Source organism: Photinus pyralis, unplaced genomic scaffold (assembly GCF_008802855.1).
Source record: "Photinus pyralis isolate 1611_PpyrPB1 unplaced genomic scaffold, Ppyr1.3 Ppyr1.4_unclustered_Scaffold2906, whole genome shotgun sequence".
NCBI lineage: Eukaryota > Metazoa > Arthropoda > Insecta > Coleoptera > Lampyridae > Photinus > Photinus pyralis.
Window position 1 is genome coordinate 1 of NW_022171288.1, and position 70,754 is coordinate 70,754.

The 70,754-nt window shown below is 35.2% G+C and overlaps 10 protein-coding genes across 13 annotated transcripts; 7 read left to right on the forward strand and 3 right to left on the reverse strand.

Annotated features, from left to right (window-relative positions):
* Positions 1-1,224: 1,224 nt before the first annotated feature.
* Positions 1,225-8,965, reverse strand: LOC116181927. Its single transcript, XM_031502381.1, has 2 exons — positions 8,559-8,965; positions 1,225-2,170 (listed from the first exon to the last, which is right to left on the reverse strand). The coding sequence occupies exons 1-2, from the start codon at positions 8,689-8,691 to the stop codon at positions 1,362-1,364; spliced, it is 942 nt and encodes a 313-aa protein (XP_031358241.1). The 5' UTR covers positions 8,692-8,965; the 3' UTR covers positions 1,225-1,361.
* LOC116181926 lies at positions 2,791-7,565 on the reverse strand. Of its 2 annotated transcripts, XM_031502378.1 has the most exons (8): positions 7,231-7,565; positions 4,336-4,571; positions 4,064-4,282; positions 3,957-4,016; positions 3,765-3,875; positions 3,494-3,705; positions 3,074-3,236; positions 2,791-3,020 (listed from the first exon to the last, which is right to left on the reverse strand). In XM_031502378.1, exons 2-8 carry the CDS (start codon positions 4,559-4,561, stop codon positions 2,911-2,913), a joined length of 1,101 nt encoding a protein of 366 aa, XP_031358238.1. In that variant the 5' UTR covers positions 4,562-4,571; positions 7,231-7,565; the 3' UTR covers positions 2,791-2,910. The 2 variants fall into 2 exon arrangements, with proteins under 2 accessions (XP_031358238.1, XP_031358239.1); XM_031502379.1 differs by lacking the exon at positions 7,231-7,565 and having other exon boundaries at positions 4,336-4,586.
* A 1,214-nt stretch (positions 8,966-10,179) lies between the features above and the next one.
* On the forward strand, positions 10,180-13,417 carry LOC116181929. Its single transcript, XM_031502383.1, has 5 exons — positions 10,180-10,281; positions 10,817-11,079; positions 12,288-12,961; positions 13,071-13,230; positions 13,294-13,417. The coding sequence occupies exons 2-5, from the start codon at positions 10,911-10,913 to the stop codon at positions 13,407-13,409; spliced, it is 1,119 nt and encodes a 372-aa protein (XP_031358243.1). The 5' UTR covers positions 10,180-10,281; positions 10,817-10,910; the 3' UTR covers positions 13,410-13,417.
* Positions 13,418-21,440: 8,023 nt separating this feature from the next.
* LOC116181922 lies at positions 21,441-22,617 on the forward strand. Its single transcript, XM_031502374.1, has 4 exons — positions 21,441-21,684; positions 21,740-21,902; positions 21,961-22,124; positions 22,175-22,617. Exons 1-4 carry the CDS (start codon positions 21,528-21,530, stop codon positions 22,615-22,617), a joined length of 927 nt encoding a protein of 308 aa, XP_031358234.1. The 5' UTR covers positions 21,441-21,527.
* Positions 22,618-32,218: 9,601 nt separating this feature from the next.
* Positions 32,219-35,808, forward strand: LOC116181930. The gene is made up of 5 exons (XM_031502384.1): positions 32,219-32,744; positions 32,799-32,873; positions 32,946-33,032; positions 33,083-33,187; positions 33,239-35,808. Exons 1-5 carry the CDS (start codon positions 32,667-32,669, stop codon positions 35,141-35,143), a joined length of 2,250 nt encoding a protein of 749 aa, XP_031358244.1. The 5' UTR covers positions 32,219-32,666; the 3' UTR covers positions 35,144-35,808.
* A 141-nt stretch (positions 35,809-35,949) lies between these two features.
* LOC116181931 lies at positions 35,950-37,651 on the forward strand. Of its 3 annotated transcripts, none has more exons than XM_031502387.1 (5): positions 35,950-36,812; positions 36,926-37,174; positions 37,235-37,406; positions 37,464-37,524; positions 37,583-37,651. In XM_031502387.1, exons 1-5 carry the CDS (start codon positions 36,795-36,797, stop codon positions 37,635-37,637), a joined length of 555 nt encoding a protein of 184 aa, XP_031358247.1. In that variant the 5' UTR covers positions 35,950-36,794; the 3' UTR covers positions 37,638-37,651. The 3 variants fall into 3 exon arrangements, with proteins under 3 accessions (XP_031358247.1, XP_031358246.1, XP_031358245.1); XM_031502386.1 differs by having other exon boundaries at positions 35,950-36,482; XM_031502385.1 differs by having other exon boundaries at positions 35,950-37,174.
* A 9,089-nt stretch (positions 37,652-46,740) lies between these two features.
* LOC116181923 lies at positions 46,741-50,490 on the forward strand. The gene has a single exon (XM_031502375.1). It carries the CDS (start codon positions 46,741-46,743, stop codon positions 50,488-50,490), a length of 3,750 nt encoding a protein of 1,249 aa, XP_031358235.1.
* A 4,496-nt stretch (positions 50,491-54,986) lies between these two features.
* LOC116181924 lies at positions 54,987-56,099 on the reverse strand. Its single transcript, XM_031502376.1, has one exon. The coding sequence runs from the start codon at positions 56,097-56,099 to the stop codon at positions 54,987-54,989; it is 1,113 nt and encodes a 370-aa protein (XP_031358236.1).
* A 5,948-nt stretch (positions 56,100-62,047) lies between these two features.
* LOC116181928 lies at positions 62,048-65,351 on the forward strand. Its single transcript, XM_031502382.1, has 2 exons — positions 62,048-65,157; positions 65,212-65,351. The coding sequence occupies exon 1, from the start codon at positions 62,125-62,127 to the stop codon at positions 63,889-63,891; it is 1,767 nt and encodes a 588-aa protein (XP_031358242.1). The 5' UTR covers positions 62,048-62,124; the 3' UTR covers positions 63,892-65,157; positions 65,212-65,351.
* On the forward strand, positions 65,049-68,290 carry LOC116181925. The gene is made up of 4 exons (XM_031502377.1): positions 65,049-65,157; positions 65,212-66,323; positions 66,380-66,440; positions 67,982-68,290. Exons 1-4 carry the CDS (start codon positions 65,049-65,051, stop codon positions 68,245-68,247), a joined length of 1,548 nt encoding a protein of 515 aa, XP_031358237.1. The 3' UTR covers positions 68,248-68,290.
* Positions 68,291-70,754: the final 2,464 nt, after the last annotated feature.

Genomic DNA, 70,754 nt, shown 5'->3' on the forward strand with positions numbered 1-70,754 from the left:
CAGCGCGAGAATTATAGTTACAATTACAACAAAATTAGCGAGCCGAGCTTTACGTTCACCACTGACTATTTTTAGTAGGAGACTTGCTAGTTGCTGACACGTCGGAATTTTCGCACGCTGTTATTATGGGCGCCTGACACTTTAATCTTAGTTAGTCTTGCGTTGAATGTACTAACTTGTACTTAGGTCATTTTTGTTTATAAAACTGTTATTTGTGACACGTTGAAATGGCCCCACAAAGAAGTGAAATATGGTTTCACTTTGAGGTTTTAGTCGACAAAGTTTCTGCTAAATGTTCATACTGTAAACAAGTTTTATCAACGAAAAACGGGTCAATGGGGAATTTAAATCGGCATATAAAAACAAAGCATCCTACTATAAGCATCGCTAGAGGATCCACCCCATCATCGAGCACTCATTCACAGACAGCAGAACCATCATCAAGCTGTTCCCAAATTACAAAAACAACAGCAATTCAAGAAGGAGAGTGAGCGCCAGTGCTAGTAACGCTGGTACTAGCATAAATATTGGTGCTACTGGTGCTAGTAGCAGTTCTGCTTCTGTTAATTCCAAAGCTAATACTCAAAAAATCCAGTCTGATATTAGTCATTTTACATATTCAAACAAACCTTTATCCGTGATAAAAAATAAAGAAATAGATAAACAGTTTCTACGCTGGGTAGTTAAAGGCTATCATGCTTTTAGAGTCGTTGAGGAGAAAGAGTTCCAAAAATTTTGTGAAATGCTTTGTCCGAACTATAAAGTGCCATCTAGAAAAACTTTGAGTAATAATTTACTAGAGCAATTGTACCAAGCATCGCGAGAGGCTATTCAAGAAGAACTAGTTCACGTTAAAGGTCGATTCACACATAACAGTGACGTCTCAGTGCCGTGTCAGTTCAGTTTCAGTGACATCCGTGACGTGCCAGTGGAGTCTCTTCACACATATCCGTACAGTTTCAGTTCAGTTCTCAGCGATTGACGATCAGGATGGCTGCGTTTACAGACAGAGAATTGGCTATGATTGCTGTAATTTTAGATGAAGAAGAGACGCATCATACAAAGAAGCGCAAATGGGTACATGAGGCTTGGAGAAAAAGAGAAACTGAAGGAGAGTTTGCTACCTTATACAAGGAACTGATGCACGACGAAACAAAATTTTTCGAATATTTTAGAATGTCCGAAGAGTGTTTCAATATTCTTCTCAGTAAAATAGGACCACAATTAAAAAAACAAGACACTCATTGGAGAAAGTCTATTACACCGAGGGAACAACTAGCAGTTTGTTTGAGGTAAGTAATAACAATACAAATCTCGACAATATATATTTGTACATACTTAATGTAAAAAATCATGTTCAGTTAATTTGGAAAGTTGTGAAAATAACTTTGCAAAGGGTTGTTGGTCGCGTTTGAATCTCCCACAGATGAAAATTCATTTTGATTTGGATTTTGCAAACTATGTTGTGGAAATGGTGCAACAGGCGACGGTAAAGGAGTAGTTCCTCTTGACGTGGAGGTCGATGATGAGTGCTCGGAATGTAGCCTTGTGTTAACAAAATTGGGGCCAGGTCTTGGATATGAGTCCTGCTGCATGATCATTTCCATTTCGTATTTTTGCACCGTGTGAAATATTTCAGATTTTGCTAGATGCAAGTAATATGGCGTAAAACTTTTTAATGTTGGAGCTACACCAGCTAGAAATGCGTCCACGTGGTGTTGCGGAGCAGTAGTAACTTGCTTGTCCTTTTTGTCACTTATCAAATACTCCATTAGTTTTGCTGAAGCAGTTTGTTGTGGCGGTAGCCTTCTTGATGATGTTTTGAATGAGCGTTGAGTTAAATGAGATTGCTTGTTTTCACTCGAATCTAATACATTAGGTTCCAATACATCTGAAACATTTGGCCCTGATTCATTAGGTTCCGATGATACATATGTTTCTTCTGCATCCACATTCTGCGAGTTTTCTTCTTCATCTATGTTTTCTACATCGTTTTCAATATTGCCTTTTGTTTCCCTCTCGTAGAAATAATTGCTTAAGAAGCTTAGTTGTTCGAAATATTTATACCGTTTTATTTTTTTTGCAGGGTCTCCGCTCTTAGTTTTTGTTTTCTTCATCGATTTGCGATAATTGTCTCGTATATTATTCCATCTAGCTTTACAGGATGAACCTGAAACAATTTCAAAAACTGTAAAGTACAAGCAGTTACATAATATCTTTAATTAAAATATGATTTCTTTTTTCAGGTACTTAGCTCCCCATATAGCACAAGAACGTACTGTGTACGTCCATGTAACATACATTTTTGTACAAACGTACGTACATAATACGTACAGCCATGTACCGCCGACGTACATTGTACGTACATAGTACGTTACTTTGGCACAACATTGTACCAAACAAGTACGTACGGACATGTACGTGCAGTGTACGTACGACATATATGTACAATGTACGTACAGCATACTTGTACAAGGTACGTCCGGTACCGTACGGTCATAGGGCCCCTTTCCTAATGGGTGAGAAATACAAAAACCACATGTACTGCCCTTATTCAACCAATAGAAAATTTTTCGTCATTGGCCCATCAGATATGGGATTCATGAGAACCTACTTTATCATCATTAATTTAGATTGAGACACCTTCACTTCTTTATACTTGAATTTTAATGAAATAAAAACTTAAGCAATGGCAATGGCAGTGTAGTTGCATAAATCCTTGAAATAATTCTATTGTTATTTTTATTTCAATCCTTAGTGCAAAAGTAGGTATAGAAAGAATGCAGCATGTTAATAATATGGAATGTATATTATACCTAAAACATATTAAAATAAAAACAAACAATAACTCTTAAATGAAACAAAGTCAACCAACACTCAATATTTACAAATGGCACCTTTTCGTATATTTTACTTATGTTTGGTAGCCTTCGCTCTTTCTGAGCACCGTCTGATCCATTTTTGGATACTTATCTCAACGTCCTTAATGGTAACATTTTTGAATAATGCGAGCGATGATTCTGCAGAATATAAATATAAATTATTTTGAGAATGTAATGAAACTAATACTTACTTATCAATAGTTCATGCAATTTAAGGTTACGAAATGCCTTTTTCTTTCTTTTCCCCTCGTAACTGTAGTGGATGCCACAGAAATTATTTGTTATTAACTTTTCAGTGGCCCGAAATATAAAATCATATATTGTGGCACCACCCAAATTGGATAACTCGTTAACCTACAACATTATCACTTAATAAATTATATTCATCTTAAATGATTTTGAATTATGTCACTAATTATATCTAAAAATTGATAGTCAGTTGTACTATGAAGCCATACTTCAAATGTGAACAAATATTATGCTATTATTACTTAAATTTAAAACACAATTGTCCCGAGAGTAGTGGTGTCAAAATGTACAAATTAGTAAAACCATCATCAAAAAATAAAATAATTATTATGCCTACGAACTTTAATAAAAATTACACTCACAGCATGCTCCATGCCTTCTCCTAAATGATCTTCTAGTACTGCTAAGTCTTCTTCCGTATTAACAGGCAGATTTTCCAATGTGATAAAAATAGACTCACTATTTTCTATTTGTAGCACAGTATTCTTATTTTCAATATTTGATAAACGATTAGTTATATCCAGTAACGTGGAGTGTAAAATGTTCTGTTTTCTAATTATACTTTGAAGGTATTCTAGAAAATTAGATACAAAGTACAAATATAGATATACACCTTATAAATATTGAACTCACTAATAATTGTTTTTGAATCAGACTCTTCATTGTTCTCCTCGCTGACACGTGGAGTGGATAAATTCTCACTTCTTTGGGGCAGTATATCTCTTTTTCGTCGCTCCTCTTGTCCTACATTGAAACCCCAATATAGTATACGTTTATCAGGAATAAATCTCAATAAAAGTGTTAAACAAAATACCTATCACTTACTTTTCAGAAGTTCATTTTGGTCGAAGGTATTTATTTCCACATTTGGTTGTAATTCTCTGCCTGTAACAGATAATAAAATAAATTATATTTTATAAAGTAGAACTCACGTTGTTTTTTGAATGAAGGTGGGTCTGGCAAAACGCTTTCCTCTTCTTCATCACCTTCCTCTTCTTCACCTTCCTCTTCCACCGAAGAAAAGCTGACAGTTTTTCGAAAAATTTTTCTTTTTTTTGAGGAAAAAGTGTATGACTTTGTCTCACAACCAGATTCTAGGTCAGAAGTTTTCGTGGCTTTTAGGGACTTTTTGTCTGCTTCTTTAAAAGTATCTTCAAATATTATAAGATAAGAGAAAGATCGAGAGAAAAATATTTATACTCACCAAACACATTGTTTCGAAAGCTCTCAAATGTATATGATTGCCAAACTTGGAAATTTGGGCTTTCATTATTTTCGATCGCTGCTCGAAGTGCTTTCTCACTATAAGGGGGCCAGTAACATTTTTTTCCTACGATCCACGAAGATGGAACAGCAGAAACTGATTTCTCGTCCGGAAATTTTATAACGGACCATGTTTTATTCTGCTGATTATCCACAACCTTATCCATATTAGTCACACTGCCACAAAATAATTCTTAATAATATACATGCATTTGACAATGTCTGAACTACTATTTTTAGTAAACATGAAATTTATACAAGATGCACTTACCCCGATAAAGCAACTATTAATTGATAATCACTATTTCTAATATACGACATGCATATATTTCAGAAATCAAGGTATCTGAATTGTTTACCTAGGTATATTAAATACACATACATAATATAGCTTGCACATACTAATTGCAGAATTTGATTTCAAGTGAGCAAAACTTGTACCTATGCTCGTTGTACAAGTTTAAAACTCGCTCGCGTACTAATTTTGCTCATTTGCTACTAGGTTTCTAAAAACATTGAATAAGTTACACAGAAAAACTAATACAACAGCTTGTAACAAAATAGATCGCAATAGAGAACTTTATACCTAGATGTTTTGCTAGCAATGTAGTAAAGGTACTACAACAAACCTATCATTATATCTCATTTTAACATATTTGCATGTGATCTCATCAACACTCCATACTTCTAAAGGACCTAAATCATTTACAATATAAATATTCAGTGCAGATGATGGAAGTGGTTGAAAGTATAAGTTTGTTTTTAAATTAAATTTTTGTGCAATTACATACAATTCATTATCAGCATTTGTTACAATATTTTTTATGCATATTATGTTTCCGTCCGTTAATCCACAGCAGCTATCACTTTCAGTTAGTTTGACTGTAAACTTTTCAAAACACAATTCTTTATATTGATATAAAATGTTACGAGTTCGATTATGATTTAGTAAAGGTCCATTATTGTGTAATTTATTTGGTTTAGGTGTAGTAGTTGATACTTGATGATATTTTTTTGCATCAGTGTGACGACAATCTTTTTCTATTATTCTTTTAATAATTTGTGGTAAAGGGTCGCTACCTTTGCGAATTAGTAATTTCAATGACTGTAAGTAATTTTCAAATGGAAATCCTGAAAAGTTTTGTAACACGCCAAAATTTTTGCAATCTTCCCGCAGATGCAAAAGATTATGCACATTATGTGACACATTTTCCTTCCCATACAAAATCACAAAGGTATCTATGAAATACTTTAGTAAATCATGAGCGTAATCTCCATGTTCTGCCAAGTGGCTTTCATTTGAAAAAATCCTCATAGCAACATGAAGGCTTAAGAAATTGGCATAACGATCCTTCGACAAGGTAGTTTTGAATACAAGTGGCCCTGTGTACATTAAAATTTGTCGAAACTCGGTAGCTTTAAACCGTTTGAGATCATCCAACGAGCGAGGTTTGCGAACGAACTCACAGGGGATATTTTTAGACAACTCAACTAAATAGTTTGATATGCGTGATACTTGAATATGTGCTAACTTTGAATTTGGTTTCCCAAAAACCCATAAAAGTAATAGTTTTCGCATCACACCTAAACAGATAAGATGCATGTAATCCAATGGGATGTTACGTATCATGTCAAAGTTTGGCAAAATTTCTAATATCGAAGTACCTGTGTGATGTTCTTCATCAAGTTTCTGTCGAAAATCAGTATCACACCTGCTTCTAACATTTGAAGAGTTGTAAAAACACACACGATTGTTAACGTATTCTCCCTCTATGTGACATTTTGAGCAAGAATTATACCCACTATGTCCTTTTGTAAACGTTATAAACGATTTTGCTGGAACATCACAGATGATAGCATTTACCCTAAATGGAATAGTACGATTCTTATACATAAAACCGTTATTCGTAAACAAAACCGCATCATTTATAAAATCTTGCATGAAAATGTTTGGATCAGAGGGCTTTTCGTATCCATGATATAAACCGATCATTTCGACGACGGAGGGATTCTCCCATAGATTACATATGATGGGGTACAACTGACTACCGGAACTTTTGCTTAATGGAAGTCCATCTACATTGACACCAATTTTAATTACATCTATATTATCGCTAAGTTCATATTTGTCAAGAATTTTATTGACTGCAGAATCGAGACCAAAATAGAAAAATTTACCAGGAAAAATTTCTTGTAAATCAGTCCTTCTAGGAGTTTTTAATAGCGTTCGTGCATCAGCAGGTAGATTGTTATCGAAATGTTGACGAAGCAAGCGTAACAAACTATTTAAAGCAATATGTTCAATATGATATGTGACACCCCAGTCTGCAAGTAACGAAGCAAAAGTTGTTTGTGAAGAATAATTACTCGGATTTAAACCTTCGGTGGAATTAACTGGATTCTCATCTCTACTGGGGGTTGTACTACGAAACTCATCGTCGACATCTAAATCGTCAATAGAATCTGATTCTGATTCATACTCACTAACCGTATCATCTCCAATTATAGGTGTAGATTGTGCAGATTCGGTTGTTTCATTACTTGTCGCTACCGAAGTTGGTACAGTTTCAATTACAGTTCGGTTTATGAGTTCAATTGTATCATTCGACAATTGTTGAGCATGTCTGTAATGTGTACGGGATAATTTATATTTAGGCATTTTTCTACACTTGCAATTTTAAGCAAATTGTTAACTACCTACTATAATAAAAGAGGGGAACGCAGATGATTCCACATGCACAATTATAGGTTATAATCTGCCTTTTGTATGTGTATTTAAAACAGAAAATGAAGAATTTACCACTTGTATACACAAATGATTTTAAGATATACGCACCAATAAAACTATCCCAAGTCACAACACCAACACTGAATAACACTTTTAACTTTAACCAAGATAACAAATGTTTATGCAAACCAAATAAAAGACGCCATTAACAAATCATTCACTATTCACACAGCTGCATGTAGTGCATGCGCACTAAAACCAGTAATGCGCACGTTCAGGTGTAACTGCAAACATGTTTGTACATTGTTCGTACTATGTACGTACTTGCTAACTTCTCAATTTTCGTCCGTTACTGTACGTACGCAGTACGTACATGTTTTGTACATGGACGAACGTACGTAAAATGTACGAATAATGTACGTACTATGTACATAGTGTGCTATATGGGCTACGGGAGATTCCCTAAAAACAATTTCCTTTAGTTATCGCCTGGGGCATAGTACAGTATACAAGATTGTAATGGACACTTGCAAGGTTATAACTGAGCGCCTTCTGAATGAAATGCTACCAAAGCCTACAACAGAGATGTGGAAATCTATAGCCAACGACTTTTTCACACTTTGGAATTTTCCTAACTGTTTGGGAGCTTTGGATGGGAAGCATATTATCATTCAGGCTCCACCAAATAGCGGCTCTCTGTTCTTCAATTACAAGAAGACGTTCTCAGTTGTTTTGCTGGCGCTTGTTGACGCCCATTACAATTTTATTGCGGTTGATGTTGGTGCTTACGGCAAGAACAGCGATGGTGGAATTTTTTCAAGCTCTAATTTAGGCAAAGCACTTCAACGAGGTACCTTATCTGTACCAAGAAATTCTACATTGCCAGATACAACTACTGACGCTCCACATGTAATCGTAGGTGACGAAGCATTCCCTCTAAAAAGTTATTTAATGCGACCATATCCAGGACATGATTTAGACCTACAGAAGCGTATCCTTAATTATCGCTTATGTCGTGTTAGACGAATTGTCGAAAACACATTTGGCATTTTGTGTCAAAAATTTAGAATCTATAATAGGCGACTACAGTCCAAACCAGAAAATGTAGATAATATAATACTTTCAACATGTATTCTACACAATTTCATTAAAAAGTTTGGTGCAAACACGTACATATACCAAACAATCAACGCCAATTCGAATGAGACAAGAGAGGAAATAAGACTTGACAATCTGCCTATGCAGGGGGGCAATGCAACACAAGATGCTTTTCGGGTGAGAGAACTCTTCAAGGAGTACTTCAATTCAGAAATTGGATCTGTACCATGGCAAGAAGAGAGAATTACTTTTTAATATGTATAATATTAATATATGACTATACTTAACAAAATATGTATAGACATAAAAAATTATAATAAAAATAAGTAGGTACTTACCATTTACTTTCATTTCTCCTCCTATTTTATTCCAAATGTCGAGTTTGAAACTGTTGTCCATATATTTTGGATGTGACAAATCGTAAAGGACAGAATATTTACGAACCAATTCAATCAGCTGTTCATCATCCATTTTTGGTTTTTATTTTCAATCCAATACTAAACTAAAGTAATTATTTATACACATGCAATACGCACAAACGAGCAAACAACGCACAGACACGTCAGTGATTTATTAAAAATATCGTTGGCGACAATATGCACTTTTGACGGTACTGATACTGTTCTGACACTGAAGGTTAAAATACGGAACTGTGTCGGATGTGTGTGAATGCGTTCATTTAAATTCAGAGTAATGATATTATTTATGACTGATACTGATGGAATTTCACGGAACTGAGCGGATACGGCACTGATATGTGTGAATAGACCTTAATTCTGTTTGTATAACAACTGATAGCTGGACCCCCTCAAACAATGACAACTTCACTGCCATAACTGCTCATTATTTAAGTGAGGAAAAATCGCAGTTAGTTTTAAAGTCGCGTCTGTTGGATTGTTTTCAATATGATGGTAAACATACTGCAGAAAATATTTCCAGAATTTTGACTGAGAAGTTTCGCGAGTGGAATATCCAAGAAAAAATTGTGTGTGTCGTTAGTGACAATGCAGCTAACATAATTGCAGCTGTACGAGAGGGTGGATGGAAATCTCAACGATGCCTTGCTCATTCAATAAACCTGTTGGTTCAGAATGGTTTAAAAACAATCGATCCTGTTTTAGAAAAACTAATAGCAATTGTAGCTTTTTTCCAACGTAGCTCTACAGCGCTTGCCAAATTAAGAAAAATTCAAATCCAAATGGGTTTACCAGAAGTGAAACTTAAACAAGACGTGCGTACCCGATGGAATTCTACTCTAGATATGGTTAGTCGTGCGTGTCAAATAAAAGATCCCATTATTTCGACTTTGGCATTGGACTCACCCACTTTAAACGTGTTAACTGCAGAAGAATGGTCAATGTTGGAGCAGCTAGTTGAAGTACTAGAGATATTCAAAGATATGACTGATGAGATAAGTGCAGAAAAATCAGTCGCCTCGTCAAAAATTTTCATTTTTGTTAAAGCTATATATTTCCATTTAAAAGATTTATCAATAAAACTAAATTTTCCAAACGAATTAAAATGTGTAGTGACAGAAATGCTAAATCAATTCTATAAGCGGTTTGGTGACATTGAAAATAATAATCTTCTGGCAGAAGCAACAATTTTAGATCCGAGGTTTAAAAAATACGGATTTAAAGACGAAAGTAAATATTTAGCCGCGGTTGCGAATTTGCGAAAAAGGTTAGTGCTAATCGAACTCTTCACGCAAGTGAAAATAAATCTTCTGAAACGCAGCATCAATGTGAGGAATCAATTCCGTCTTCAAAAAAATCAAAACTGTGGTGCGAATTTGATGAAAACATCAGCAACGTGTTACCCGACCAGAATGCTACTGCTGCGGTTATTATTGAATTAGATCGATATTTAAGTGAGCCTCTCCTTAAAAGAGACGGAAATCCCTTGGATTGGTGAATATCACGGCAACACGTATACCCCAATTTGTTTGAATACATGAAAAAACGATTGTGTATTCAAGCTACTTCCGTTCCATGTGAACGAACCTTTTCTAAAGCTGACCTAGTGTTGAATGAAAAACGATTATCCTTAAAAAGTTCTAGAGTGAGTAAGATTCTATTTTTGAATGCAAATTTAAAGTATAGATAGTGGTATACCTACAATTAAGTTTTTATTTGTCGTTAGAATTTATTTTAAGTTGTGAATGTTTTTTGAATTAGGTGCCTATCGCTAGTTCAATTCTATTATTTCTATTTTTTATCTATGAAGAAATATTTAGTTTACAAAAATGTCGTTTATTTTTCTTTTTTTTCTATTGTAAATGAATTCCTTTAATTAAAGATCAGTTATATTATTTTTTGTCCCAATAAAACAACGTGCTTGTACTGCTTTTTCGATCCAGTTCGCTAAAAAATACCAGCAGACTAGCATAAGAACAAGTGAACTAAATGAACTAAACTTTTGTACTATTCACTTGTCTGATCGAGATCGAAATCGGTAAAGTGAACTAAAGTTCCCAGCTCTAGTCCTAACCACTTTAGAGAAAGCCTCTTTGCACTTACCACAGTTTTTGTTTAATTTTATAATCCTAACTTAGAATGCCCATGTGTGTTGATTTTTTGTTTGCTGTTTGTTGCAGAGCTACATGCAAGAATTTCCATTGTTTTAAGCTGTGCAGGCAGAATTGCGGGCGGAATAACTGTAAATTTTTCCATTTAAGTTCCAATGACTTAATGGACCTAATTATGCAGGCCAGGCCTTTTAATCGAATTTTACAAGGAGAAGTGGATCGAGTAGCACATATTTACACGGCCAATGACACCACGGGGAAATACTGTGCCGCAATTTTGTGGGGAGGAGAATGCAAAAGCGATTTCTGCAAGAGGTGCGCACCACAACCAAGTAAGTGAAACAGTATTATACCGAGTGCTCTTTTTTTTCAAATGTTCGATCGGTCACTAAGTTAACCAGCTGTAAAAATCTAAACTTTTTGTATTTCTGTAACATTTCCTTTCACATTCTACCTATTTCTCTACATAGTCGCCAGTCCGATTTAGGCACTTGTAGCATGGTGCAGACTTTATAAAACAGTCCTTATAGAACGCAGCCTCTAAGGCGCGGTTCCCACTGGAGCGATCCCGTATAACCATGCGATATAGGTTTTCGTGAACTGTATAGAATAGTCTATATGCTATAAAGATTTCTCGATAAAGATCTTAACTGTATATCATATTTATTATAGAGTATAACTAAAGATATTCTTTAAAGATGTATGTTTTATTTAATCTATACAGCGATTATACAGCACTATCTGTATATATTTTTCTGAATAGAATATATGCTGTAAATTTATCGCACATATAAAGTATTCTTATATACACAACGACATTTCAGTACAGGTCATGGGTAAAAACACTTTACTGTTGTGGAAGATATATGCCTACTTTATTAAATCTATGTGTATTCTATACGAATAGCTATAATTATCCTCTACTAAATAGGTATTAATTCTTTACCTAATCGATACTATATTTCGCCATTTGTACACAAATCTTTAGTAACGTTGAATTATAGACGGGGTAACTAACTCATTAGTGTAGGAAAATAGGATAGTATAGATTCTGTTCAGTTTCCTTTACTGAATCTGTATAAAAGTTGCCTTTCGGAGTTGCGCGTGACAAGCTTAGCGAGGTTATGTCATTTTGTTATTGATAGACAAGTCTCATTTCACGTGCGAAACGAGTGTAATTACAAATTACCTAGTGCCGAAGGAATATGGAGACGTACACTGTGTACCAGTTTATTGGAACTAGCGGCACGTGTGTGTTAGCTACAAGTTGGGTTAAAGAAGGGCAGGTAAAGTTTTCGAAAATCCATTATGATATATCTATATGTGTTTAATTTTTTAAGGTAAAATACGATAGCAAAAAAGCATCTGATTATGCCAAAAAGGGAAAAACACCTTACAAAAAATGGACTAGCTATAAAGTTGAACCAATTTGTACTAAATTGTTCGGTAAAGTAACTATATGTACATCTAATTTCTAACTTACTTTCAAATACGAGTACCTATGCACCTACACTTGATAAATAAAATTCCTCTTTTGCAGATTCTTATGATGCTGCTTATAGGGCAGAATCTGTTTTATTGGAAAAATCTGACTTAGAATCAACCGACATAGAAGCGATCAAGAACCCCACACAGGTATTAGATAAAAAAAGACGAAAAAATAAACGTGTAATTCCAAATTGTACCAGTGCTAGAGATGAAAGTGAGCTATCTTCTAGTGAAAATGAGAGTGCCGTTATTGATCTTAATCTACCCCCTGCTCCTGATACAACACTAATAACTATTAACGAAACTGTATCAACTGAAGATCCAGCGAATTATATTCCCGTATACGTGAATAATAATGAGCCTGAAACGGATTTAGGTAATAATGGCATTTACAAAGAAACACCCTCCGAAACACGCATTGAAACAAACTCAATTGATATAACTGACATCAATGATGTTCCATTGTCGTTAGCCACTGAAAGACAAGTTAATGATATAAAAGAATTAATTATTGTACAAAATACCAAAATAGAAAATCTTATAGCACTGGTAAATGATATGTCTAAATCTAAACAATTTAAACAACTTAAACGGGGTAATGAGAAAAATACTGATGCTAATGTGACAACAGCAACGAGATGGAATTTTCCAATGCAGACCATTGATGATATTAAGAAGCTTGACGAAAGTTTGAAAAGTGGAGATGATGATAGTGTGAAAGAATTTGTAAGTAGTACTTGATACCATTGTGCAGAAACAGAAACTGTTTTTGGGTGTATTACCTTTATAATAGTATATACCTACCTGTATATTTATTACTATTATTTGTTTTCAGAAATGTTTTATTCTTCAACTTGGGGGAACTACTTTAAAAACAACAATTAAATTTATAATCAAAGAACTATATTCTATAGAATTACAACAAAATCTAAATTACTCTGGACGGGAGAATAAGTTTTCTACAAAAGATTTAGTTCAAACAAAATTAATCCTTGGTGAGTAGCCAACATTTAAAATGATGAGCTGTACAAATTAATGTTTTATTTTTTATTTTACAGAAGCAGTGCAACACAATACACGTAGAACTCAGGTTGAGGCTATCAACGAATACATGTATCACATGCAGCATGTAACTGATCGGGTTCGAGCTATGATGAAGAAAAATAATAAATAAAAAAAATACGTGTATTTTCTTTTAATAAAAATACTTCAGTTCAGTTCAGTTTCAGTTTAATTCTTTTCCTTTGGCATACAACAGTACATAGGACGCGTCATACATAAAAAAACATTAACTCACGTGACACAACATATAGATAAGTTAAAATTATGTAGATGAGTATCACAGGTTCTTACATTAGACATTCACGTAACAACATAAAAAAGTTAAAATATCACAGGGTTTTACAATCATCAACGTATTCGTTGATGGTGTAGTAACATCTTGTTGTTAAAATTTTTTTTGTTTTTCTGCTGAACTGTTGGGCCGTTGAGCATGATTTGAAGTGTTCTGGAAGCAAGTTGTAAAAGTGAATACCGGCATATACAGGAGATCGTTGCTTATAAACGTAGCAAAGTGTGATTTATAGGTACAACAAAAAAATTGTTTGCATCTTCATTAGGAAGGCAGCACATTTTGCATATGATTGGGTCTTTTGTTAATGAAATTATCGAAATTTTATCTTCAAAATGACCAAGGAAGAAATAAAATTGTTTATAAATTTCTGTGTTGATTTTTGAGAACACACTTGAATTTATAAAAATTTGTCCTTCAATCACAATAGTACCATTTTGTTTTTAAAAAAAAATCACCTTAATAACTCTTAGTGCTCAACATTACACAATTATCACTTTTCCGATTGGTATGAATTTTAAAATTGTGAAATGATGCTTTTATAAATTTGTTGCCTCCAATAGGATGTGTCAACGTTGGTATATTATGTATTGTTTGCAATTTCCTGATTCTATTTTCACATTCAGAATTAGTCGGATGTATTTGTTTAAATTCACTCATTCTATTGGAGCACTGCTGTAATGGACGATTAAAACTGTGCAGTTTCTTTTTTATTACTGTTATAAAGGCTTCATATAGGTAGCAACTGTTTTCATCTAAAGGGCCAAGATATTTTGCATCTTCTGCCAAATGCAAAAGTCCGTGAAAATTGTAGGTAGCATTTTGTTTACCATAGAGCGTAATAAAATGTTTAACAAAATATTCCAGAAGTGAATGGGCATATGCATTGTATTTATTATGATATAATGGCGATGTCAATATTCGAATTGCCAGGCTTAAGGACATAAAATGCTCAAATGTTTCTTTAGATAAAACATTTTTTAGCACTATAGGTCCTGTGTAAAGCAATAGAACTCTACATTCTGATGCCTTAAAATAATGAGCATATTTGAAACTCCTTGGTTTCCGTTGAAAGTCATTAGGAGTATACGAGTAACACTTTTCAAGGTGTTGGTTAATAGCAATAACTCTAGAAGCTTGTAATTTCTGGGTACCTGGTTTACCTAACCATATATTCACTATTTTCTTTACAACGCCTTCATCAACCAAATGCATTTTATCAACAGGAAATCAGGTCTTTATCATATCAATGGGTAGTCGTTGTAAGACACTCCGTTCTTTGTTCATATGATGTCCAGTATCATCTTCCCCAGATGGTATTACCTTCCTAGTTCTAAAAGCTTCGTCGGTTCTTTGTTCAGACCGAAGATTGGGATAAACAATTTTAGTTTTATTTCCAGAAGACACTGGTTCCCCCTTGATATAACATTTTGAACAACAGTAGTAGCCACCATGACTTTTAGTAATAATAATAATAATAATAATAATAATGGTTTTTATTGGTTAAATAATGGTTCCTACACCATAACCAATGGGCACAAGGTCAGGTAAACCCGTTGATATGGTCACCTGTTCTTCCCCTTGAAACCCCCTTGTGTAAATACAAATAAATAAAGTTATTCTGCAATAGTTAAAGTTATTTGTAAAGTAAACAATTATTGACAGGCAGCTTATCGTTTGGAGATGCAACGGAAACATCGTTGTGGTTTCAATTACGTTCGCATTAACATTCGCTCTCTAATGATTCGATGTTTGATGTTTCTTTTGAAGACTGCAGCAGGCAGATACAGTAATTTTGTATTTTTAGGGTTGTTGCAAAATTTACAGATGTTGAATAAGAAAGATCGTTTGAATAATGATAATTTAAACATAGGAACAGATAGAAGTCTCCTGTGTCTCAAATTTAAGTGCTGCACGTCTGTACGAAAGTTAATTTTGCGGTACAGATACGGGGGAATTTTACTGTTTAATATTTTATGAAAAAATAAAGAAGAGTGAACTAGCCTTCTTTCCATCATATTGAGCCAGCCTAGCATTGGTAAGGTATGTGAAATCCGTTCGAACTTCCTAATTCCAAATATGAAGCGCAAGCATAAATTTTGGACACGCTGGATTCTATCACAGTCTTTGAGTAATAAGCACGGTCCATATACCACGTCACAATAATTGAACCGTGATAGAACCAGTGCATCACAAAGAACAGCCTTCTGCTTGATGCCAAGAATGTGACGACTAGAATACAAGCATCTTAACTGATAATAAGCCGAAGCAATAAGGTTGTCAATGTGCTTAGTAAACCTTAATTTACAATCAATAGAAATGCCCAAATTTTTTACACAATCGGCTATTGGGACAGGTTGGTTACCAATTTGCAAGATTATTTTGCCTTGAATGTGCTTTTTAAGTTTATCGCTACAAAACACGATGAAGCAAGATTTAGTTGCATTTATTTTCAAAGAGTGATTATCCGATGCCTTGGCTACCCTTGCAAGATCTTCGTTGATCTTTGCCACAGAGGAATTCAATTCACTAAAAGGAAACGAATGATATAGCTGTACATCATCAGCATAGAGATGATACTTACAAAGGTTTAAACCAGTCAACAAGTTAAAGGTGTAAAGAGTGTATAACAAGGGTCCAAGGATAGATCCCTGAGGAACACCCCTTGTAACAGGCACAAGATCAGAATGCACGTGATTTAAAATCACTCTCTGGCATCTACCAACGAGATAGTTTTGTATAAGGACCACTGCCCCATCGCCCAGTCCCACAAACCTCAGTATAGCCTTAAGCACCTCATGACTAAGCAAGTCAAACGCTTTTGAGTAGTCAAGGAGTACCAATACTGATATGTTTCCACAATCAGTTTCCGTAATGATATCATCGAGTACGTTGTACACTGCAGTAGCACAACTATATCCCTTACGAAAACCTGATTGAAGTACGGGTAGTATGCTACGTGAATTTAAAAATTGTCGTAATTGACTTTCCAATACTTTCTCTAGCACTTTAGATAACGTGAGTAATATGGTGATGGGTCGAAGATCGTTATAACTTTCAGCATGTGCTTTTTTTGGAATAGGTATAACCCATCCTTCTTTCCACACAGTAGGAAATATTGAAAACTCAATGCAATAATTGACTATGTGCACTATGTGAGGCAATAAGTGCGGGGAACACAATTTCAAAATATCAATATTTATACCGTCACAACCACTGGCTTTTACAAAAGCCATGGCTGGAGCATCACATATAAGTAATAGCTTTTAACTTAACTGGATAAACTACTTCATTCCACAGAAAACCATTTTCTATTAAATCTTTCATTTCTTCAACAAATTCTGATAAATAATTATTGTAAGATTCGGGTTTTTGCAATCCATTAAATATTCCTACCATAAAGACATCAGGCTGTCCATTAAATACATTTGAGAGGCTACCTAAGATTGGCCAAAAAGTTGCTCCACCGCTTGAGGTGATGGGCGTTCCGTCCATGTTAAACGAAAACTGCAAGTATGGTAATTTTAATCTAAGCATATTGGCTCCAAAGCATTCAAAATGCGTATTGAGATAGTCTTTGATTCCCAAGTCAACATAATATCCATTATCCATACGACGAACGTTTACAGCTCTAGGTGTTCTAAGTAATGTTCTTGCATCCAATGGGAGCTCAACATGATTCCCGTCGTATACCAAAATTCGTAATAATTTAGAAATTTCAGTTAATTGAATATTCCCATTTATTGCCCATTCACGTAATTTATCAGAAAACGATTTATCGGTCCGCAAATGTTCATCAATTTCTTCAACGTTTTCATCAGACAATGAACCTGATGTGTCTCCTGAATTAGATGCATACTCATCGTCAATACTTGAATTTTCTTCGAGAATTTCACTTGCTATAGTACCACACTGATCGGCACTGATTACATTTGTTGCTTCTACATCTCGAACCAGTGTTTCTATAAAATAATCTTATTGTATTGAGTATTGGATAGGTTAGGTGTCCATTATAATCTTAGTACCTGTAATTGTCTTGTTTCGACGAGTTTGATATCCTCTCGACGTATCAGTTCGTACTTCTGCCCAACGACGACTATCTTTAGTTTTCGGCATGTCAAAATTGATTGAAAAAATAAATTAACTAGCAATGCTAAGTATATGTATGTATTGTCCCATCTTATCAAAACTTCTGTCCAGGGCTCATTATTGTGTTTCATCCACTGCCAATCTTCATTATTGCTTAATTCTTGTTTAGATTTTAGTGAGAACTCCGCGGCGTTACTCGTAAATGCTTCGTTGTCGGAAGTGTCTACGTGTTTTCGTTTTCTTCTTTTTGGTGTGGCTTCATCGCAGTTGAAGACCATATTTTTAACTTTGTCAACAAGCTTCCCTCTAGCTGGAGTGGGTTTTCCTGTAAGGGACGCATTTTTCCTGACAGCTGGTACATAATATATTCCCATTGTTTCGGTCGGAAATAACGTTATTATTTTTGCCGTAATTTTGTTATATTCTTCGTGACGTAAGCGACTAAAATAAAGATTGGTAATGGACACATAGCTACATTCTACGGAAACTCACTTTCTTATTATATAAGTATATAAGTGTTTTATGATTATATCACCAAGTCTCGTTCGTCTTTTGTTATCTAGCTGTTTTTGTGTTTGATAATATGTTAACACACTGTTCCCCATGGGACTTGTTTGCAACAGAGTGTACAAATCAAAATCAGCAAAACTTTGCACTTCTGTAAAAAACGTGTTTAAGTCTAAAATTTGAATATCATCAGCGGTATTCGTGTCGGACATGTTAGTGTCTACATTTATAGTAACTGTAGAAGCATTAGCTGTGTTTTGATCATCTCCGTTTACAGGTTGGTTTTCTTTGTCCTAAGAAACAGTTGGATAGAAAACAATATAGATGCTCTTAGATAACCTAATACCTCATTTTTCATTTTCAATAACTTCCCCTCGATCAACTTTCTCATGCCCAGAGAATTGAGGATAAGTTCCTTCAAATCTCCAATGGTAAGGTCTTTTAGAACCTCAAAACATATATCTTGATCTACAAATATAGTTAAAACATGTTAAAAAAAAGTCTGCGGGTAGCCGCATGACTTAAGCGCATTTTTGGTGTAAAACAAAATCCCTTATTTTGTTGGATAGATAAGCAGTACATTTACAATTACAAATACGTAATTTTTACTTACCCACAAATACTTTGATTACTTCTTCCGTACATCCCCAAGACTTTAATATCGTTTGCACATCGTCATCCATGTTTTCAAAATAAACACTGGCAAGAAAGGCAAATGGAAATGAGAACTAACTGTGCGTAGTGGTTAAACTTTCGCCATATAAGCTTGAATTAAGTGTATCATGCTCTTTAAGCTTAATTCAAATACTTTCTTATTCATCATTCTTAAAATAAATATTGCACCGCTTCTTTTCCTTTAAATAAGTGTACGCTAAATTCATACTGATATCTTACAATATTACCTGCAATACGACTCCCGTATTTAAAGCAAGTGCACAAGTATACTTAAATTAAATGATTTATATTCCGCTCAAATGTATGATTTAAAACTTACTTAGTGTAACGTCAATTACTTGTTAACATTTGTTTTAAGAAATTATTCTTAAAAGAAGTATGATTTTCCTTTGTTTAAGATTACCAAATCAAATACATCTATCAGTTTAAACAGAGAACAGATTTTTATGTGTGCATGTACCCCTCCGTCTAGTTTAAACTCTTCAACTGACACTGCTATAATGTCAACTTCTCATACTTTAACAGCATCCGAAAATGATATGCAAAGGTGTGTGTTTGATAATGCTATAGGCATTTCCGAAAATTAAATCATAGTACAGAGGATCTCAGCCTCTGAGACAGAGGATAAATTGCATTGTGGAAAAATTCTTGGAAAGTTGGATTTATAGTTCTAACTCTTAGAACCGATTTCCAAAAACTGTTACTGTTATGAAAAAAAGTAATAATATAATCCTTGTATGCAATTTTCTAAGCTACAAATTTGCAACCCAATATTTTTTGGTTGTAGTTATAGTTCACGAGATTTTTGTGAAAAACATACATGAAGCAGCGTGAATTTTTGTTAATGTTTAGAACCACAAAAAAGAGCCTTATGCAAAAATTCAGTTTTTTTGGAATTTTTCCGATGTTTAATCTTTTTTGTCTTTATTCTCAGAACTTATCTATAACTTTTACGTATTTATATTAATCTATTTCTAGTTTGTCTCAAACTTCCCTATCGTCTGGAACTAATGTATTGGGAGAAATTCAAAATGATAATATGACATCCATAAGAAAAAGGTGAATAATTTTTGCAAACATGAATTTGGTGGTCTTATTGATATTTTTACAGATCTCACCCACATACATCTGCTTCTGATAAGGACAATAACAAAGAGAATGTGACAATACCAGATAAAAAGTAAGTACAATCTAAGGAAATAAACATTAAATTTTATTTTATTTCCTTATCAACCTAAACCATAAGGCTGACACATTTTATTGGAATGCTCTTAGTACATAAATAAAATAAGTTATAACTTTATAAGCATGTTGGTCAGTTATCATAATTTGGTCTTTCAGGATGAAAAGGTGTATTTCGGGTTTTGTAGTTAAAAAATTGAAAACTGTAGTAAAATGTTGGAGCTGTTTAAACGTGTTAGAAGGAGAGGACACAGTTTCAAAATTACAAGTCAGAAGGACATACGGCAGATTATTAAAAGCGTCGAGATTTGTGATCACTATTTGTGTGACCGGAGAAAAGTGTTTTTCACATTTTTTGAAAGTGAATGGACTATTAGGCATGCGTTTCAAAGACCTAATTGAGCGCTTGATATATGAAGCCATGGGTAACTTGCCTGCTAATGTTGATAATGTATTTACCGATCATCTATTTGACAATGATCCTTTAAGTAATCATTTTTTAAGTTTATCGAAACTTATATTATTAAAATATTATAATTTACGACTAAATTATGAATTATCTAAATTAGAGGATAGTAAAGTTCGTGTGAGATCTGTTTTAACTAAAAGTATTTTGTTTCAAAATCAATAATTTGTTACTTTTTAACCTAAATACTCTGCCATTTTTTCAGATCACTTATTATTCTTTATACTATTAGTTCGCTGAGTTTTGTAGTAAATGTTGATTAAAAATTTTGGGATCTGCATGGTACCTTACATGCATAAAGATTATGTATATGTTTACATCTCCATCAAAAGAGAGAATGTTTTTAGTCAAATAGCCTACTGACTGCCAATGTATGTTGAATTGTTGATAAATATTAAAGAATTTCATTTGCTTTCGATAGCGTTTTTTTTGTACTGTAAACTTAGTAACTAGGTATTCAAAACCATTGACTTTATACACTAATAACAATAATAATAATTTCCAGCTTCATTTGTGTTGCCAATTTATAAGCTTACTCCGTTTGTCTAGTCTAGTGTATAAAGTCAATGTCGAAACGAATACTGCATTATATCAGGTTGTTATGCAACTCAAATTACATACGCAATTGATAAGTGCATAAACAACAGTATACCTAAAATTCGCACGCCACTGCTCACGGTTTTTTAAGCTAGTTGCACATCGAACGTAAGCGTAATCAGAACCATAATCATAAGGTTCAAATGCCTGAAATATATGCCCTTTGCTACATGGAGTTACGCTTATGATTACGGTTATTGGGTGACCTTCATCACACATAAATTGAGTTCAAATTTTTCAACTTTGTGATTGTGTTTCTGATTATGTAAAAAAGCTTATAGCGCATGCTCGCATTCGTCAGCTGATTGTTTATAACCTAAATCTATTTTGTTTTCAATTTCAAGGTGCCACTTTTACTCAAAATAAACCGCTATTTAGTCTAAATAATTTGCTTATTGCTTGTTTAGTGTATAATAAAAAAGAGTATGTCTGCGTCTGCCCTTGAGACAATAGATGTGGAACTATTAATAAGTTTAGTTCAGCAATTTCCTTGCATATGTAACAAGAAAGACCCAAATTACAAGGATAACGTAGTTATTAACAATGCTTGGACTGAAATTGGAACTACAATTGACGAGCATGGTACGTAAAAAATCATAAGTAGCCTTTAATTAAGTAAAGACATCACTTTCTTTAGTGGAATCCTGTCAGACAGTTTGGAAGTATCTCAAGGAGAAATATTGCAGAGAGAGAAAGGCATATGAAAAACGAACATTGAGTGGAGCACCTGCCGAAGACACATCAAAATGGGAATATTACGTTGCCATGAATTTCTTAGATATTCATATGCAAAGACGCACGTATGTGGATTTTAGAACGAATATGTGGTAAACTGTTTAGCTAACTGTTAAGTTGCAGCACAATTTCTAATCTGAAACGGAAAGTTGAGGATACTAATTCTATTGCCGATATTGAATCAACTGAAATTGTATCTCAACAGACCGATTATTACGAGACACAACATACAGAATATGAAGACTTTGTGCAGGAGAATGCTTCTGATGATCAAAATGAACAATTTAGTAAGTGTATGTCTCCCATAAATTCAAAACTAATTTCATTTTACTTGCAGATCAGCTTGCATTAAAGGGAAAAACAATTGTCATCAATAAGTCCAGGTTGCTTCCATACACTTCGGAAACCCCTCAGGTAACACCTATGCAAACGTCTCTACATCTGACGAGACAAACACACCTAACCGAGGATGTTGAATCTCAGGCTGCTCAGATCTCAACATCTAGTACTAACAAAAAAAGAATTCTCCATGCACAGCCTTCTAAATTTACAAGCGTTTGTAACAATACACCAACAAAACCCGCGAAGAAGGTGCCAAGTGAAATTGATGCGGAAATTGTAAAGAGCCTGCAGTTTTTTAGGAATAAACAAGTACAAGAAGATGAGGATGATATATTTTGTAGAATGTTAGCCACAGAGATAAAAAAAATTACAAATCCTGTAGTAAAACATAATCTTAAGAAAACATTATTTCTTCAGGTGTGGGGTGGAGACATGTAAACATTATTAATCACTTAAATAGTATTACATTAAAATAATCATTCAATTTATTTAGTCCTTTTCACATACTCAATTTGGCCCTTTTTAAATCCTTGAGGAGACATAAAATAACGTGCTAATTCATCTCTCATATTCTTCGCTTTAATTGTTGAATTGTTCGATCCTGTTTGAGTAATTTTTGTCATTATTGAATTATGCTCTATTTCATGTCTCCACTGTCCCAATGACACGTCACTATCTGCATATCCGGGAGGGCAATATAATCGTTCGCCTATTGGTATAGTGGTTTCCTCATTTTTAAGATAGTTGTGCAAGCAGACACAACTTTTCACAATAAGATCAACTCTGTCTGGGGTGGAATTAATACTGCGACTGAAAATGCGCCACCTAGCCTGCAAAATTCCAAACGAATTCTCTATGCACCTCCTGGCACGACTTAATCTGTAGTTAAAGATACTTTTAACAATATCAAGATTTTGACCAGGATATGGACGCATTAAATTCTCTTTTAAGGGAAATGCAGCATCTCCTACAATGAAGTACGGAACTTCCCTACCAGATTTACAACTAGGTAGTACATTTGCAAGTGGCAAATTTAAGGTATTGGACTCCATGGCTTGTCCCAGATATGAATCGTGAAATATAGCACCATCGCTCAATGAGCCAAATGCACCTATATCGATACAAACAAAATTATAATTTGCATCACACACCGCAAGTAGGACAATACTAAAATATTTTTTGTAGTTGAAATATAATGATCCTGAGTTTGCCGGGCAATCAATCCTAATATGTTTGCCGTCTAATGCTCCGCAACAATTAGGCATGTTCCACTTCAGCCAAAAATCATTTGCGATTTGGGAAAACTTGGCTTGAGTAGGTTCCGGTAGATATAAATCAGTCAAAGCTTCACAAAGGGCAATCATTGTTTGTTTTACGATTAAACTAACAGTGGACCTGCCAATGCAATACGAAGATGCAATGGAAAAGGTGTTATCACCGGTTGCCAAAAATCTAAAATAATAACCAAATAAAATAATACATCCCACCAGTAAGTTTACCAACCGCAAACTTATTGCAAGACGTTGACTTGGAGATATCACTCCACGGTTACTTTTTTGATTTAAATGTGGGCCGACTAAACTCAACAAATGATCAAAGCGAAAGGAAGACATTCGAGTATAAGTAAAAAACCATTCACGATCATACATTTTCATTTCCAAAAAAAGCCTGCAGTATTCTCCATCCAATTGTCTATTCTGATTTAAGGGTCGCACCTACCATCGTCTTTTCTTAACTCCATTACCCAGAGTTGTTTTATTTCGATTACGAGTGTACAATAGCAATGTTAAGCAAAACGCATAATCATTTTTAGCCATTTCTTGTTTGCCGCGTATTTCAGGAAAATTTCAAAATTAAGGTTATAGATTACCTTCGATGTGAACACACACAAATTTTACGAATTGTGGTTACGTTTATGATTTCGTTTACGTTTGATGTGCAACCGCCTTTAGACCTCTATCTTTCATAAAACGTAAACAATAACATTGGATGTTGGTTGACTACAAACTCTGTGTAAAGGATTGGTTATGGCACCTCTATGTTTATTTATTCCTCTGAGGGTAGGACCATAAACACGATATGGCAACAGGCGACAGATAAAATTGGCAACGCTGCTCTCCGCGATACGAAGGAACTTGTGCGCAGATTACAAGTCGTTTATCTTTGTTTATCATCATAAATTAGGTATATGATTTCTCTTTCGGCACGCCATTTTGTTACGTGCGTTTGTAGGAGCGGATAAACATCATAACAAATACCAACGTTGCCAAATTTAACCATCTGATTAATGATATGTTAGATAGATTTGTGGTTATGTTTCTTCGTCTTTATCAGCTTGATGTTTAAGTCTCGTAAGTGTCGTTTTGTGTGGTTTAAATTTTGAAAGTGTTTGAAGTTGAAGTGTACCGTATTACACAGTACCTGAAATGGGGGTGTATTGCTTTGAATGTAATAAAATATATTCAACTCAGAGTTCTTTAAACCGTCACCGACGTGAACTACACAATTTAAAAAGTAGTGTCATTCTCATTAGTTACAATGCAGCCGCTAGTGCTTACAACAGTTTCCTTTGCAATGAAAGCGGATGTGATAGTGCCTTTATCAATGGGCATGATCTGAGACAGCATTTATCAGACATACATAAGATCGAAAAATCTTTAATGCAGTCATTAGAGTTTATTTCAGTAGAAGGTATGTCACAGTTTTACTTATATGCTCGTATTTAACAAATTGCTTAATTACAGAATTTGAGGATTGGTTTAAAAAAGAACAAAAGGAGACTAATACAAATTACTATCTAAATTCAACAAGAACCACACATTCCGAATCAAAAACGTCATATTACTGTTGCAATAGATCAGGTAGGTAGGTTGTGAATGGACAATTATACCTATAGCGTAGTATAGTATAGTGCATCTGGGTCTAGTGATATTTCATTGGAAAGGTTTTTCATTCTCTTTATAATAATATGATTAGTACTTTTTAAGATTTGCACATTACACACATGACATACCTACATTTTAAGGAAAAGTACAGGAGCTAAAGGAAACTCGAAAAAGAAGCCTCAAAAGTCAGGGTTCGTGCAAAATTAATCAATTCTGTACTAGCCAAATAATACTACAGAACAACATTCAAACAAACCATTGCAGTGTACGTTACTTCTTCCAACATTATGGACATAAGAAAGATGTTCAGCATATACGTCTGCATAAACTGGATAGAGAATCCATAGCATCTAAATTAATTTTAGGGGTTCCCTTTAATCAGTAAGTTTTTTGTGAATTTGTAGGTATATTTCTAACTTTTGTTTTTTAAGTATTCTAAGTACATCAAGAGATAAAGTTGGCGTTGCAGGTAAATTAAGTCGAAGTGATTTATTACTACGAAGAGACATTAATAACATTAAAAGTGCTTATAGTATAAACGTTACTGAAGGTTGCAGACATAAAGATGATGCGATTAGTGTACAGCTATTTGTATCTGAATGTTTGAAATCTGAGCGAAATCCTGTTGTCTTTTATAAACCTCAAGGTGAAGTTTCTTCAGAATTTTAGTTAGAGGAAAAAGATTTTTGTATAATATTAATTACAGAATCACAACTTAATGTGATCAATTTGTTTGCAAGTAATATTATTGCTATTGATGGTACACATGGTGTAAATGGTTATCATTTTGAAATGACTACCATCATGGTAATTGATGAATATGGAGAGGGATTTCCAGCAGCATGTATGTACAGTAATCGTAAGGACACTTACATTTACGAAGTATTCTTCTCTAAATTACGAGAAAAGGTGGGAGCAATCCAGGCGAAGGTATTTATGAGTGACATTGCTTATGCTTATTACAATGCATGGTGTAAAGTCATGCAACCTGTACAATGTCAGCTGCTTTGTTCATGGCATGTTGATCGTTGCTGGCGAAGTAATTTATCTAAAATTCAAAACAATGCTCAAAAGCAAGTGATTTACAAAACTTTAAAGTATATCCAATATTTATTAGATGAGAGAGAATTTGAAATTCAATTGGAAATATTTGTTAAACATTTGAATGAACCAACTTTGCAAAGATTTTAAAACATATTTCTTAAACAATTATTTTCAAATAACATCACAATGGGCTTATGCATATAGAAAAGAATGTAATATTAACACTAATATGCATTTAGAAAGCATGCATCGCACAATTAAATACTTCTATTTAGACGGTAAAAAATTAAAAGGTTGGACAAAAGCATTCATATGTTGTTAAAATTTATTAGGGATAAAAGTATCGAAAGAATAATTAAAATGACTAAAGGAAAAACCACAGCTCATCTTACAAAAAATCGTGCGAGACATCGTGTTGCTTTAAGTGTAACTTATTACACCTTAGAATTAGATACACCAATGTGAGGTGTTGTTAAAAATACTAAAACAAATGAAAGTTTTATTGTTGAAATGCAGTCAAGAGTACCTTGTTGTTCAATAAAGTGTACTTTCTGTGATATTTGCATACACTCGTGTAGCTGTACATGTATTAACTTCACTATACGTACTACATTATGTACTCATATCCATTTTTACATTATTAGTACAACAAATGTTGGCATTACGCCTGTACTACAACAAAATAATAGTGATAATCATTCTCAAGAAATTGAGCCTAATATTGAATCAGTAGAATCATTACTTAAAACGATCAAAAGTACAACTTTAACAGATTTGAAAAAAGAATCACATTCATTAGCACTTGAAATAGCAAACGAAATCAATACTAATATACAGGGTGTTACACGACCGTTCGAAAAAAAAAAATCGGGTTGTAGAGGGCATCAAAACAAGCACTTTTTCCAAATAAATCGAGGGTCCAACGTGTTTCGTTTGGGAGCCACCCCCAAAGAGTGTTGAAATCTGCATTTCTTCTTTAATTTTTTTCTCAGCAACCATAAGAGTTACAAAGTCGGGTGGCATGTCTTTGAATAGGTTTTTGGGTATGCTCTTTCCGATTTTGCAAATTTTTTTTCAAAATTCCTACCCCTAAAGGGCGCACCCCTAAACTAGGGTGCAAAAAAAAATTCTGATTTCGACGAAATTTGGTATCTGGGGATTTTTTAACATGAAAATCACGAATCTGAAATTAGTTTTTGAAAATTCGAAAAAAAAAGTTCCACTGCAATTCTTGGCGGGACAACGAAAATAGAGATAATTCCACGAAATTTGTTGTGTACATACTAAACGAGTTAAGGAACAAAACTGTCGAACAGTTTTTTAAAATAACTTTTCAAACAAAAGTTATACTCATTTGAATGTTGGTCCTTCGGGTCGCGAAGTGTCCCAAGCCTACTAGTAAGCCATAATTTCGCATTGTGTTGGTTGACAATGTCGCAAAAACAAAAGATTAACGGTTTGAGTCGATATTTTGTTATTTGGAATTAATTCGGTCATTAAATGATTAAAAAATTCGATGTATCGATTAAAACACTTACCAAGGTATCTTAAAGCGCTGATCGATTATTTATTATCTAAATAAGGTAGGGGAAAAAGTCAAATCACTTTCCGTATGATACTTTTTCACTATGATCAAAAATTTTCATAATCTTAGGTTGAAAAATAACTTCCAAAAGAACACGCTCCTTTTAAGGACAAATCAGCGCTTTTATGTACCTTGGTAGGTGTTTTAATCGATAGATCGAATTTTTTAATCATTTAATGACCGAATTAATTCCAAATAACAAAATATCGACTCAAACCGTTAATCTTTTGTTTTTGCGACATTGTCAACCAACACATGCGAAATTATGGCTTACTAGTAGGCTTGGGACACTTCGCGACCCGAAGGACCAACATTTAAATGAGTATAACTTTTGTTTGAAAAGTTATTTAAAAAAACTGTTCGACAGTTTTGTTCCTTAACTCGTTTAGTATGTACACAACAAATTTCGTGGAATTATCTCTATTTTCGTTGTCCCGCCAAGAATTGCATGGAACTTTTTTTTTCGAATTTTCAAAAACTAATTTCAGATTCGTGATTTTCATGTTAAAAAACCCCCAGATACCAAATTTCGTCGAAATCAGAATTTTTTTTTGCACCATAGTTTAGGGGTGCGCCCTTTAGGGGTAGGAATTTTGAAAAAAAAATTGCAAAATCGGAAAGAGCATACCCAAAAACCTATTCAAAGACATGCCACCCGACTTTGTAACTCTTATGGTTGCTGAGAAAAAAATTAAAGAAGAAATGCAGATTTCAACACTCTTTGGGGGGTGGCTCCCAAACGAACCACGTTGGACCCTCGGTTTATTTGGAAAAAGTGCTTGTTTTGATGCCCTCTACAACCCGATTTTTTTTTTTCGAACGGTCGTGTAACACCCTGTATATTCATATGAACAACTTCAAATTATTTCAAAACATTTAAAAACAATGAACTCAATTGTTGAACTACCAATTAATACACAACCTTTAAAAAAAATGAAACTGGATATTGATACAATTCCTGAACCTTCAAATAAAAAAATTGATAAACAAATTAGCTTTTTTTCTACGAAAAAGAAACATAAAAAAGGGGCATCTTTTAAAAAACCTACTCAAGCTGAGGTGATAACAATAAGGGGGCATATGAATGATCACTGTTATTGAATGTAACTAGGTGCTTGTACTTCTAACAAATGTTAAAATAATATAACTTTACAGTTAATCACAAGTGTAAATATGTTTAAAATTATGTTACGTTAATAGATGCTAAATATTTTGTAAGAAGTGTATCCTTTCAATTAAGAAACTTGCTTTTTTGATTAATTAGGTTAAGGTGGAACTTTATACTATTATTACTCGAATCATAATACTTGACTTTTTATTTATGTGTAGATCATGTATTGCATTTGCTTTGTTGACCATCTATTAAAAACTTTTGAATGTTGTAAATGTATGATTTTTTAAGTGGCAAATTTTTAATTTTTTAAACACAGATATGTTAGTTATTCCAGTTTATTTTAATGTAAGTAGTTGCAAACTATTCAATGCCTTCAATTTCTTGAGCAATAACATCTAACTACTAGTTTGACAGCAGGACAGCACAAAGTAAATAAGGTAAGTACCTACAACGTCCTTGGTACCTACCTATTAGTCAGTAGCATTGACCGAATTAGAAAAGTGGTCACTATGGAAATTCATCAATATCTTTATTAAGAGCCACATGTAAGAACTATTAAAAAAGCGCACAGCATTTTAAGCTTGCATTATTCCTCTTAAAATAATTGAAATGGTCCACACGCATTATCAGTATCAGTGTATAATAAAATCAGTCAAGTTAATAATTCATTATTTAAACTTAAAAAGTAAATAACCACAAAATATTCTTTCGGTTAATCCAGTTAATCCCACCTTGTTTACTTCGTAACTGTTCTAACCTAAAATTTGACGGCAACAAAACAGTTAGTAAATGTGGCAACGTTGGTATTCGTTATGATATTTATCCGCTCGTGCGTTTGTTGGTGAATTTTTGTACTGTGCAGTGTGCGTTCTTGATTATTTCGGTTGACCGAATAACTAAATAGGTGATTGTTTTAGAGAAAACATCCGGAGAGCATGAAAAAGCTGGATGCAATAAAATTAAAGGTGCAGAGCGAAAATCACAAGCGGCGCAATGATCTAGATGGGCCTTCCAATACCGTAGTGAAGGTAGCAGCCGAATTAATATGTGGCAACAGTGTGTAGTCACTGCAAACAGGCCACTCCCCTGAAAACCACGCCCTATTTTGAATAGAAACTATTAAATCGGCTGCTTACTTTTTGGCTGCTAGCTTCACTACATCCCTAAAGTGTAGAAATTCAAATAAATCGGCTGTCAGATTCACTATATTCCTATATATATAGTACCTACAAATTCCTATCAAAATGGCCCTAAAGGTACAGGAGCGACTTATTATACGAAAACACCTATTCGAAATTGCTCTCAAAACGGCCTTAAACGAGAGTGTTACGCGATGCAATTGACACAATTTTGATATGTAATGCCCTTTTAGAAAAAACAAAAAAATTGGAAAGTCTATGTCGGGAAGGTGTTTAAAAATGGCCCTAAATTACAGGAGCGACTTATTATACGAAAACACCTATTCGAAATTCTCAAAACGGCCTTAAACGAGAGTGTTACGCGATGCAATTGACACACAATTTTGATAATGTAATGCCCTTTTAGAAAAAACAAAAAAATTGGAAAGTCTATGTCGGGAAGGTGTTTAAAAATGGCCCTAAAGGTACAGGAGCGACTTATTATACGAAAACACCTATTCAAAATTTCTCTCAAAACGGCCTTAAAGGAGAGTGTTACGCGATGCAATTGATACACAATTTTGATATCTATAATTTATTTATAATGATCTTTGCATTAGTGTGATTAGTGGATAAAATTAGCAATTATTAACATGTTCGAATAGATTTTTAATGACAGCTATTTTCATGTAATTAATTGTAATCAATTTCACTGTTCTAATAAATTACAAATTATTATGGTGGACATAATTTAGCAATTGTTTGTTTTCAGATTCAAATACAGTTTTAATGTCATCGCGATTATTCTAATTCTCATCAAATCCACTGGTCACATTTTTTGAATTCTGACACCAAAAAAATTGTATATCCGAAAACTGGTACTTTTAAGAAATGGTAGTATGATATTAAACATATAGATTCAAAAATATGTACATCTCGAGTAATTTTCGTACTGCTTGGAATTGGACGATCCGGGTATTTTGCGCTGAAAGTGAACAACGCATTTACTTAACATTTCTAGAATAGAACCACTTTACCGTTTTTTACTTATGCTGCAGTTGAATACATTTTGTAGATAATAAAACTTAATAATTACTTATAGTAATATTCCAGTATGCAGATAATTTTGACTTGCAAATGGTGGTGTAAAAGATTTTATTGTTTTAAATGGTCCATTTGGGTCCAAATAACATGTATTTGAAGAGTGCACACAAATTTTTTTCCGGACCAACTTTTGCCAGGCAAAAAAACCTCAAAATGTTCGGCATTTTTTCAGATTTTCGCTTAAACCTCGAAAACGGTCCATATGTTATGAATAACACTTCTTTATAGTAAATTAAAGAAAACAACATTCTGCGTCGATAAAAAAAAACAAACAAAATCGGTCCAATAAAAATTTTTTTGGCTGCCAAAAGTTGTGTGTGTACACTCTTCAAATCATGCTATTTGGACCCAAATGGACAATTTAAAACGAAAAAATCGTTTACCCCAAAACGTCAAAATAATGGAAAATGTAAGCGCTTTTGTTTGATTTCACAATTCCATGGCATTACCGACTTTCTAAACGCCACAGTTTTTAATTTTTCGGTTTCTCAATTTATAAAATAGAAAACAATATAACTCTCGCCAGGAAAGATTGCCGGTCACAGCACACCTTGTGTTGATCTGCAATCTATGTTTTTCTTAAGATGCGAGCGACTTCCGGAATAGGATGGGCCAATGTTGAACGAAAGGTCTTTTTGTTCAACATTAACACGATACTATCCCGGAAGTCGCTCACATCTTTAGAAAAACATAGATTGTAGACCAGGATCAAGTGTTTTGTGACCGTCAATCTTTCCTGGCGAGAGGTTTACCTATGGTATGTACGGATATACTTTGTTTCTAAAATTATTAGGGAATCCAATAATCGGAAATTAAAAAATTACTATTGAAGATATGGATAAGTGTTTTATTTAAAAGTATGACAGATGAACTAATTTATTTGCTTACTTATGTACCTAGATCCTGATAAAGCCATATTTCCAACCTTCAAAATAAATTATACAATATGTACAAAAACCAACATGTATTATCGTATCGGAGTATATTACTATAACTTTTAATTCTAAAACAGTGCAATATAGCAAAGACCCAAAGCAAGTAATCTAACCCAAAACTACAGTGTTGGTACAGATATACACATGTGTTTTTCATTAAATAATTGTATACTCTTAGAGATAATATTACAGCGTTAAACGGACAATGCCCAATAATGTTTATGACAATACCGTCAAACAAAATGATCGCAACCTATATTAAAGGTATATGGTATATCGCACATCTAGTTCAATAGTGCCATAAGTGCAAAAAATTCAAATTTTCACTTAAGTCCATATTGCTGTTCTTCTATGTCTAACGCATGCACTGCAATATAGCCATATGTAACATTTTAATATTATTCAATGCAGTGTAAGATATTTCCCTATTGCAGGTTCATAGTATTGTGGTGCAATAGAGCCGTAACTGTCAGTTGTGGCCATATGATTCTTGAATACTTGCGCATCATGGTGCGCTACCGCCGCAAACAACAGTTATGGCTCTATAGCATCAAAAACTATTTTGCCGCTATAATTATGACGCAGTTGCTTTCCTACCAACAACAGTGAAGTGTGTGTTTGTTTCCGCTGGCAACAGATTAATTTGGTGTTAAGTGAACAAATATTGTATCTTGAGCGAGTATTGCACATTCGTTTGTTATTATGTCTCGTGCAAAAAAGTTAGTAAAGTTGGCTTTAGATAAAGATAACATTGAAAACGAGGATCCGAAAGAGAGTGAGGTTCGAGTAAACAAACGCTTGGTTTTATAATCTCTAGATGTATTTGTATTTTAGAACACCTCTAAACCAAAGAAAACGTATGCTGAACTTCAAAATTGCCAGTTGGTACCTAACGTAATATTACAAGAAGTAAGTCTAAATGAATCTGTCATGATTCACGACAAATAATATTGTCATTTATTTGAATTTTTATTATTTTAGTATTCTACGAATCAACCCTTTTTATTGGACTTAGAGGTAGATTTTTCGAAATACAATGATCCCATTTTTGGATTAGAGGCACATAACGTAAGTTGATTTAACTTTAAATAACAATTATGTACTTATTTTTATATTAGAACTCAACAACGCTAGATTTACCAGGATGCTCAGGGAATACTGCAGTGTCAGAGATTAGTAATGGACATGTTGTGACTCCCTTGGACGACCAGCAAGCGGAGGAGGTGACCAGTTAATATCAGAATCTTCCCATATTACACTCATTTGCGTTCTAGATTAATAATGATGCAGCCATTTTTGACTCAGATGATTCCATTAATGATAAAGATTACACACCTTCAGGTGATGATTCTAGTTCACCAGAAAACACAAGCTCTGAAATCGAAGTGAACCCTAATAATGATGTAGAAAAACGGATTATCGCTGAAGCTCAAGATGAAAAGAAAAAACCACGTAAAATAATCGCTAGGCCCGAAACTTGGAAAAGGAACGTGAAAAAAATGAGGGTAAATTCAGGTTTGCCCTATGTGTCTGAAGGTAATAGGGAGATTCCTGGAAAACGTTTAAAACCTCCTTGTACAACAAAATGCAGGTCAGCGTGTACTACTAAATTTACCGATGCTGATAGACTAACTATTCACACTTGTTTTTGGAAACAAGGAGATAATGCTCTTCAAAGACAATTTGTAAGTAGTCACATGGAAACTCTAAAAGTAAAATACCGTCGAGCCATTGAGGGAAGTAATCGCAGTGAAAATTTGTGTTATTACTTGACGCTGCGAGGAATTAAAATACAAGTGTGTAAAACATTTTTCATGAACACCCTGGACATTGGTGATAAGTTTATAAGGACAACATGGAAAAAATCGAATGGTAATGCTCTGATAGAAAGAGATCGAAGAGGAAACTTCAATAAGAGGGAAACAATCAATACTTCGATTAAAGAAAAAATTGTTGCTCACATCAACTCTTTTGAACGAATAGAATCTCATTATCTCAGAGCACAGACGACACGTGAGTACATAGACGGATCTTTAACGATAGCGCAAATGTATCGATACTATAAATCCGAGCAAGAGGCTGAAGGGTTGCCAGTTGCCAAAAAATGTACCTATGAACACATTTTTAAAACCCAATTTAACATATCATTTTTCCAACCTAAAAAGGACCAATGTGCAATTTGCGAAACCTTTAAAAATTCTGATACAGACGAAAGATTGTCGCTTCAGAAAGGATACGAACGGCACATTAACAACAAAATCAAGAGTAGAGAAGAAAAGGCTCGAGACGTCGAGAAAGGAAAACAAGATTCTTCCTTTAAAATAGCCTGTTTTGACTTACAAGCGGTTTTACCGACGCCTTGTGGAGATGTTTCCACATTTTATTACAAATGCCGTTTAAATTGTTTGAACTTCACAGTTTTTGAAATACCATCGAAAAGAGGGTTTTGTTACTTTTGGCATGAGGCGATTGCTAATAGAGGTGCTAATGAAATAGCAACTTGTATATTACATTATTTAAAAACGGAGTGCAAAGGAAAAGATGTCATCTTCTATTCCGACAACTGCGTAGGGCAAAATAAGAACAAAATGATTGTTTCTATGTATCTCTGCGCAGTTAACAAATTTGATGTCAAAAGCATTACACATAAATTCCTTACGGTAGGCCATACCCAAAATGAAGGAGACTCAATGCACGCCAGTATTGAGCGCCAGAAGCGTAGAGTACTAAGAAGTGGCCCTATTTATGTACCGTCACAATGGGCTCCAATTATCAGAGCGGCCAAGAAAGAAGGTACACCCTACATCGTGAATGAACTTGCCACAGAAGATTTTCTGGATTTTAAAAAATTTAGCGACACAATTGGGAAAAATTTTTCAATTAATTCCAAACAAGAAAAGGTTGTGTGGAATGAGATTCAAGTTCTACGCGTAGAAAAAAATTATCCAACGTCGTTTTTTTATAAAACTGACTTTGACTTCCTTGAATATGAACAAATTAACATCCAGGAAAAACTAAGGCGTTGCATTGACATTAGCGCATGTTATCCCGAAAAGGCCTTTGTAAAAGCCCCATCGATATCTCAAAAAACTAAAGAACATCTTGCTTATTTATGTGCAAAAAATGCTATTAAAAAAGTGTACCATGGGTTCTATAATAACATAATTGGTGAAAAGTAATCGTTTAACTTTTTTAGAGTATAATGAACGTGCTTTTATATACTTTTATATATTTTTTACTTTTGAATAAAAAAAATATTTCAGTTAGTAATTTACTGCAATAACGCCACAACTACTAGAAAACTATTTGGTTTTATGCACGGGTGGTTCAAAAGTGGTGGACGCAATATGGCCACAACTAACAAAATTATACTTTTAATTAATCCATTGATAATGGTATAAATTAAAATCAAAGTATCACATTAAATAATCAATGTATGACAAGGCGCACAAAAATCGATAGTAATATGCAATTGTTATGGTTGGATATCTAAACAGCACTAACTTTATTTGCACGTACTCTAACATTGTTGTGTTGGCACTTGCGGCACTATTGAACTAGATGTGCGATATGGTGACAACCCTTTACTGTTTTTCTCATTATTGCCCTTAGGTTTTTAATAACCAAGTACATTCATATCTATAAACATCCAATGTACTACTGATTGGATACAGCATCTATGTATCCATAAACGGCAAGGCATTATAAGCATGATGCCACAAAAATTTATGCATGTATTATCTGTACTCAATAAGCCCGTTTTGACTAAAATATTTTCAAATGTATACGAGGTTTGACTCGCATGGATGCCCTAATTTTTTCTCACTTCCTCAATTTACGCAAAATTGCCACTTATAAATTTCCTTTTATAAAGCAAATAAGACATTTTTTCAGGGTTTAAGTCAATAAGACTTTACTTAGATAATATGTAACAATTGCAATTGTTACCAAATGTATACCGTGTGCTCTGGAGTTCACGGTAATTTTTGCAGATGTTTAATTGAGAAACCTTAATTTTTTGAATGAACCCCCTTTTTTCTGTTCGACAATGGATTGAACACAGAAAATTGAGGGTAGTATCTACAATAGCTGCACAAATTCGCCGAGCTCTTCCGTTTCTACAAAATTTGTTCGTTTTAGGTATCGGGATGTAGGTACATAATTGAAAACTCATAGTTTTCTGTACGAAATCCATTGCTGAACAAGAAAAATGGTTTTTCAGTTAAAGAAATGAAGCCATCGCATTTTTTATAACTGCAAACAGTATTAGGTATAAACAAAGAACAGTTACTCATGGTTAAAAAGGGATTTATTATCTAAATGAGTGTATTTCCAAAAAATTTCGAAAAAACGCACAAATCATTGAAAAAAAAATGATAGTAAAAGAGAAAAGGGTATATAATTATAAAACTAACACCGATAATCTAACTTTTTTCAAGTACCTACCTACAGATGTTGTTTTCATCATTGCAATTACTGCAAAGGACATCAACTCTATTGATAGCAACTTTTTATAAGGTACCTAATGCCTCTTAGAAAAACAAATAAAATATGATAGTCTATGTCGGGGAGGTGTTAATGGCCCTAAATGCAGAGGAGCATGTCACAAAAAACATCGTAATCTCCAGCAATGAAATTAAAGACCTTTTCACTTTCACTAATTGTGCAGTAATTAATAGCTTCCAAATCGTAATCACGTTTATTGTTAGTATTTGGTATAAATAGGCGGCCTAAATTACTTTAATTCATTCAGTTCTTCATAGTCTGACCGGTACGTACCTACCTATAAAATTGTAAATTGTGTGGAATTGGAGCCTGGAGGAACGAACGATGCTTGTCATTAATAATGTTAGTACTATTATGTCATGTTCTTAATATGTTGTTTTTACGTCTTGTGTAATTTACCACACACTATAATAACCCCCTGTTTTATATCTAACTCATGGTTTATTTTGTTTCAGAACGAAGTGACCTTGTTGGGAGATTCTAACCTCAGGAGACTGGCCACTGCCCAGTTGGGCCGAAGAGCCTCGACCTATACTTCTGTAAGTTCCAACCGCAGAAGGGTTTTTGTCGAGTTGGCCATAGGTGGTCAAACGATTGGCCAGCTCCGGAAGAGAGTCCTTCGAAGCCTGCGGCAGGGCGAGGAGTATAGGTACCAGCTGGGCCGAGAGGTGATCGTTTTGATTGGCGGAAATGATATACGCAGGGTAAGTACATATCTGCTGTTGTATATAAACATTTATAAACGGGGTTCTTTTTGATTACAGAATGCAAAAATCCGCAGCATTCGCGTAGGGATGCACCGGCTGTTGCAAGATTTGAAAAGGTGCAAGATTCGAGTCAATCTGTGCACTTACCCCACTATAAAACTCCCTCCACTGCAGCAAGACGTTGCTGTCCAATTTAACGAGTTTTTAAGGAGTGTGGCGAATAAAAATGGTAAGTTAATGAATATGATTGATATTTTTGTGTATTTATTTCATTTTTGCTTTGCAGTTCACATAAGACTCATCGATATTGCTGTGGTGGTGGGAGACCAAGAGCAGTACTTCGAAGAGTAAGTACACCAGGATTGTATTAAATCATTTGTTTTAAATGCAATTTTTTTGTTACAGGGACGGAATTCACCTTAATATGGCGGGATTAACTTTATTTAATTCTTTATTGTAAATACGCACATATTGTAAAAATTGGTGGTGGGTAGTTTTAGTTATTATTATTGTAGTATAGGTATTATTAATTGGTGATGGTAGTGTATATGTGTAAATAAACGTATTTTATAACATTGTATATATTGTATTATTGTACTATATATTTGTAACAAAATAAAAACAAAAAACACATTTGTACCTATAGGTATTTTTCATCGTGCATAAAGGTGACACTAAATTCTCTCATTGACTTATAAGCACTTATATGCACTCGTTCAATTTTCAGAAAGTCGTGCTATCACCAATAATAATTGTACTACTAGACCACCAGAACGTATTATCCTAAAGTTTAGTTTTTTAACCCAAGTAAGAATGGAAAGTGGATATACGAAAGCTGATAGCAACAATCTGCAAAAAATTGATGTTGGGAATGTTTCTTGCATCAAACAAAGATTTTTGCTCATCAGAAGAGCCCTAACACATTTAAATGTTGGGATACGTTCTACAACAAGCCGATTCTCCACCCTGACATGATTTTCTTTTTGGGATATATGTTTGTTTGTTTCCTAATAGCGTGGGGAAGCTTCAGTTTTTGTAACAACTTAGAAATTATATTTGTGTTTTTTCTTTTTGCGGGTTGTGGATCAATACCACAGTTGCCGGTTAGGTAGGGCCAATGAGGAATGAGCCTATGCCCACCCGCTTTGGGGTGGCCTTTAGAGCTCTAAACATCTACATTATAGTAAACAATAATTATTTGGATTGGACAACTCATATAATCACGATCAATTTTCACAGGTATAAGTTCAATTGATCGTTAAATTATGCAGGAACTCACTGACAAATAGATTCGCAACTTGTTAAAATCTACCTAGATGTTTACGTATATCAGCGACTTCGTAATCGTAAAGTACTTCCCGATTCCTTTCTGCACAGCTTCCATCCGTCCCCAGGCGAGAGGAAGAGGTCACGAACGGGTACCTCGTCGTACCTATACTAATAGTAAGTTATTACAGTAAATCTTAAATTATTTCCCTAAAATGTGGTAAATTTAATCCCTTTATGGTTTAACATAGGGTCGGCCTCAGATTCTCAAAGGGATACAGGTTGGAATTAATCGCGGCAAACCTTGCCTGTTTGATAAATAGAATTTGAAGATTAAAGCAGGGTAAGTAGGTAGTTACGAATTTATATTTTATATCGATTATTTTCATAAATTAATTAGTAATGAAGTGGATGATCCATATTTTTATATTTGATAATTAAGAAATCTTTGTCTTTCCCAAATATATTTTTCGTACTTCCGAGACTAAAGTGACAACTTCACTCCATTATGACAAGTACTGAAGTGTCACTTTTTGTCCCACCGGGATTAAATTTGGACGGAAAGATGAAATTACTAACAAGGCAATTTCAGTAGGTTATTCCACATTTTGAATGTGGCACCACTTCTTAAACGCATCGTACTGCTGCTGATATAGTTTTTTGGATTTCGGTGGTATTAATTCTTTACCTAGTTTGGCTGCTTTTTATCAATATCAAATACACCTTTGTCACCCATCGCCAAAATTATGACACTAGCAATGACAGTTTCCAAATTATTTTAGTTACGATAGCATAGGGTTTGTCGTATCAACGCAACGTTCCTATGGTAACTTGTTAAGCAGCGATTTTTTGATTTTGATTTTTTGATAATGGCCATTAAAGTTATATGACCGAAACATATACAGGGTGGTGCCTGGCGCAACGCAGCATAGGGATTTCAATGGTAATTTCTTTATAGCCAATTATATTAGCTCCCATAATTATTTTAGAGCAAAAGTCTAAATACGTTTTTTTCAGAGAAAAAAATACTGCATCTGTTCATACTTTTGGTTATAATTTTCCATTTTTCAAAACCGTAGAAATCGGCAAAATAAAAAATTAGATTTTAACAAATCAGTGATGCTGTGGAATCTTTCAACAAACTACAAGCGCATCGCATCTAAGTTATCGTTGTTTGACGTCCAACGATTTTCATATTTAATTCTGTTTCAACTAACCGACGCAATAAAAGGCATCTTAGGGTAATGTTTTTTAGAGAATGTACACTGCATCTGCGCTGCATGAGATACTATTTGTTTATCATTTTTCGGGATCAGAGTACCTACATAATCGAAGAAAAAAAACTGATTTGAAGAAGATTTGTTCCTAAACTTATATTTGGATTTTCCGCTACTGCAGCCAAAACGTTGAATGTATTGTCGTTTCCTGATGGTTTTGACGCAAATTTTGAACGTTATTGCACTTGCAGTTCTTTAACTAATTTATAAACAAGTATAAATTTAATATACGTCAAAGGCAAATAATGAAACGTGATCTCTGTTTTTTTAGGTAATTCCAAGGCATATTTGATTTATTGTAAAATGAACCTTTTTATTTTGTCGATTTCTACGGTTTTGAAAAACGGAAAATTATAAGTAATAGTATGAACAGATGCAGTATTTTTTTCTCTAAAAAAAACGTATTTAGACTTTTGCTCTAAAATAATTAGGGGAGCTAGTAATTGACTATAAAGAAATTACCATTGAAATCCCTATGCTGCGTCGCGCTAGGCACCACCCGGTATAAGCCAACAACAAGAATAAAAATGAATTTGGGAAAGACAAAGATTTCTTAATTAATTAGTAACGTTTGCATTTTTTGCGTGCATTTCTTTGCTTTCATTTTTAGAAAAAGGGTTTCCTATTTGCTTGCCTTGGAGCTTCACATGTTTCGATAACGGCCATAGCACCGAGACGTACAACAAAAAAACTATCTAATTTGATGCAATCGTTCAGAAGTGATGCTCGTACATAAATTTCGGAATTTCATTTTTATATAGGGACAGTGTTATTTATTAAGAAGTAGACATAGGGATTTACGTAGGTATATTTTTCCCTATGTCTACTTTAAAATGACAAAATCCTACTGAAGGGCGTCTAATTTTATGCATCCAAAATAACTTTTTAAAACAAATCAAGTTCTGGCTGTCATTAATATGAACATTGTTGCTTTGGCTTCACAGAAAATAAATCTCTTAGGCTTCTTAAACTGTTACGAGCACTATACCAATTGACAATATCAACGTTTCCTTCAGTTGAATACATCACACACGAACGAGAATAAACATACGGAAGCCAAAACGACAATATTCGGAATGGCAAATGAAGTTGTCATACTGAAATTTAATGCTTTATTTCTATTATTAGCCATGAATTACACGACTGAAGAGAAAGTATTGATGATTAAAAATAGTATTATCAAGGAAATAGTTATCGACAGATATCAGACATGTTTGCTGCTCAGTAGGTAGGTACCTGAACAGACCGATACCCACAAAATCAATAGTTGATAGAATTATCAAAAAAATGCGGATTTTAATGCTATTCAAATACCCTAAATAGATTTTCCTCCAAAATAATTAGGGAAGCCAATAATTAACCTGCTTTAAATTTCCATGGAATTTCATATGTCCCGCCTGTCGATGCAACGCGCTGTATGTTCCGTTGTTCCGGAAAACCACAAAATTGTCCTGTTTTTTCGACACATAGATAGTAAAAAAATGCGGTGTAGCGATGGAAATCAAAAATATTGCAACACACAATCACACATGGACTGAGATGCTTCAAAAAATAAAACCATGATTTTACAAAATTGTTTCCCGTTTTAGCGTTGAGTGAATGATTAGTACTCAATGGTCTTAGGACGTTCTCTGCATACGACTAGGGAAGCGCTTCAATAGAAATTATATGAATCGAATAGCGTGTAGAGGTGTGGGATTTAGTATAAAATTTTGAGTAAATTGTATTGTTAGGTACCACAGTAAAGATAAAGGACACATCTATGCCTCTATTGTAACAGATTTTTGATTTAATCCAATTTTGCATAAATAATTGTAGAAGTAAGTAAGTACTTGATATTTATGGTATTTTCGGGTGCCGTAGTTATTAATATTTACAAAATATCAAAAATCTGTTACAAGAGAAAGTACCTATAGAAAAAAGTTTTAGAATCCAACGTGACTGTGATGATGTTACTAACTAACACTGTTTTTGCAAAAATTGCTAAGAGCTGAACCAAAATGCGTAACTATATTTCATGCGCGTACGACGGCCTCTTAACACAGGGAGTAGGGCTTCCAAGTTAAAATTTTTGAGTTTAGAGACCAACCAGGGATATAATGGGATATAATCGTTGAATATTTGAAATTGAATATTAACATTAAATGACTGCAATTTTGGTGGTAAAAATGTAGTACAACCTAAAAATAGGAAATCAAGCTTCAACCAAAGAGTAACTTCAACCTTCAAGGCTAATAAGAATATGAAAACGGGCCAACTCTTTCTTACTCAGCATTTTAGATATACAGGGTGACACCCGTTTCTTGGAATTTAGCGACCAAATCTTGATCATAGGCATGGCTTACATTTATTTCTCCCGGAATGACTATAACGTTCTAGCTGTTCTAAAAGATGATCGATTTTCGGAGCCGCATAAATGAATATTATTTCCACACGTTCAGCTGTAGGTACTGTAACTCAATAAAAAAGAAAGCAACCAAGATTGCTTAATGAAACAGTTCAGGTTGAAGTTCTTGGCCAATTTGCCATAAATCCCTCAATGACAACATTTAGTTTTTTTTGTTAATTATTACATTTTTGTTGTTAAATTGTCTTAATGAATATCGACTTTATTGGTACCACTGGAAAGCATTTTTCAGTAGCTTTCCAAGGATGTGTCACAAGTATAGGGTTATACCATTTAGGATTTTTGAAGAGGGGGGGGGGGGTGTTGTTACTCATAACGTCATTCTGGTTGCCCCTCGATATCCCCGAAACGGTTTTGAGCAATTTTAAATACCTTCTTTACTTTGGAAAATATGGCCGACTGCAAGTTTTAAAATTGACACCCCGTAGGTACTCGTAATTCTGACTTGACTTCAAATGAAATTTAATATTAATTTTCCCCTTGAACAAAAACACGACATTCTGGCGTCACTATTCATTGTTTTAAAATGTTGCAATGTAATTAAGTGAATCTAGTTGAAAACGTAAGTGTATTAAATTCAAACTTTCATTCAACTTCCACAATTAAGATAGGGATAGTAAAATTTAAATTACATTCAATTAGAAAATTTCCCTTCGCCATTATATTTGGAAGATTTGAATAGGATTTAGATCGATTAAACTAATTACAGGAAATAGGTACATAATGAATCGCTTAACCCTAATGACGATGAGAGCAATTAGTCTTCCAAAGAAGGTGTATTGGAACATGAATGAAAGAATTTGTTTATTATACCTACTGGAAGTCTTCAGTCGTGTAGTGTGTGGTATCAGAGCTTACAGAGTGTTTTAAAGAAATTTTTTTCCGAAAGAGTGAGTAGTATCACTACTTTGTTAAGTACTGCTACCTATATCATATCACGTGAGTAGAATTTTTGTACTAGATAATTTTTTTAAATCTAAAATGCCTTTTCAAAAGCAAACCAGTAATTTAAATAGAAGTGTTTTAATAAATTGTATAGTGGAGTCTTTCAAATCAGAGGAAGATATACAGGGTGGGGCACGGGAACTTCCCACATTAAAAAAAACTGCTGTTGGGATATGGGCGGTTGTAGAGGAGTGGGGTAGGTCTCGTTCGGAGCGGTGAGTGATGTAGTTTTCAGTCGTTACCATGCCGTGGTCAGGTGAGCAGCGTGCGTTCATTATCGAGACTTTTTTCAAAAATGGTGAATCTGTAACTGCTACTTTGAGGGCATTCCGTACAAGGTACAGTTTGTCGTCGTCTGCTAGTGTTCCCGACCGGAAAACAATTTTGTCTTGGGTGCAAAAGTTTAGAGCAACAGGATCTGCGCTAAATTCAAAGAAGAAAGGCCCAGCTGTCACCGTTAGAACCCCTGAAAACATTGCTCGAGTGAGGGCGTCGATCGAACAGAGTCCTACGCGTTCTGCGAGAAAACATGCTTCTGCTCTTCAGATTTCGGCGAGAACAGTGAGGCGGATTTTGCATACTGACCTCAATTTGCACCCCTACAAGATCATGGTTGCCCAGGAATTGTCCCCAACAGACTGGGGGCGACGTGTGGAATGTTGTGAGGCGATCCTTCAACAAGTGCCTCCCACTGCGGTTTTGTGGACTAGCGATGAAGCTCATTTTCATCTGTCAGGGTGTGTGAATAAGCAAAACTGCCGTTATTGGGCAGCTGAGAACCCTCGAGAGCTTCACCAAAGACCCCTTCACAGCCCCAAGGTCACAGTTTGGTGTGCACTGTCGTCTGTAGGCATCATTGGGCCTTATTTTTTTGAGGAGGGTGGTGTCACGATTACTGTGAACTCTGATCGGTACTGTGACATGCTTGAGAATTTTTTGAGGCCAAAAATCGAAGAATTCGGTGAGGAACATGAACGTGAGAGCTTCTGGTTCCAACAAGATGGTGCTACAGCACACACAGCCCGTCGTTCACGCGCTATTCTCCAGGAGATGTTCCCCGGGCAGGTGGTCTCCTTGCATGAGCCCATTCAGTGGCCCCCGCGCTCCCCCGATTTAAGCCCTTGTGATTTTTATCTATGGGGTTACCTCAAGGCCGAGGTTTTCAAACATCGTCCAAGGACCCTGGAAGACCTCAAAACCGCAATCGAGGGAGAAATCGCCCAGATAACCTCCACCACACTTGAGAAAGTCATGCGAAACTTCCACGAAAGGCTCAATATCTGTATTGCCCGGCAAGGCCATCATTTAGACGATATTATTTTTAAAACGTAGTTTGAAAAAACTACATGAGGTAATCAGTAGTGTTATAAGGCCGATTCTAACTCAAAAGTCACTAGAAAAGTCACTAGAAAAGTAACTAGGTTTGAAACTCTGCTCAAAGTCACTAGAAGGTCACGAGAGGTTTGAAACTCGGCGTGAGGTTTGAAACTCTGCTAGTGATATAGGGGCCGATTCTAAATCAAAAAGTCACTAGACACGAAAAAGTCACTAGAAAAGTAACTCTGCTGGCGAGGTTTGCGCCAGTGCTAACGTCAAGGGGGTCGAGGTTTGCGTCTGAGCTAAAGTATCGGAGGTTTGTGTCCGACCTAAGAGTTGAACGCGGGTTGTGTCCTGAACTAAAGTGTCACTAGAGAGGTTTGAAACTCTGCTAGTGATAAGACCGATTCAAACTCAGAAAATCACTAGATGTGCGAAGGTAACTAGGTTTGAAACTCTGCTAGTTTCAAGTCACTAGAAAAGTAACTAGGTTTGAAACTGCTATTCTCATATAGTGGATTCTCCTCATGGGTATTGCTCGTGTTGATTGATTATTGATTTCGGTTACTCATCGCTAAAGGTTATTCACCTGAACTAAACTGCTTCCTTTTAAACTTGCGCTGGTTTGTGTCTAGTTGTGTATGTGATTGAACCGTTTCCTGATGGTTCTGAGTGTTGCTAATTCGTGGGTTCATTTCTTCACTAAAATCAAGTATAAAGGACATGAGTGAACGTTTTACAAGTCATTTCTATACTGGCATCAGAGAAAATGACAAAAGTAATGATGATTGATCCCGAAGACCGCCATCGAAGAAAAATACGCATAGACGATTTGTTAAGGAGAATTAAAAAATTCAAATGGGACCTGGAGGTGTTTGAAGTGCAGCGCAAATTAAGTAGAGTACGACTACATACAAATAAAAATCTGCAATGGAATTTTCTCGCTCACACGCAACTGCTCGTATAATTTCTATGTGTACTTAATTTGTATTATTGTAGGAATACCGTAAAAAGGAATAAAAGATATCTTCATGTTGATCTTATTATGTTTTGTTGCTTATTGCCAATAAACGCACTTTGGCGTGCTAAAAAAAAGGACCGAAAATCTTCCTTATATGCAACTTAGTACGCATTGCCGTAAGACCCGTGCCCATTGAATAACGAACACTCAACGCCCGTGCTTATAAAAAAAACTTAGCGTGGAAAATCTTCATTGTGTTTTCATTCACGTACGTTCTTGATATACAACTTAGTACGCACTACTATAAAGGGCTTTTGATTAGAACATGCATCCGTCCATTTTTTGGCGGCTGCACAGTTTGTTTTGGTTGTTTTCCACTCTCCCAACTATTTACCTGGCTAACGTCGTTTTACACACACACACAACAACAACAAATAAACAGATTATCTCTTTATTCATTGACAAACACAAGTACCTATTATTTTTTTACAAATTTTAAGAAATCTTCAATGAATTGCAGCCGCTTTTCTTCTTTTGTAGAAGTATCTAGCCGGCGCTGTAAGTCAGTATGATTTCGAGCATCCATCAATTTAGACCGGTAAATGGGCTCCATATTTTTTAGCCACCCATATGTTTTCAGGGCCAATTCTCTCGGCGTCCTTGGTGCCCCCGTCGCAAAAGATGGAGACGAGGAGAGTCTTTCCGGGCGGAATCCCCTTTCTTCCAGGTCAATCTCAATAAGATTGAGATTTTTTGTGGCCACCCCCTGAGCCATCCCTGCTTTGTCTGTAATCGATAGAATGTTACTATGTGAAATTCGTTTTTTGTTGGTAAAAACTTACGATCGTTTTTGGCCTTTTTAATTTACGACTGAGGGTTCCATTGTTTCGGTTGATGGTTGTATTGGTGGTGGCGGCGGCGGTGTAGGGGATCGCATCGGCTCAGATTTTTTTTATTGAAAGTTTTGAGCGTGATGGCATCATTATGTGCGCGCTTGACGTTAACTAATAATTACGGAACAAATTTGAACCTATATATTAAAGAAGTCTTGATGTCGTTAGCGAGAAACTAAGGACGAAACGTGTTAATAAGTGAGAAAACGATAGATGATTCTGGGAATCAATAGACGTCTTTGTATGAACACCTGCAGAAACCCCCTATGCCACTTACGCTATATAAGGTGGCAATCAGAGCTAACCGGATTATTCGCATTTTCAAACACTCGCGCGTGCTTATAGTTTGCGATAACCGTCCGCGACGAGTTTATCGCTATCAACAAGTGTGTCGAGTGCAAAAAGCTTCTGTAAAAGTTCAAGGATAGTCTCCAAGAGATATCTGCTATTATAACAAACCCTCCTTTTTTTTTAGCTATACCTAGTAAGTGGTAAAAATGGAACCGATGTCCGTTGCGAGTCTTAGTAGTGAAATAGTTAAGCTAACGCGAAAAGCTATTGCATTATTAAAACATAAGCACGAAATTTTGAGGCATATAAGGCTAATAAGGGAAAATATTTCTTTGTTACAAAATGCTATTAATAATAACATCCATTTGAATAGTCACGTTGAAAATCCTATTAGATTAGAATCTAATCTTGGAACGTTGAAATTTTATTTGGCCAAGTTACGGCAACAATTAAAAGATAATTCGCTTAAAAGAGGTTGTGGAATACCTGCCGCCGCCCCCTCTTCACACCCTCTAATTTGGCAGACTTTAAATTCTTGCTTTAAAGGTAGAATGCTTACTGGAATTATTGTGAATACGATCTACAAAGATCCATTTATTTTCTTGGATAAGGCATTTAACAACCTTGTACGAAAAATTAAACCCATGCTAAGAAAATCTATGCTTAAGGTAAACGTAGTGCTCGCCTGTGATTTTTTACATCCTCAAAATCTTAATGTGGACCTGAAAACGTTTGCCACAAGGAATAGCGTTCTCGATATAGGTAGTAATCTAAAAGAGTGGTATCAGACTCAGGTCATTGACAGATTGAGATCAAAGTTAGATTTGTTTCAGGAAGAGTTATCAAATTGGAGTTTAATAGAGGTTTTATATTTAAAAATAAACGTAAATAAATACGTACCCATTCGAGTGGGAAGCTTTAGCACCTACGTAAGACTTCCTCCATTTATAGCGCGTAAGAAAGCCATTATTAATGTTAAAAATAACGACAAGTATTGTTTTTTGTGGTCAATAGTCTCTGCTCTTTATCCAGCGCAACGTAATCCCGATAGACCTTCTAGTTATCCTCATTTCGATACCGTTTTGAATAGTGGCCCCATTACGTTTCCCATTCAACTAAACGATATAAAAAAATTCGAAAGATTGAATAATCTTGCCATTAATTTGTATTGCTTAGAAAAGAGAAAAGTCCTTCCTTTCATGTTGAGTGAAAATCGTGAAGCGCGGGCAAACGCAATCAATTTATTGGTATTATCTTCTAATAACAATAAGGCTCCAAAAAATCGTATTTGCCCAAAAAATACTAATTACTTTCACTTTGCGTGGATTAAAAATTTATCCCGTTTACTATCGTCACAATTATCCAATAGGGGACACGCAAAGTTTTTCTGTAATATTTGTTTAAATCATTTTTCATCGAATCGCCTACTGGAAAAGCACACGGTTCGTTGTCATGACATAAATAAATGTGCGGTAAGAGTACCTTCCGAATCGGAGAAAATTTTAAAATTCTCTCATTATTCTAATAAGGAAAAAGTTCCGTTCGCGATTTATGCAGATATTGAATGCCTTCTGGAGAATTGTGATACCGTTTGCGGTAGTGGGGAAAACACAAAACTATTTCAAAAGCACGTACCTTACAGCGTAGCTTTTTATCTCAAATGTGCATATGACAATTCATTATCGCGATTCTCGTTATACAGAGGCGCGGATTGTGTATCGTGGTTTGTAAACAATCTACACAACATCGCGCTCTGGGCTAATGCAATTATTAACAATCCCCTACCGATGGAAACATTGAGTGAAGCTCAAGAGGAAGATTTCAAAAACGCCACCCATTGTCATATTTGTGAGAAACCTTTTTTGGAAAATGAAATTCGTTGTAGGGATCATTGCCATTTCACTTCGCGGTATCGCTCTGCTTCGCACCAGTCCTGTAATGTAAACTACCAAAACAGTCACGCGATCCCTGTGGTCTTTCATAATCTCAGTGGGTACGATGCCCATTTCATTATCCGCGAACTTGCAACCGCTATACCTGGCCAAATAAAAGTTTTACCTTTAAACAAAGAGAAGTATATCTCCTTTTCGAAACACGTGCAAGATACGAAGATTATTTTTAGATTTATAGATTCCTTTCGCTTTATGAGTAGTAGCATTGATAAGCTTGCGTCCTATTTAAGTAAGGACAAAAAAAATATAACGCGCTCGGAGTATGTCGGCGGTGAATCCGAATTCGAGTTACTTACACGGAAAGGTGTATTCCCATATGAATACGTCGATTGCTTTGAAAAGTTAAATGAGCGCTGTTTACCTCCTAAAAATAACTTCTTCAGTTCATTGCGCGGTGAAGAAATTAGCGAAGATGATTACACTCATGCTTTAAATATATGGAACTCGTTTTCCATAGAGACTCTCGGACAATTTTCAGATTTGTATTTGAAAACTGACGTGTTGCTTTTGGCGGATATTTTTGAAAATTTTCGCAATACATGTCTACAGACTTATAAATTGGACCCTCTTCACTACTTTAGCGCCCCTGGTCTTGCATTCGACGCGATGTTGAAAATTACCGACGTTCAATTAGAGCTTTTAACTGACATAGATCAAGTAATGTTCATCGAAAGAGGAATTCGCGGTGGTATAACGCAATGTTCTACGAGATACGCGAAGGCTAATAATAAGTATATGAAGGAAGGTTACCGCCCCGAACTTGAATCGACCTACTTAATGTATTTTGATGTAAATTCTCTATATGGCGCCACAATGTGCGAATTTTTGCCGTACGGAGAGTTTTCCTTTGTAGATGAGGATTCATTTGAAACGTTAGATATATTGAACCACCCCGATAACGCAGAAATCGGCTACATTTTAGATTGTGATCTAAATTATCCCACGAATATCCACTCCTTTCATAAAGATCTTCCACTTGCGCCCGAACACCGAACTCCCCCCAATGGTAAATTTAAGAAATTACTTCTGACATTGTATTCAAAACAGAACTACGTTTTACATTACAGAAATTTAAAGCAGTACATAAAGCACGGATTACGACTCGATAAAATTAATCGCGTATTAAGATTTCGACAATCGCCTTGGTTAAAAAAGTATATCGATTTAAATACGCAAAAGCGACAAGAATCTACGAATGAATTCGATATCAATTTTTATAAACTAATGGTAAATTGTGTATTTGGTAAATTGATGGAGAACGTAAGGAAATATAAAGATGTGCATTTGGTAAACAAGTGGGGCGGTAGGTACGGCGCCGGTGCTTATATATCCAAACCAAACTTTAAAAGCTGTATGCTTTTCGATGACAATGAAGATCTAGCAATCATAGAAATGAATCGTTTGGAAGTACTGCTCAACAAACCCATTTATGCAGGCTTAACCGTATTAGATGTATCAAAAACTATTCTTTATGATTTTCATTACAATTTCGTTTTAAAAGAGTTCAAGGATTGCGCAAAACTATTATATACCGACACCGATAGTTTGATCTACTCATTTTCAGTTCCAGACATTTACGAATCCATAAGAGAAAACATCGATAAGTTTGATACGTCGAATTATAATCATAATAACGTTTTTGGCATACCCCTGGTTAATAAAAAAGTCCCCGGGCTGATGAAGGACGAGAACAATGGAAAAATAATGCTAGAGTTTGTAGGGCTTAGAGCGAAAATGTACTCTTATCTCGTGGACGGTAAGGTATTCAAGAGGTCCAAAGGTTCAACTTATGCCAGTATCCGGGAAATAACTTTGGAGGACTATAAAAACAGCATATTTAACAATGCGGTAGTAACACGGCCTCAATATTTAATAAAATCCCGAAAACATTTAGTATTCACGATCAAACAGAATAAGGTGGTTTTAAGTCCGTATGATGATAAACGACAAATTAGTTTAGATTGTATTAACACCCTCCCTTGGGGATATAACTTTTCTACTTAACAGTGTGTTCCACAACCTCTTATTTAATCAATTTTGGTGTCTATCCTTTCCTTTTTGTAGTTGTGTGTTTTTACCCTATAAAGATGACAAGCACTGGTGGCGGCGATCGAGGATTGGAACAAGAAATCCTTTTTGCGTCAAGCTCAATATACTTTGCACATTTGAAGAGTGTCGTTTTAAACACATCATCCTTTTCTATCGACACCTACTTTCTCATTAACAATATTTTACAGAATATTGTTATTCCAGATGAGTGTTTTAGATGGTGTGCTATAGCGAAAAATGTGTGTAAAGAAATGGTTAAATTACTATTTCACAAAAAGATCGAACTTGACTATCTAATGAATCATTATTCACGAGTAAACGGTGATCGTTTTGCTGATGTTCATACTCCTAGTGTATCAATGCATTTTGAAATGTTTATAGTAAATTTAAGAGGAAACAGTGTAGATAATGTAATTAGTAGTATTTATAAGGATAGTTCGCAAGTTATTAACGAAGCCATATGTACAGCTGCGGAGTATGCCAACTTCAATGCGCTGCAAATATTGATTGATGTTTGCCAGGAGGCGCACGTTAAAATAGATTTTAATCCACGTCAAAATAACTACCATCGCAAAATCTACGAGTGGCTATTGGAGAACATTAGGAGAGGCACACAAGATCATAACGCTCTGCTTGGTTGGAGGTGTGGTCCAGATAGCACTGTATGGCCCTCAACGTTGCTGAGTGATTATAAGAAAACGTACGATATGCTTGAAAAAATTATCAATAACGATAGCTTTACTAAAAAAAAAGAAAAATATGTTGTATGGTAATAGGAAAGCAAAATAAAAAAAGTACAAAAAAGCTTTTGTTTTCTTTATTTATTAATTTACAGCGAAAATTACAATACGATATTATCATTTTCTATCCAAGATTTTTCGTCCAGTCCCCACCACTTGACGTACACTTTATCTTTCTTACGTCGCAGCACCTTCTCCACCAAATAGATATCGGAATACTTAGCTTTTTGCAGTTCCTGCTCATAAAATCCTCCCAGTATCGGTTTTCCTTTCATGTCTTCCAACAAGTACGTCACGGGATTGGTTATTTGGACTTTTGCAATTTTAAACAGTTCACTGGACCAGTTCGGAGTATATCCCTTGGCGAACACACTCTTGTGCTTACTAATTCGAACTACATCGCCAACATTAAAACGATGTTTCTTGTTAAAGAGCTTGATGTGTCTGTAGGCCTTCAGCTGTGTATCGGCCTTTACTTCGATCGGCTTCATCCCCGTTGTTCGATTTTTACGATTATTATACTCGCTCGTGATTGATTCAATTGCATCAATCCATACATATTTTCCACGTAGACTAAACTGTCGGTATAAATAATTTTTGATCGTCCTAATTATTCTTTCGGCTATGGCAGCTTTTTTGTACTGTACGTGGAATAGTGATTAATGTGTTCTCGCGCCATCAATTTGTCAAATGATTTGTTATAGAATTCCTTCCCGGCATCGGTCTGTAGATTTTTCGGTCTCCGTCTGGTAGTTTTGAAAATATCCTGTATGGCTTTTGTCACCTCCTCACCCGTTTTAGTCTTCAATCCTCTCGTCCACAGATATTTTGAGAAACAATCGATAACTATCAGTATGTATTTGTAGCCTTTATTCTGTTTAGCGTAAGGTATAAATTCGGCCAAATCGGCTTGCCAAAGATCATCAAATCCCTTAATGATGGTACGTCTACGTGCGAAGTTTTTTCGTGCTGCTTTATGTAGCTCATTTACCACTTGCTGCATCCTCTATTAGTTTATGTAGGGTTGCTTTGACCGCCTTCAACTCTTCCTCTAGTGCCTCCACGTAATTGCGAAGACCGTCTACAGGTACTTTCGCAATCTGCATGTAATACATGAAGTATCCTCTATTTATGGCATCGCCATCGTCTACTGGATCGGCCACATTCATTAACCGGTTTCCGTTAAGATTCAGTCTTGTTGATAGGTAGTGTTGTAAGGTTAGGGCATCATGACGTTCAATAGGGTCGACAACATTACTTAGTCTCTTATTTTCCACATTTATCGTATCGTTGGTAATGGAAAATTTTGTCTTTAACAGTTTTCCAAATTGAGCATGGGTATGAGAACGTCCGAATTTATCCATGATGAATGTAAGCGGGGAAGACGGAAATGGGGTATTTATACTAGTTGAGATAAAAATCGCTGCGTAGGCTTTTGTATGTAACCCTCCTCGTACAGCTCTTCCACGATTGATATTATATCATTTTTTACTCCTGTGTTGCCTGCCATTTTTTCACCCCATAAAACCTCTAGGTCCCTAATCAATTCATGCACGCTATTCCAGTATTTGTATTCGATCGGTCGGTCGAGTTCCTTGAATAGAGTAATACCGCTTCCCGATTTCGCACGCCCCCTATTCGCCGCTTCCTCCTCCTTCAGTAGAGGCTTTATTATCAGCGTATACTTTTTGCTCTTATTGCCACGAATCTGTTCGGTGGGGTCGTAATTGCGCCGTGCGACATGAGTTGCTATTATTATCTGCTTATAGTTACTTCTATCCTGCTTGGATACTAGCGATTCATCCGGTTCATTCATGATGATAAGTTCGTATAGCCCCGCAGTACCTTTGTACCGGTTCCCGTTAATGACCAAATCTTCGTCATCTATCGTCACCTCAGTCTTGCCCATTCTCCACTTATCCGTTTCGACATTATAATGAATTCCAAAGGTGGTGTCAATTGCATTACTCGTATCTCTTATCATGCGCTCAACGTATATACGTGGTAGGTGTTTGTATTGTTCCAAAAAGGCTTGCGAACCTTGCATATCAAGTAATGAAGCAGATGATTCTGATGCAATAGAGGACTCGTCTTCTTCTTCCTCCAGTTGATGCTCTCCTATCACTGTACTCTGTAGAAATGATGGCGGCTGTCTCAATGATGGAGTAGCCGTGGGGTGAAAAGGTCTAACCATAGGACTAATATCAGTTGGCGGATATTTTTGAAAGTAGGGAAGTCTAGCCAGCGGACTGATCTCGGTAAGGGAAGAGGGCCTTCGTCTCATTCGCGAGTAATAAGGTATCGCAGGAGTCGTACGTTGTTGTGGTGACTTTCTTTTTACAGGAGATTGACGTTTTTTAGGGGGTGATGTAAATACTTCGTCCTCTGATGGCTCCTCCTTTTTCGTTTCTATAACCGATGATGGCGGTTCGATTTTCTTTACGATCTGAGCTAGCGGTTGAATTAGCGGTTTATACGTTCGTACAAATTCCACTTCTTTAATAAAACGATCCGCTTTGAGACGATTGTACTTTTGCTGTATCGCTTTACGCGCCTGAACTATTCGTCGTTTCAAGGCCATCTCCTTATTATCCATGATCAACGGAACAGGTAAACCGATATCAAATGAACAGATCAACTGGAACAGGGTCTGTTCCCCCCAATAAAGCTGTTAAGCTGTTCAGCGGTTAAAGCTGTTCAGCTGTTAGTTAAAGCCGTTCAGCTGTTAAGCTGTTAGAGGTATTAAAGCTGTTAAAAGCTGGTAAAGCTGTTAAAGCTGTTACAGTTGAACTGAACAATAAACATGTTTTCATGGTATTATATAGTGATCGAAGCCTTTCCTGAAACGACCGTTTTGCACATCCGCATCCTTATTTATCACCATAAACCCATACGGGGTTCGCCAGCTTTCCGAACACATCTCTCGAAACAGCTGCATGGTTATTATGGGTGCGACATGATCTTCATAAATATGTCGCAAATTCAAGTCGTCCTGTTCGAATAGGACAATTCAGTTGGCATTATCTCTAATCAATTGTTTAGGAATTTTAGAATACGTCTGACCCAAGTAGAAACAATCGATGGCGTTATGCCTGCCCATTGAAAAGTATGCTCTAATGTTATCCTGTTTTTCACAAGCGATATCGTCAAAGATAAAAACCGAATTAGGTTTAGCAGCACTGGGCTCCATAATGTCCGCGTTCTTGTTGAATGTGAAGAAGCCAATATCCTTCATTGGTTGCAAAATTTCCCCCAAAACCCTATATTTGTCTTGATTCAGCGATTTGGAATAGACGTACACGTGTTTGAAGCGAAGACCATTAGGTTCAGTTAGCAGACTGAGCATCGTATTCGTTTTACCACAATTGGACGGTCCACAAATGACGCATCTTACGCTGTTTGGAAGTAATACGCCATGGGTTTTTTTGTGGTCCACATTTGGCGTCGTGTCGAGATTTTGAACGAGCAGCTTTTGCTTCTGCATCACTACCTTCATTTTGGGGTCGCGGTTGAAATAAGACTACGAACATTTTTTATCATTACATTTTATTTATACATTTTAAATAAATACAAATTATAGTTTCTTCACTTCCCCGGTCAGAGGATTGTATTGAATTAGTGCGTCGTGCAGGATCAGACAATAGGCAACCGTTCCCGCCTCGAAGGCCTCCATCGACTCCATTTCCAACTTAACATCTACCGCCGAATGCTTCAGAGATTCGTTTTGCTTTGAACAGTCCAGCACGAAGATGGGCAACTTTTAAAATACAAATAGTCAAAGAGGGCGTCTTGATGCTCATCTTTCGAGTAATAATCGCGCCGAAAGTTTAAATAGTTTTGATATGCAATGATGTACTTGTTGGCATTAAAATCTAAATGCATCGCTTCGTACGGATAACTTTCCGAGTTGAGATGCAGTTTTAAATTTCGAATATTGATGTTATCGAAATTGGCCGCTCTTGCTTCGTGTGAAAACTTTTTACCGCTTCGTTGAAATGCCACAATTATCCATCGTGGTTTCTCTAGTTGAGTTGAAGTTTTGATTGGCCATATATCCGACTGTGCCTGTTTTAAAGCGGGCAATTCGTACAGTTCCCATTGACGAAATGGCATTGTGATTATAGCATCCTTATTGATGCGTTCGTATAGGCTAATTTTGGCGCTATCGCTAACGGTCACGTGAGGAACTTTCCATTGAATTTTTGTTAATGTTATTGTTGCATCGTCGGCGGTACCGATGTAGCAATTGGCATCGCTTCTAGCACGAATTAATACCAATTCTTGTCGCATGTTTACGATAACCTGTCGATAGTCCTCCATGCATCCGAATATGTGTTTTAGCGGAATGCAAACAGCGAAATGCTTCTCCTTGTTGCTCTTATTGAAATCTACTTGAAGGGATTCATCGGTGGGTGACCACCCCAAATGTTTGAGACCTTTGCTTTCAGTAGACGTATACGATACGTATCCCTTCAGTGAGGATGTAATACCAGGATTCCTGCATACATCCACTTTCTGACCACCCAACTCATAGCGGATTTCTTCGAAAAGGAATGGCGCGAAATTGTTTGTTAGGTTGCATGTCTTTACGATGGCGCCCTCTCCTTCCGGTTGACTCCATTCAATTTTTCCTTCCAAGTACAAAAAACTGTCGTAGGTGGCGCTTATCAGCTCTTGATTTTGAATTAATATTCGTATTTCACTGGAAAGTCCGTAATCCGAAGATCCTCCGTATGGAAGATAGGTGTGAATATCGGATTTAACAATCGTTTCGTCAAAGTGTACGCTTTGAAAGACGTTTAACGAGTCTGCTGCCGCCGCCATTTTGCACTTTCAGGCCAATGGATTCCAAGAAAGATTTTTTCTACTGGCGTTAACGTGCCCGGGTTCTGTCTCGATTGAGAATAACTCGATTTCCGGTCACCTTGTTTATTTATAGCGTTGAGGAAGGATGGCAATGGACCTTGATTAATACGTAACCCCATATTCTTTTAACTCTAATCGTACTGTAAACGGTTCACTTTCCCCGAAATCGATCGGTTCACCCTTTTGATTCGTCAACTTTATAGTTATATTGCTAATTCTACTGGTATTTACTTCCAGATATTGAGTATTACTAGGAATTTTATCTAAGCGGTAACCTGGTGGAACGGAAACGTCTATTTCGTAAAGGACCTTAGCACGATTTCCGTTTCGATAGGATCCCGTAATGAGATTGCACTCTATGTGAATGTTAGTGTGCTTAATGATTTGAATATCTAAAGCAGATGTATGTAGAACGTTCGCTTCCAATATCCTCGATTCGAAACCGAGCATGCGCCCTATGCAGTCTCTTGGAGTGAAATCTATATGAAATTCGCAATTAAGTTCGCACTTGAGCGTATTGTTATTTGCACGTAGACTAAAGCGACTTGTAGGAATGTGAGCTTTTATATACTCGCTTATCTCTTCCAATTCGTAAGTACCATGCGGAATTGTTATTGCCTTGGAGTATATTGAGCTATTTGAATCAGTTTTATAGTAAAACTTATCGTTTCCCGCGTGAATGTTTCTTATGCTGTTACAGCCATAAAACCCCACCATCCCGATAACGTACATTTTCCCCGAAGGAAGTTCAATAGGTGGATAGAAATCGTGACTCGCCGTATTTCCAACACCCTCTATGCTGAACGTCGTCGACATGATTACCGCTACTGCTCGCTTAGTCAGTGTTGCTGTTATTTATACAGAAATTTTAAGCACAGATGGCCGCAATTCGTTGTACCAAATTGTTGCTCTTGCCCGTAATTATAATAGATTTTACAGTCGCGGAAATACTCGATCACTTCTCGTGGTGGTGGAATATTACCGAAACTATCATAGTACCAAACTCGTCTACCACGTTTTTTGTACGAGACCCAATGAGTACCACGCCCCCTTTGACTGTCTAAATTAATAACCCCGGATTCATTTTTCCATGGCGATATAGGCATATTATCTCGCATAAACACATCCCTAAAGTATGGTACACACCCTTTTGCGTGCTTACGTAGATCTAAATCTGTTAACGGCCGCTTAGGCAATTTTTTGAAGTTTTTTTTTTTTAAATGCAACGCCAAACTGCCTCCCGATTTGTAAGGTTTCAAGTACAGCGCATTGCCACTTTTATTTCCTATAGCGATCGATTCCATCGTGCGATTATGGCGTGAAGTTTCATCTTGAATTTTACGTGCGTCACGAGATGCATTAACTGCTTTAGCAATGCCTGCCGCGCCGCCGGCTAAAGCTCCCACTGCCGATAAACCGGAGAATAGGGGTATCAAAAATGGTAAAAACCCACCCTGTTTTGGTATGGGAATAACTCTAGGTACGCTTACATTTTTCCTACCACCTAAATTTTTTATGGCCATATTTGCTGCAGTAACAGCTGACTTTATCACATCCGCGGTATTGCCGCTTTTCCTCATTTTCTTAGCAATCGTCCTGCGCAAGTTCAATAAACTACTCTTCTTCTTATTCTTCTTCACTCCCATCCCCAACTTTCGTTTTACCTTCATGATGGTGCCCACTGTAAGAGCCGCTGCTCGTTCCCCTAACTTCGTGTCGGAAGCTTTTAACCGTTCCCAAGCTTTCCGCTCTAGAACCCGATCTGCTCGATGTCGACCTTCCAAGTCTTGGTTATCCCTATAGCTAATGTCGTGCTCTTTACACTGGGCGTCTAGTGGGTTTATGCCGGGATCACCTCGCTTTAGTCTTTTGTCTAGTTTAGTACCAGGACCGCAGTATTGATATCCGGGAAGATGTAGTTCAACTGGAAGTTTGTTTATGAGAGTATTAACCAAGCCCCTCCCATCCGTACACTTCCGCTTCCGATTCAACATTATTGGCATGATACAATGCGGTGGCATATTTATAGGGAAATCTAGGCACAATGAAAATACTAAACTGCAGTAACCGTTTATTGAGGAGGTTGATATATGTGATACATTAAATAAGTAGGTCTATAGTGTAATATTTCCATCATGCACACTGTATTGTGAGAATTTACATTATTCTTATAGTTTAGCACATCTTCAATATCGCGATAGATGAAGTCGTCATCGTCCTCCTCATCCTCGTCACCAGACTCCATTTTACGAAAGTGACGGTAGTTAATCACCTGTTCGATAAAATCTTGATAGAAACAGGACAGAGCGTATGATTCCAGTAAATCAAATCGATAGTTGATTATATGTTTCAAATTAAACAGTTCTTCAATATCGTTCTTTCCCATCGTGCAATATTGAGAGCTGCTGTTGCCACATTGTATTCTTACACTCTTCAACATTTTTTCAGTAGTCCCTTTCACTGACAGGTATAGTAGATGGTGATATTACTATTAAGTGTATCCGAACTTTGATCTCGTTCGACATCTTTCTCTTCGTTCACATTCGACCAATCTATCCATCTTTCGATCTCTTGTGATCGGAAAAATTTCATTTCGAGATATGTTTGCCATTTTAAAAGTGTCACCCAATCTTCCCTTTTCATGAGCATAACACTGCCGCATGCGATGCGAAGGATTGGTTCAAGGTTAAGGTGTGTACTGTAGCCGATTTCAATGTATTTTGAATTATCTAAGCTGTCGAAGAGGGTGTAAGAGGTACAATCGATTAAGTGTTCCTCAATCGCTTTGCTATGCATATTTTCAACTTGAGAAGGTGATGGTGGCGTTGATCCATATCCATTATCACTACAACACCAACACGAGCACGTGAAATAGTTACTATTACAGCTATTTTTCGTCGCCATGGATGATAGTTTCTTTAGTGTATTCATGAGAGAGCGAAGTACACGACGACGACGATCACTCCACAACTGAAGTATTTTTTTCATGGGACATTCATTTTATTTCGAAATGAAAAGACAATTATCTATAATATTATGTTTTATTTACACAACAACAACAACAACACTAATCTATTGTTTACATAAATTTTAAATTGGTCGTTTTTCCCGCTGATCCGATGCTTTCGATGAATACATCCCTAGTCTTCAAGGACTCTTTGAGGACGTTCAGGCGATCGCCTTCCTTGAAGTATTCATAGAATCGTAACGGCAGCACACATTTAAAATTTTCAGTTTCCAATACTATTCGATCACCATATTTTGTATTTATGGTGTCGGCATTCACAATTCTAAACTTCTCCCCCACTTCCAAGTCCTTGGCATTTTTGAATACTTTACAGAATGTACTGTTGTTTAGTGCGTTAAGATCCATTTTCACTGTTTCAATAACACCACTGGACTGATTGAAACCATCGCTACCGCTCACCCTTATATTTCCAACTCGTGACCTTGAAATCTACCGCGATACACTGCCGAACGATGATCCGCTTGTAATACTGGAGAAATTATTGCATGATATTGCTCGATTCTACGTCGGAATCGAACTCTATCGACTGCTACAGTTTCCCATGGACCTTTCCTTGCTGCCCAATAAGCAAAATGCCACGTCACCATTACATATGTTCTATTATTGAATTCATTGAATTTAACACTCTTCACTGGATGCTGAAGATTCATCCTTCCACGCTTGCAACTGTTCACTAAATTGCTCCAACTTTGCATCCCTTAGTTTCCGGATAATACACTCATCACATATTTTATAGCTTAAGTAACTGTCACATATTGCCTCTCCTAACTCATACTTTGCGGCAATAGCTTGACACTCCTCTGGGCTGTATTCACCGCGTCCATATATCGCCTCGTGCTCTGCATCAAATGTTAATGCAGAAAAATGCTGCTTAAGGCGTCTCACGGCCGTCACGAAATCGGTAGCTTTGGTCCATGATTCCTCAGCATATGCCATCCACGACATCTTTAATACATGTACACCTTGTAACGAACATATAGAGGCTTATATAAGCGTCAATCTCCACCACCAGTTATATTTAGAATATAGTGTGATTTAGAATCGGCCGTACACTACCATCGACAAGACCCTCGACTCAGGCGCAAACCAAATTACTTTAGCTCGGACGCAAACCTCCGATACTTTATCTCGAGCGCAAACCTCGACGCCCTTGACGTTAGCACAGGCGCAAACCTCGACCCCCTTGACCTTGACGTTAGCACAGGCGCAAACCTCGCCAGCAGAGTTACAAACCTAGTTACTTTTCTAGTGACTTTTTCGTGTCTAGTGACTTTTTGATTTAGAATCGGCCCCTATATCACTAGCAGAGTTTCAAACCTCACGCCGAGTTTCAAACCTCTCGTGACCTTCTAGTGACTTTGAGCAGAGTTTCAAACCTAGTTACTTTTCTAGTGACTTTTCTAGTGACTTTTGAGTTAGAATCGGCCTTATAACACTACTGTAATCTTTTTGATAAATAAATTCTTGTTTCATTATCTCGATTAGTTTTTTTTTAACAACCTTTTGAAATGTGGGAGTTTCCCGTGCCCCACCCTGTACAATTTCATTTAGGTAACCCCAGTTGTAGAATATTTATTGATAAATTGTTAAACTCAAACGCTATACCCCGCAATTCGAAGGTTAACAAAATTCACCGCCGTCAATTTATTTATAATTTGTTACAAAAGGTGGAACGTATTTGGGAACATGATGTAAATGTTAAGTATGAGGTTCGTTCACGTTATAAAATTACCCACTTATCTACAAGGGAAAACATATGTAATGTGCTACATACTGATTTATTTCCTGATCAATCTTTCAATGAGATACATACTCAACTTCCTGATACACCTATTTCCGATAACTTTCAATTATCTGTTTCTAAATCTAGTAACTACGTTCAAGAAATGAATACATCAGCTCCTTGTGTTTCAATTCGTGAAAAGGACGATGTAATTAATGAATATGATCATATTTATATACCTCCTTTAAAAAAATCTTTTCCCAAAAAAACAGGAGTTTTAACAGAAGATACTAAAATATCGTTGAACAAATCAAACTCCCACCACACAGATGAGATTGTAATACCTTTCGCAATATGGACCACAATGTACGATTGTAAAGATGGTGTAATGAAGAAGGGATGGACCGACGAAATAAATAAATTTTTTGAAAAAATATATCCTCTATGTGTGTTATCTTTTAAGTACCATAAAATGAGCGTCAAAGTACCTTTTAAGGCTAAAGCAAAGTGTAAACATTCTACATGTGCAACATTTAATTTTATTTGCAAACAAAATTTAAATTTGCAACATGATAAAGTAATTAAAATTGTCAGAGTAGGAAAAATTCATCATACTAACGAAATTCATCGAAGATTTATTAAGGGATCTGAGAGAGCTAAAATCGCCACGGAACTTTTATATACAGCACCGAGTATTTTAAAATTAAAAAAACTGGGGGCCTGTGACTACACTGAAAAAAGTTACAGGAATTTTCCAATCGCCGTGCTGTAAAAATTGCAGTTTAAATCAGGGAATTAAAAATGTTTTGTGATATGTTATGTAAAATGAAAACGCATATGAGTATTACATGAGATAATACGTAAAAATATATTACTTGGGAAATTTACAGTGTAAATATGTAAATTCCCATAAGTTGACATTAAAATTAAAGTATGGGGTATGTAAAAAAAAATAATTACAATGTAAGTATGAAAAACGTCAAACCTATACTGTAAGATTTTGTCCTGAATATGCCCTTGTGTAATATTACTGTCTTGATACTTGAAAACGAAGAACGTGATGTCATATTTATATTTTTGCTGAACTGCAGTTTTTGCGGAGAAGCGAAGTGAACGTCATAGCCTAGTCATTTGGTTATCCTGAACTGAATTGGTGTTTGTTAGTCTGTGTCCTGTAATTAATAGAATAATCTGCGATTCTGAAAAACTGAAGGTAAGTACGTATTTTAATTATGTTTAACTGTAATAATTGTAAATTTAAGTGCAGTAATGTCGAGAAATACGATTTGCATCAGTACTTGCATAGAAATAAAAAGGGCGCGCAATTCTTTTGCATTCGCCATCAGTGCAATAGATTAGCTTTTAAAACATGTTCTGGATTTAGACAACATATCTTTCGACATCACAGACAATTAAACCCCAAAAGTAGTGAAATTAGGGTAAAATGTAACGTTAAAAATTGCATTTTTATTGCTACTAATAAAAAGGAATTGTGTGCTCATATGCGCTCTCACATTAGAGAAAACGTTCCTATAACATGTCCATTTATTTCTTGTGCCAGTTGCAAAACTGTTTACAAAAATGTTCCATCGTTTAAGACCCATGTGATGAGGAAACACTTTGATTTTGCAGGCATTCATAAATTCGGATTTAACGTGACTAACGAAATAGATTGCAACCTACCATCTGGTTCTGAAGAATATGTGCTCGATAGCGAGCAAACTGAAAATGTTAACGATTTACATTCTCTAAACTCAAAAAAAGACTTGGAAGAAATTGGAGTTAAATATTTGGCCGATTTATATCTAACCTTGGAATCAAGTCACTTTCTTTGCCAAAATTCTCTCACAAAAATCATACGAGGTTTTTCTGATTTTGAGAATTTAAATCATGATTACATGTTAGCAAAATTAAGAGAACTCGATAACGAAAGCAGGTTAAATTACGAAAATGTAGCAAGTTTATTGAAAGATAGTTTGTTTGGGGTCGCTCATAATAAAGTGAGCGGTTCTTTGCGGACAACTTACATGCGACACAATTTTTATAAAAAAGAATTTCAGTTTGTAGAACCCCTCAAAATAGATTTAGGCGTAGTCGAAGAAAAAGATGCATTTTTTTACTACGTTCCAATACATGAAACTTTAAAATCACTCTTAAATGACCCAAATGTAAATAGTCAATGCTTTTCTGCGCCGCACGTTTCTTCCGACGGTGTGTATAGAGATTATTATGACGGAATCTGCTGTAAAGATAACACTTTTTTCTCAAGAAATAAACATTCTCTTAAAATAATTTTATATCAAGATTCGTTTGAAATTTGTAATCCTTTGGGCAGTGCTCGCAATAAATATAAAATCACAGGAATTTATATGACCCTTGCAAATTTGTATCCATGGAATAGAACACGAACTGAACAGATACAATTAATTGCTTTGTGTTTTGATAAACATATAAAACACTTTGGTTTTGGTACTATTCTTCGTCCCTTGATCAATGACTTAAAAATTTTGGAAGAAGAAGGGTTAAGAATTAATGAAAATGTAATAGTCAAAGGAAGCATACTTTGTACCGTCGGCGATAATCTAGGGAGTCACCAAATTGGAGGATTTTTGGAAACCTTCAACGTAGAAATGTTTTTTTGTAGGTTTTGTAAAATTCAAAATTTTAATGGGTCAACTTATTTTGGTAATTTGCGTACTGTGCAATCATATGACCATGATGTTAATATGGCTTTAACAATCAATAACCATTTTGAAGGAATTAAGCATAACTCTCCTTTAAATGAATTAAACTATTTTCACGTTGCTCTTCCTGGGTTACCCCCTTGTTTAGCACATGATTTAGTGGAAGGAGTAATCGCCCGTGATTTAATGTTAGCAATTAATTATTTTGTCCAAAAAAAGTACTTCTCCTATGAATACTTAAATTTTAAACTCAGGACGATTAATTTTTTATTTGAAAAGAAACAATCGGTCCCTGTAATTAAAAAAAGCCGATAAGTTATCGGGGACGGCTTCACAATTAATGTATATAAATAATGTTCTACCATTTATCTTGCTTGAAAAAATACCGTTAATTAAATCTAATGAACACGGGAAAGAAATGTGGCAAATGATTTTATGTTTACGAAAAATTTTGAACATAATGTTGGCGGTTGAGGTATCCGAAGACCAAGTTGCGGTTTTGAAAGATCTTCTCCTGGTATACATAGATTTAAGGAAACAGCTTTTTCCTGAAATAAAGCTTACACCAAAACATCATTATATTTTGCACTATCCTCATTTAATTAAAATGTGGGGTCCGCTTAGGTTATTATGGACATTAAGATTTGAAAGTAAGCATAAATATTTTAAAGATGCTTTAAGGCGATCACCGAATTTTAAGAATGTTTTGATATATCTTACAACTAAGCACCAATTCTTACAAGCTCTGAATTCGGAAAATAAAATCCTCTATTGTAATAAAGTTATAGCTGAAAACTTAGAAATTTTCAACCCAGTCAACTATCCTCCCGAGATGTTAAATTTGATATCAAGTAGATATATGTTGAGTACTTTCAGATTTGTAGCCGAAGAAATAACTCATAGGGGTACATTTTATAAAAAAAATATGCTAATTTGTCACGATAAAGATGAATTTGGTATTTTCCATCTGTGCGAAATTAAGTACATTTTAATTACAGAGAGTATGGAAAACTTGTGGTTTGTTGGAAAAAATGTTGAAATTTATTATGATATGAGTACCGGTTTATACGAAGAGCTACAAATCGAACACTCCCGAAGTACTGATGTAGATGTTTGTATATCTTTTGAAGAAATATTATCTTTTGAAACTGTTTTAAAATGTAAATTGAACGAAAAGTACTTGTATTATTTTAAATCGGCACCTTTAGAAAAATTCTAAATCAAAAACTCTAAACTTTAAAATAGTAAATCCTATTATTTAATAATATGCCCCCCTATTTCTTTCTATTATAAATATGATATTTTGTTTGGACCTCACTTCTCACTTACTTGCACTGCTAATCCTAAAATCTCAAGAAACATAACTCTCTAATGCTATGTATTATGCGTTTAAATTTATTTAACGAGCAAAACACAAAGAAGTTGTGCTCACATGTTAAATAAATTTGAATGCCTTTTTGCTCAGAATAACCATGGCGGCGAAAAAGATCTACACCGTATGGTCCCGAGATAGAGAGAGGAAAACTTTAATTTTGATCGATGAAAATGACGTGGATATGTACAAAACCTTAATTTTAAAGGGTAAGATGACCATAATGCTCGGCTATTATAAATGAACCATGTCTTTCATTACAGCATCCCAAAAGCTACAAGTTGACGGTTCATCGTTAGCTTTGGAATCTAACGGCACGCCAATCGATTCAGAAGTTCTACCGTACCTTAACCAGATGGATATATTGATGTTATTGGAAAAGAGTGAGACCTGGAAATCAACCGATTTATTTTCTGTAGCAACAGGAAGTACGGTAACAATCGCACAATCGGATATCTCAAACTTGCTATTGCAACCATTTCCTGAAGGCGCCATCTTTGAGGAGAGAGAAGTTCACCCAACTCCAACTGAAAAACCTGACTCTACACCTATCGACAATATCGATTTGACCTGCAAAGTAGATTGCAATTCAGAATTTTTATGGACTAATTTTGAAATCCCCTTAGAGAGACTAAATAGTGAACAACTTGAAAACCTTGGAAATGGTGTGAGAAATAAACTCGATATTAAGTTTTTAGTCCAACTAATTGTAAATGACATGAGACTAATTAAGAAGGTCATTCCAATGAAAGCCTTCAAGATTGTGGCTAAAAAACTTATAGATCGATATCCATTGATTTTTAGGGATGTAGATGAAGATGGTGTTGTACTTGGGGATGGAAGCCATTCCTTAGTGAGCAAATTAGTAGAAAGGAACAACTACTTAAACAGGCCACACAAAAGAAAAAGCACCGAAGCACAATCTTCTCCAATCGTTTCAAAAAAACGGGTTTTAAGCGCTAGAGCAGGCTGTGTAAATTGGTCACCTGAGATCGGCCACCATGACAGTGAAAGCATAAGCAAGTTAACTGAGAATGCCGGAACTTCTGATGAGCAATTTGTGCAATTATTAGAAAAAACTTATCCTCAAATAAGAAAAGTGTTAAATGAAGAAGAGCCACCCTTCTCTAAGCTAATGGAAGAGTGGCCATTGCTGTTCTCAAAAAAGGCAATATTTTGGCACTTCAACAAGCTAACGAACTCTGACATCCATTTAATGGACCTCATCACCAGCAAATGCAATAAAATCACATCATTTTTAAAAACCAAGTTGAAAAATGATTTCGACGACACTAATCTCGTAGAAATTCGTACTATCACAAATATTACGAAATATTTTAAAGAAGATTTACAGAACCTTTTTTTAAAATGCAAGGTAAGAAATTAATAATTCACATGATATATGATTTAAAATCATACTTTGTGTTTTAGGACTTACCTGAAATTACCTTAGAGAGTATTCCCCTATCGCCATATATAATTCAGACTGGGGGTAAGTTTTATTTTTGTGTGCTACATTATATGAGCCGAGCCTACAAGATCAAGGCCTTAGCAAATTTTGGTTGTGTTTGCAGTTTTTGAACAATACTGCACTGTGTCCAAGATAACGAGGGCCACTATGAGTATTTTAGAAACGACAAAAGATAAAAATTTGGTTAAATGGGAAAAAAGTTGCGCAATTAAAAGTATTTATGAGATAGCGTTAAGAAACCCTTGAATTTTTTTTGGTTTTTTAAATACTTTGAAAAAATCGGATTTTGCGATTTTACAAGCTATTTTTTTTCTGGCGTTAATATTTCACCTAGAGCAAAACTAAGGATATTTCACTACAACAATTTTTAACTTTAAGATGGCGTTCTTAATTTTTTAATCCGACGTTTCGTCTTTACGGAACCATCATCAACTTCATTTTTTTAAATACAGACCTGTTCTTTCGATATCATATTCTTAAATCCCTTTTTATTCTGAATTAAATCAGGTATAGTACTTTATGGTTTAATTGCGCTTTAATCTTTTGTTTCGGGCTAAATTCCTATTACGACCTGCACCAATTTTTAAAAAAAATAAATAATTAACTAGGAGGCTAATTAACGTGAGTGAAATAAATAGAAAAAACAAACTCAGAACTAACTAAGAAATCAAATTGAATTAACAGAAAATATAAGAAATAAAATACCACAACGAACAAATTTGAATAAAACGACTAAATTTAGAACATATGTTCCAAAAGACTTTCATTATTTTCTAAACACAGATAGCATCTTCTGCTTCTCATTCACTTACGTTAATTGCCCTAGCTAATTATTTAAAAAAATTTATAATACAGGTCTGTAATAGGAATTTTCTTAATTAAACCCGAAAAAAGGCTAATAAAACGTAATTAAACCATAAAGTTTTGTAACTCATTGACATCAGATTAAAAAGGGAATTAAGAAAATGATATTAGAAGATCAGGACCGTATTTAAAAAAATTAAGTTGATGTTGGTTCCGTAAAGACGAAACGTCGGATTAAAAAATTAACACCATCTTAAAGAGCGTTAAAAATTGGCGTAGAGAAGTGTACTTGGTTTTGCTCTAAGTCAAATATTAACGCCAGAAAAGAATAGTTTGTAAAATCCGATTATTTCAAAATATTTCAAAAACCAAAGAAATTTTCAGGGTTTTCTAAACGCTATTTTTTTATACCTTTGATTGCGCAACCATTCTCCCATTTAACCAAATTTGTATATTTTACCGTTTCTAAAGTACCCATAGTGGCCCTCCTTATCTTGAACACAGTGTATAGTTAGTCATGCATTTTTTTTCAATGTTGGTGCTTCCATAAACCAAACATAATTAGCATTCTGAAATGGAAAGTTGTTTGCATGGCCATAATAAATGCTAAAATATTTCTTTCTATCTGTAATCCTTAACTAGCTAATTGTAATGTGGGAATTCCACGCATTGTGAAAATTGCAAATTAGTTATATTTTCATTGGTTATCACATTTCATCACATTACCGACTAGTTTCTGTAAGCAGTCTTCTTTTCAGAAGAAGAAAACATGCTTTACTTCGTGTACCTAGAGAGAGAGTTGGTGCATCACGATGGGTATACCACATTCATAGAAGCTCTTAAAGTGTCATTCTCCTTATTTTTCATTTTAAATTTGAAGTATCCTCGCAATCTATGCGCTACCATGGAGTTGTTGCAGAGGATGATTCTGAAAATACATCCCGACGCTGGGTCAAAATCTAAAAAAGTGTGTGCAACGCGAAAAAAAGTGTTCAATTTTATGAACAGTATTAAAGAAGGTTAATATTAATAGAAATGTCTTCTTTTTAGTTTTAAGGATTTTATTAGAGAGGTTTTTTATGTTTCTGTTACTAATAAGAAAAATATACACTATTCACTATTCTTAACTTTTTGCTTTTATTTTATTTTTTGGCGTGCAAGGTTTCTAACGAGGATTCCAATGTTACCTAACATGATCTTGAAGACATATCCAAAGTATTTTGGGAGTTGTTAAACGTGTACAGGGTTTTCATTTTTATTTTGACACCCACCTACAGAGTTTATTAAAAGAGATAGGCAAAAATTGTTTATACAAAAGTTGCGTGTTTTTTTCTGTAATATATTTTCAACATATCAACAAAAAACAAATGAGCATCGTAATGTTAAAAAAAAGAACAAATTCCCTTAAATGGAACACTATATTTTTACTCAGGGTGAAATCCCTTTTCATCCTGATTCCAAAAATGTATAGTTTGCCGGTATTTCATTCGGCCTTTTTTTTTAAATATTTGAAGTTTATTATTCAAAAAATGCAGCAAGAGTTTTTGAAACACTGTCATGCATTGGAATGGGAAAAATTTGTTATATACTGAGATAATATATTGTTAAAAATTGTTATAGAATGTAAAAATTAATAATTCGAAAATTTATAAAAATAATAGTAATAATCCATAACAATGTTGATTATTAAGTTCTATTTTTGAATAATAAACTTAAATTATTTAAAAAACGGCTGAATAAAATACTGGCAAACATATTTTTGGAATCAGGATGAAACGGGTTTTCAGCCTGAGTAAAAATATACAAGGTGTTCCATTAAGTAAACAAAATAAAGTTAATTAAGCTTGGCGATGGTCATTTGTTGTTATTGATGTGTTCAAAAGAAAATATAGAAAAAAACACACAACTTTTGTACAAAATATTTTGCCTATCTGTTTTAATAAACTCCGTAGGTGGATGTCAAAATATATATGAAAAATAAACAAAAATAGGTAGGTACCATGTAAAAAGGGAAACTAAAGGTAGAATTCGTCTTGACAAGTACAGACGAGCGGACGGACAAATGTAATTTTCACATTTCTGAAATGGAAAATTACATTATAAGGCGAGCCTATGCGCACTAATGATTACTGAAATATAACATATTAAAATATGGACTTGCTGAAATTCCGTTATATGTTACACTTTTTTCATCAACTTAGTATGTGATATTCCATAAACTATACGTAACATACTAGGAAGATACTGTAATAAAACACAACTAATAGGAACAGGAAACCTAAAAAAAGTATGGATTGCCTTGTAACATGCTCTGGAAAATTAAATAGTAAATTTCCCATATTATGGTAAAATACAGTATAAAGTCTTGCTTTTTTGCAGTTAAAGAATGGAGAATCACTTTATGAAATGGGTTAATTTACAAGTTCCTCGTGTTATGCAAGAATAAAAATTGGAACTTACCTAAATCTATCATGAATTCATCTGTGAATATTAATGGTAAATTACGGTAGATGTTACAGTAAAATTTATTTACAAATCGTTAGGTATTTTCACAGAACTTTACGTTGGTTATAAATAGCCAACGTAAAGTTGTGGAATATTACATAAACTTTTTTTACCGTGTACAATGCTTTGTTAGCTGGTAATTTGAATAACGCCCCTGACAGTAACATATTGAGAAAAATTTCCAGCGAACAAAATAAGAAGAAAGACCTAGATAGGGATCTATTTGCCCATCTTCAAAAACTTCAAATTTATTTTCGGAAAACCATGAAAGGAAGTAAACTACTAGGTTATATTCAATCTTTAAGTTTTGATCCATTTTTCGGCTTGTAACGGAAGAGCAGTTGAAACATTTGCGAGCTACCGCGGTAAAAAATAGAAAACCGGTATCATTATACTTAGATGCTACGGGAACCTTGATCGCCAAACCCAAATGGATTAAAAAAAAATTTTATATTATGCCTTAGTAATTAGAAGCCAAAAGGCGGAATCTCCAATCCCGATTTGTGAATTTCTTACTTCTTCACAAAACATTCCGTCACTTACTTATTTCTTAAACTCGTTTCTTCTTGATGTAATAACAGTTTCCGGCAGCCCCTATTTTCAACATAAAAAATTCAAGAGACACATAATTGGTAAAATTGAAACAGATTTCAGTTTAGCACTAATTCAAGCAGCTTTATTGACTTTTAATAAAATAGATTTAAAACAATATATTATAGAATGTTGGTATTCCATTGGTCCCGCTGCTCAGTCCTTCTATTTTGACAATAATCTAGTTAAAATTCATGTTTGTTCCTCTCATTTTTATCATTTGAGCATAACGAACAGTAAAAAATTTTCAAAATTATTTATAGTCAGGGACTTATTCAAAAAGGTGTTTAGTATTATTATAAATAGTACCAGTTTAAAAGACATGGTTGAATTATTTAAGCATTTTTATGTTATTTTCGCACTTCCAAAGCAATGCACCTATTTTCAAGAATCTTATTCATATATAAATTCATTCACGCGCAAGTCCCAAAGAAA

Coding starts and splice junctions, on each gene's coding strand:
- LOC116181930 (XM_031502384.1), top strand. CDS start 32,667: ATGTCTCGTGCAAAAAAGTTAGTAAAGTTGGCTTTAGATAAAGATAAC. Junction 32,874..32,945: donor CTAACGTAATATTACAAGAA/GTAAGTCTAAAT, acceptor TTATTATTTTAG/TATTCTACGAATCAACCCTT. Junction 33,033..33,082: donor TTGGATTAGAGGCACATAAC/GTAAGTTGATTT, acceptor TTTTTATATTAG/AACTCAACAACGCTAGATTT.
- LOC116181923 (XM_031502375.1), top strand. CDS start 46,741: ATGGAACCGATGTCCGTTGCGAGTCTTAGTAGTGAAATAGTTAAGCTA.
- LOC116181926 (XM_031502378.1), bottom strand. CDS start 4,561: ATGGATAAGGTTGTGGATAATCAGCAGAATAAAACATGGTCCGTTATA. Junction 4,283..4,335: donor CTTTCGAAACAATGTGTTTG/GTGAGTATAAAT, acceptor TAATATTTGAAG/ATACTTTTAAAGAAGCAGAC. Junction 3,876..3,956: donor CCAAAATGAACTTCTGAAAA/GTAAGTGATAGG, acceptor GTTTCAATGTAG/GACAAGAGGAGCGACGAAAA.
- LOC116181925 (XM_031502377.1), top strand. CDS start 65,049: ATGGCGGCGAAAAAGATCTACACCGTATGGTCCCGAGATAGAGAGAGG. Junction 65,158..65,211: donor CAAAACCTTAATTTTAAAGG/GTAAGATGACCA, acceptor CTTTCATTACAG/CATCCCAAAAGCTACAAGTT. Junction 66,324..66,379: donor ACCTTTTTTTAAAATGCAAG/GTAAGAAATTAA, acceptor TTTGTGTTTTAG/GACTTACCTGAAATTACCTT.
- LOC116181929 (XM_031502383.1), top strand. CDS start 10,911: ATGGACCTAATTATGCAGGCCAGGCCTTTTAATCGAATTTTACAAGGA. Junction 11,080..12,287: donor GAGGTGCGCACCACAACCAA/GTAAGTGAAACA, acceptor CCTCTTTTGCAG/ATTCTTATGATGCTGCTTAT. Junction 13,231..13,293: donor TCAAACAAAATTAATCCTTG/GTGAGTAGCCAA, acceptor TTTATTTTACAG/AAGCAGTGCAACACAATACA.
- LOC116181924 (XM_031502376.1), bottom strand. CDS start 56,099: ATGGCGGCGGCAGCAGACTCGTTAAACGTCTTTCAAAGCGTACACTTT.
- LOC116181927 (XM_031502381.1), bottom strand. CDS start 8,691: ATGGATGATGAACAGCTGATTGAATTGGTTCGTAAATATTCTGTCCTT. Junction 2,171..8,558: donor AGGAGAAATGAAAGTAAATG/GTAAGTACCTAC, acceptor AAATTGTTTCAG/GTTCATCCTGTAAAGCTAGA.
- LOC116181931 (XM_031502385.1), top strand. CDS start 36,830: ATGTTCTTAATATGTTGTTTTTACGTCTTGTGTAATTTACCACACACT. Junction 37,175..37,234: donor GCGGAAATGATATACGCAGG/GTAAGTACATAT, acceptor TTTTGATTACAG/AATGCAAAAATCCGCAGCAT. Junction 37,407..37,463: donor GAGTGTGGCGAATAAAAATG/GTAAGTTAATGA, acceptor TTTGCTTTGCAG/TTCACATAAGACTCATCGAT.
- LOC116181922 (XM_031502374.1), top strand. CDS start 21,528: ATGTCTGCGTCTGCCCTTGAGACAATAGATGTGGAACTATTAATAAGT. Junction 21,685..21,739: donor AACTACAATTGACGAGCATG/GTACGTAAAAAA, acceptor CACTTTCTTTAG/TGGAATCCTGTCAGACAGTT. Junction 21,903..21,960: donor ATTCATATGCAAAGACGCAC/GTATGTGGATTT, acceptor GTTAAGTTGCAG/CACAATTTCTAATCTGAAAC.
- LOC116181928 (XM_031502382.1), top strand. CDS start 62,125: ATGTTTAACTGTAATAATTGTAAATTTAAGTGCAGTAATGTCGAGAAA.